Source organism: Schistocerca cancellata, chromosome 3 (assembly GCF_023864275.1).
Source record: "Schistocerca cancellata isolate TAMUIC-IGC-003103 chromosome 3, iqSchCanc2.1, whole genome shotgun sequence".
Classification (NCBI taxonomy): domain Eukaryota; kingdom Metazoa; phylum Arthropoda; class Insecta; order Orthoptera; family Acrididae; genus Schistocerca; species Schistocerca cancellata.
The window spans coordinates 26,337,983-26,410,071 of NC_064628.1; positions in this window are offsets into that span (position 1 = coordinate 26,337,983).

Here is a 72,089-nt window from a genome sequence, read left to right on the forward strand (position 1 = left end):
GTTTAGGTTTTACGATAGCTGCACAAAGGAGAAGCCTACCTAGTGCATAAACGAGAAGGTAAACAAATGAAAAACGGGTGAATACTTCGAAACATTTCGCATGGCCAAAAACAAACACCCGCAGCAACGTAGACGGCTATAATCACATCCCAACGGCAGTTATCTTCTTCTTATCTCGTAATGTAACTAAAACCAATCTCTCAGTTACAAAGCTGAAGTGTTACCTGATTGAACTTTCCTTCCTTGTTTCATCAGTAAAGTTCTTGCACTAAGACATCGCAGAACAGCTGACACTCAGATACGTTCCGCTGACACGGAACAAAGAGAGTCAGCAACGATTCGCCACATGACGCTTGAACAGGACCTACCTAGCTTAGAAACCGGTGGTCCATAGGTAAACGTGAAAGAAAAGAATAAAAGATTATTTTGGTCAATTATCTCCGATCCTTAGTTCCTTCCTCGAAACAACTTTGCCAGAGCCGGGAACAGGATCGAAAAGTTTTTCGCCAACATTTTCTTCCAGCGACTCTTAAAGCAAGGAGTCCGGACCTGTAATGAAATTGGTCATCTTCATTTTGTGTTTGATACTAATCTTTCTGGACAGAAAACTGCGGACAGACACCTGAATTCCCGTTTGGCCGGGAGAACAAATACGGAACTTGGAGAGTGGAGATGGACGACCAAAAAAAAAAAAAAAAAAAAAGAGAACGCCAGGAAGCGTTGTTTTTACAGCGACCGACGGGCGGAAATCAATCGTGGTCCTGTCGCATGCTGGCACCAACGAAATGAATGTTTTCTCAGTCGCAGCTGCGTGTTTCTGTAACCGCGAACAATAACATTTTCGAAACACGACAGAGTACCCTGCAGGTCGTGAGGCATCGGCGGCAGAATAAAAACTAATCGTGTCTAGGGCTCGCGGGGCACCAGATGTGGGTTTCCCCAGTGTAACTTCGGGACGGAAAAGTTCCCGAACCGCAGCGCAAGGCTGGGGTTCCACTCTGTAAATGCTGCCCTTGGGTAGTTCGCTCAGAATATTACATAAAGCCGAATTTATCCGCTTCTACCACCACAGTCATTACACGTGATGCGTACTGCTGGCGGTCAAAATTGCAATAGCATGAAGAACGGAATGCAACTGTAACGTCCCCTTAAAACAATTATACAAGACTGTGCTTATACTGACACACAATATTTTTTTTAGCGCAACGCAATCTGACTTTCAGAAATCCCTACAAAGGAATGGCCCTGACTAACATTAACCTGTACCTTTCACAAATCACTTACCTCACCAAAAATCTTCGTTACTCGAACTACTGCAATACAGCGAGCGCCACTACTGCCAGCTAAATAAAAGATTCAAACTACTGAAGGCACTAACTACTGACAGGCATAGTTAGCAATTGAAAGATGTTAATAGGAGAGAAATGGCGGAGACTTGAAATTTGTAAGACTGGATGGCATATATATTATGATTATTAAGGTAAATACATTGTTTGTTCTCTATTAAAATCTTTCATTTGCTAACTATGCCTATCAGTAGTTAGTGCCTTCAGTAGTTTGAATCTTTTATTTAGCTGGCAGTAGTGGCGCTCGCTGTATTGCAGTAGTTCGAGTAACGAAGATTTTTGGTGAGGTAAGTGATTTGTGAAAGGTACAGGTTAATGTTAGTCAGGGCCATTCCTTTGTAGGGATTTCTGAAAGTCAGATTGCGTTGCGCTAAAAACTATTATGTGTCAGTTTAAGCACAGTCTTGTATAAAATGTTCAAAGGGGACGTTTCATATGGCGACCCTGCCAGGCATAGTTAGCAATTGAAAGATGTTAATAGAGAACAAACAATGTATTTACCTTAACAGTCATAATATATATAGTAGTTCATGACATCCAGCGTTACAAATTTCAAAACTCCGCCATCTCTCTCCCCACATCCACCACTGCTGGCGGCTCACCTCCAACTGCGCAACGCTACGCGCTGTTAACATCCAGCTTCCCAACACTACAATGGCAGACAACAATGCAAACTAGCCACAGAGCGCTACGTCACGTTGCCAATAAGAAAACATAAACAGCCTACTTACACAACAAACGTCAAAATGGCAAGAAGTATACTACTGGTTGGGTTCGCAAATAGTTAGTATGTCAGCGCAACCAGAAAAAATTGTGTCGGTTCAACGATTTCTACATTCTGTATATAAACATAAATATGCCGCAGGTTTCTCATTCAGAAATCGCTTTTGAATATTTGTAAGATGATCGTCTCGTGCCCCGAGTTATCAGGGTGGTAATATCCATAGTTTGTAGTTCTAATTGCCTGATATTTCAGCGTAACACTCTAGTCAGTGAAACCATCGGAGTCTGATCTTTCACTGGATAACATTCGTATAACTACCTTTATGACACCTTCTAATTGTACAATTTTTCTGTGTAATGGAAGATTCTAATTGTGATTACTGTATAATCTTTAAGCTGTGTAGCCGATAAACTGTAACTCGAACGTAATACAGGTTGATTCAAAAAGAATACCACAACTTTAGGAATTTAAAACTCTGCAACGACAAAAGGCAGAGCTAAGCACTATCTGTCGGCGAATTAAGGGAGCTATAAAGTTTCATTTAGTTGTTCATTTGTTCGCTTGAGGCGCTGTTGACTAGGCGTCAGCGTCAGTTGATGCTAAGATGGCGACCGCTCAACAGAAAGCTTTTTGTGTTATTGAGTACGGCAGAAGTGAATCGACGACGGTTGTTCAGCGTGCATTTCGAACGAAGTATGGTGTTAAACCTCCTGATAGGTGGTGTATTAAACGTTGGTATAAACAGTTTACAGAGAATGGGTGTTTGTGCAAAGGGAAAAGTTCTGGACGGCCGAGAACGAGTGATGAAAATGTAGCACGCATCCAGCAAGCATTTGTTCGCAGCCCAGGAAAATCGACTCTCAGAGCTAACAGAGAGCTGCAAATTCCACAATAAACTGTATGGAGAATCCTACGAAAAAGGTTAGTTATGAAACCTGAACGTCAACTACCCGAGGCGATGGATCGGCCGCCAGGCAGCCCGTGACAGAGCACTTCATCACTGGCCTCCAAGAAGCCCTGATCTTACCCCCTGCGATTTTTTCTTATGGGCGTATGTTAAGGATATGGTGTTTCGGCCACCTCTCCCAGCCACCATTGATGATTTGAAACGAGAAATAACAGCAGCTATCCAAACTGTTACGCCTGATATGCTACAGAGAGTGTGGAACGAGTTGGAGTATCGGGTTGATATTGCTGGAGTGTCTGGAGGGGGCCATATTGAACATCTCTGAACTTGTTTTTGAGTGAAAAAAAACCTTTTTAAATACTATTTGTAATAATGTATAACAGAAGGTTATATTATGTTTCTTTCATTAAATACACATTTTTAAAGTTGTGGTATTCTTTTTGAATCACCCTGTACAATGAGGTGACAAAGTCATGGGATAGCGATATGCACACATACATATCGCGGTAGTGTCGCGTATACAAGCTATAAAAGGGTAGTTAGTGCATTGGCGGAGCTGTGATTAGTATGCACGTTATTCCTGCGAAAAGGTTTCCGACGTGGTTGTGACCGCACGACAGGACTTAACAGACTTTGAAAGCGGAATGGCAGTTGGAACTAGACGCATGGGACTTTCCATTTCGGAAATAGTTATGGAATTCAATATTCCGAGAGCCACAGCGTCGAGAGTATGCCGAGAATAACAAATTTCAGGAGTTACCTGTCACCAAGGACAAGCAGTGGCCGACGGCATTCATTTAACGACCGAGAGCAGCGGCGTTTGCATAATGTTGTCAGTACTGACAGACAAGCGACACTGCGTGAAATAACAGCAGAAATCAATGAGGGACGTGCGAAGAACGTATCAGTTAGGATGTTGTTGTTGTTGTTGTTGTTGTTGTGGTCTTCAGTCCTGAGACTGGTTTGATGCAGCTCTCCATGCTACCCTATCCTGTGCAAGCTTCTTCATCTCCCAGTACTTACTGCAACCTACATCCTTCTGAATCTGCTTAGTGTATCCATCTCTTGGTCTCCCTCCACGATTTTTTTCCCTCCACGCTGCCATCCAATGCTAAATTTGTGTTCCCCTGATGCCTTAGAACATGTCCTACCAACCGGTCCCTTCTTCTTGTCAACTTGTGCCACAAACTCCTCTTCTCCCCAATTATATTCAATACCTTCTCATTAGTTATGTGATCTACCCATCTAATCTTCAGCATTCTTCTGTAGCACCACATTTCGAAAGCTTCTATTCTCTTCTTGTCCAAACTATTTATCGTCACATATGCCATTTTGAAGGCTACACATAATGCCATCTGGTGAGCAAGATGTATGAGACAGGCGAAATACCGTCAGACTTCAAGAAGAACATAATAACTCCAATCCCAAAGAAAGCAGGTGTTGACAGATGTGAAAATTACCGACAATCAGTTTAATGAGTCATGGATGCAAAATACTAACGCGAATTCTTTACAGACGAATGGAAAAACTGGTAGAAGCCGACCTGGGGGAAGATCAGTTTGGATTCTGTACAAATATACTGACGACTTCTCTGAAAAGCTAGATTAAGGAAAGGCGAACCTATGTTTCTAGCATTTGTAGACTTAGAGAAAGATTTTGACAATGTTGACTGGAATACTCCCTTTCAAATTCTGAAGGTGGCAGGGGTAAAATACAGGGAGCGAAAGGCTACTTACAATTTGTACAGAAACCAGATGGCAGTTATAAGAGTCGAGGGACATGAAAGGGAAGCAGTGGTTGGGAAGGGCGTGAGACAGGGTTGTAGCCTCTCCCCGATGTTATTCAATCTGTATATTGAGCAAGCAGTAAAGGAAACAAAAGAAAAATTTGGAGTGGGTATTAAAATCCATGGAGAAGAAATAAAAACTTTGAGGTTCGCCGATGACATTGTAATTCTGTCAGAGACAGCGAAGGACTTGGAAGAGCAGTTGAACGGAATTGACAGTGTCTTGGAAGAAGGATATAAGATGAACATCAACAAAAGCAAAACGAGGATAATAGAATGTAGTCGAATTAAGTCGGGTGATGCTGATGGAATTAGATTAGGAAATGAGACACTTAAAGTAGTAAATGAGTTTTGCTATTTGGGGAGTAAAATAACTGACGATGGTCGAAGTAGAGAGAATATAAATTGTAGACTGCCAATGGCAAGGAAAGCGTTTCTGAAGAAGAGAAATTTGTTAACATAGAGTATAGATTTAAGTGTTGGGAAGTCGTTTCTGTATGTAGTTGTGTGGTGTGTAGCCATATATGGAAGTGAAACATGGACGATAAATAGTTTGTACAAGAAGAGAATAGAAGCTTTCGAAATGTGGTGCCACAGAAGAACGCTGAAGATGAGATGGGTAGATCACATAACTAATGAGAAGGTATTGAACAGAATTGGGGAGGAGTTTGTGGCACAACTTGACAAGAAGAAGGGACATGTTCTGAGGCATCAGGGGATCACAAATTTAGCATTGGAGGGCAGCGTGGAGGGTAAAAATCGTAGAGGGAGACCAAGAGATGAATACACTAAGCAGATTGAGAAGGATGTAGGTTGCAGTAAGTACTGGGAGATGAAGAAGCTTGCACAGGATAGAGTAGCATGGAGAGCTGCATCAACCCAGTCTCAGGACTGAAGACCACACCATTAACAACAACAACTACATAATGCCGTCACCAGTGGGAACTTTATGGAACTATAGGGCTGAAGCAGCAATATTCCATGATGTCACACACCAAATTTATAATTTTTTCAACGTTAACTGACCGAAAAAGAGTTATTTAACTCCCCTCGTAAGTTCATTCTTACTAAATTTTAGCCAATGTGCTATTTAATAACTTCTGAATTGCCAGCTTGTAGCCATACTCATAAACTAATCATGTATGTGTACGTAGCCTGTAAACTGTTTTGTTCCACACCCTTTCCTTGAAGATACTGCAAATGATCAACGGAGCTAAGGTGTAGACAGAGCTTACACTATCGATAGGTAAACCACTCGTCTCTGAACTGTCTTAATGTAAGGTATCATTACGAACGATAGAAAGTCTTTAAAGTCACGGAAATAACTGCCAAACACAGAATCTAGTAATAATGTCCATTATGTCGAGCTTCTACAAAAACAGGCAAGGCGCTAACAAAATTGTTGACATTACAGGTACTTAAGACTTTCATTTGCAAAGGTTTTGAAATACTGACGGAATACAAATAACGTCGTCAGTTTTTTTGGTCAAGTCTTCTTATCACTCAGAAACTGACAGTGGTTAGCCAAACGAAACTGTTCACTACTAGTTTCAGCAGAAATATTCTGTAACTCTAATTTTAATTCAACAATAAAAAATATATTTTGAAATTAAATGCTCGAACTTCATGTAAGAAGATAGTAACTGTTCTCGAAAGAACAGATACCATTTATGACCGTGCAGTTTCTATAGAATAAATTACAATTAATTAAAACCCTCAGCTTCCGACAGGTGTTGTTGGTATACCTCGATGGGGACAACTGAAAATTTGTGCCCCTACCGGGACCTGAACCCGGGATCTCCTGCGTACACTGCAGACGCTCTATCCATATGAGCCACCGAGAACACAGAAGAATAGTGTGACTGCAGGGACTTATCGCTTGAACGCTTCCCGTGAGATATTCCTAACTCTCCACAATCTACATACGTAATGTTCCTAATAGACGTGTGTGGACAGTTGGGAATGTGGGTCTCACGGGAGGCGTGCAAGGGATAAGTCCCTTTAGCCATGCTATTCATCTGTGTCCTCGGTGGCTCAGCGTGTTAGGTCAGAGCGCTGGCTGGCCTCTGCAATTAAAAACTGAGTGGAAGGACCAACAAACGAACTTTAACGGATGTCATATGACGTCCGAAACGACCAAAACCAACGAAAAAAAAGAGGGATAGAGCGTCTGCCATGTAAATAGGAGATCCCGGGTTCGAGTCCCGGTTGGGGCACACATTTTCAGCTGTCCCCATTGAGGTATATCAACAACACCTGTCGGCAGCTGAGGGTTTCAGTTATCATTTATGCTGGAACTTCAGTACTAAGTGCTACACATAACGACCAGGGAATTGTCAAGGGAACTACGGAATGAGAACATCGTATGCTGAACCGTTCCTATACAAATATTTTCATTTTGTTCACACCTACTTGTGCTCACCGAAATGGTGTAGTGGTGAGACAATGGATTCGCATCTGGATTGACGCCGGTTCAAATCCCCATCTGACTATCCAGATTTAGGTTTTTCGTGGTTTTCTTTAATCGCTGAAGGCAAATTCTGGATGCTCCGTTGAAAAGGACATGACTTCCCTATCCTTCTCCAAGAAGAGTTTGTGACCTGCCTCTAATGTTGTCGTCATCGACGGGATGTTGCAAATTTTATTGTTAATATTTGGCTGACAAGAAGAAGGAGGCTTGGATGGCAGAGTCTGATCACCAGACTTTGCGCCAGAGTCCTGGGTTTAGTTTCGAACATTTCCGCAGTATGTCAAGGAGTGAAGGCATGTAACACTTTAATGATAGTCCTTCCGTCAGATGGGGAAGTTAAGCTTCTACCATCTACATCTACATACATACTCCGCAATCCTCCAAACGGCGCGTGGCTGAGGGTACCTCGTACGATAACTAGCATCTTCTCTCCCTGTTCCACTCCCAAACAGAACGAGGGAAAAATGACTGCCTGTATGCCTCTGTACGAGCCCTAATCTTTCTTATCTTTGTGGTCTTTTCGCGAAATATAAGTTGGCGCCAGTAAAATTGTACTGCAGTCAGCCTCAAATGCTGGTTCTCTAAATTTACTCAGTAGCGATTCACGAAAAGAACGCCTCCTTTGCTCCAGAGACTCCCACCCGAGCTCCTGAAGCATCTCCGTAACACTCGCGTGATGATCAAACCTACCAGTAACAAATCTAGCAGCCCGCCTCTGAATTGCTTCTATGTCCTCCCTCAATCTGACCTGATAGGGATCCCAAACGCTCGAACAGTACTCAAGAATAGGTCGTATTAGTGTTTTATAAGCGGTCTCCTTTACAGATGAACCACAGCTTCCCAAAATTCTATCAATGAACCGAAGACGACTATCCGCCTTCCCCACAACTGCTATTACATGCTTGTCCCATTTCATACCGCTCTGCAATGTTATGCCCAAATATTTAATTGACGTGACTGTGTCAAGCACTACACTACTAATGGAGTATTCAAACATTACGGGATTCTTTTTCCTATTCATCTGCATTAATTTACATTTATCTATATTTAGAGTTAGCTGCCATTCTTTACACCAATCACAAATCCCGTCCAAGTCATCTTGTATCCTCCTACAGTCACTCAACGACGATACCTTCCCGTACACCACAGCATCATCAGCAAATAGCCGCACATTGCTATCCACCCTATCCAAAAGATCATTTATGTAGATAGAAAACAACAGCGGACCTACCACACTTCCCTGGGGCACTCCAGATGATACCCTCACCTCTGGTGAACACTCACCATCGTGGACAACGTACTGGGTTCTATTACTTAAGAAGTCTTCGAGCCACTCACATATTTGGGAACCAATCCCATATGCTCGTACCTTATTTCGGGGTCTGCAGTGGGGCACCGAGTCAAACGCTTTCCGGAAGTCAAGGAATATGGCATCCGTCTGATACCCTTCATCCATGGTTCGCAAGATATCATGTGAAAAAAGGGCGAGTTGCGTTTCGCAGGAGCGATGCTTTCTAAAGCCGTGCTGATGCATGGACAGCAACTTCTCTGTCTCAAGGAAATTCATTATATTAGAACTGAGAATATGCTCGAGAATCCTGCAACAAACCGATGTTAAGGATATTGGTCTGTAATTTTGAGGATCCGTCATTCTACCCTTCTTATATACAGGCGTCACCCGCGCTTTCTTCCAGTCGCTCGGGACTTTACGTTGGGCAAGAGATTCGCGATAAATGCAAGCTAAGTAAGGAGCCAATGCAGTAGAGTACTCTCTGTAAAACCGAATTGGAATCCCATCAGGACCTGGCGATTTATTTATTTTCAACCCATTCAGCTGCTTCACAACCCCAGGGATGTCTATCACGATGTCCTCCATACGGGAATCTGTACGAGACTCGAACGACGGTATGTATGTACGATCCTCCTGCGTGAAAGATTTCTCAAATGCTAAATTTAAAATTTCAGTTTTCGTTTTGCTGTCTTCCGTTGGCAGGCCAGACTGATCTTGGTGGTCTCTTTGATGCTGTTCCAGAGGAGTAGTCTATGTGTTGCACCAGGATTCACACTCTCCCGTCATTCACAATACAAACACAACACGGCATTGTACAAGCCCTCAACATTGTCGTCAGCACAGTATAGACGGACAGCTGAGAAAGGCAGTGGGCCGGTCGCGGTGGTCTAGCGGTTCTAGGCGCTCAGTCCGGAACCGCGCGACTGCTACGGTCGCAGGTTCGAATCCTGCCTCGGGCATGGATTTGTGTGATGTCCTTAGGTTAGTTAGGTTTAAGTAGCTCTAAGTTCTAGGGGACTGATGACCACAGATGTTAAGTCCCATAGTGCTCAGAGCCATTTGAACCATTTTTTAGAAAGGCAGTGGCAAACAGCGTGGACTAGGACCTTGCCCAAGACTGCAATGAGGGTTTTCCAAATCTGTCGCCAGCACACATTCTTTGAGTGTGGGTCTGACTTAACTCAGTTGTAAAAGAAATGAACACACTCACTTATATGAACATCACAAGTGTGCCTACTCTACCACACATCCGCCGCCCCTCCTCAGCACACTACAACACTCTATATTCTTCACCTGACCTAGCAACGAGGACAAGTGCAGTGAACAGTAAAGTTGTGATATGCAACCTGGGACATGTGTTAATTCCTCTTGTGTCTGAAGTTAATTTCATTTACCCTCGTTGGTGCTAATGAGAACAAAATGTATAAATTTCCAATGTAAGAAAATAATTGCCCAAACCTTAACCAACAACATACTACAGAAGAACCTGCCTGCACCACGATGCAGAAGCCTCACAGAGGTGTGTAACGCAACTGCAACGCAGGCTTACCTGTTAGTACCTCCTCGAGCTATTGAGCTTACCAGCCATTACCTGTAGAAAACATATGAGCTCTGATGATGAGTTATTCCAAAGCACTAACACCCTGGGAAAGATTGGTACACACGTAAATGAGTAGCAAACAAATCTGGTGAAATCTTAATATACAGGGTGATTCAAAAAGAATACCACAACTTTAAAAATGTGTATTTAATGAAAGAAACATAATATAACCTTCTGTTATACATCATTACAAAGAGTATTTAAAAAGGTTTTTTCACTCAAAAACAAGTTCAGAGATGTTCAATATGGCCCCCTCCAGACACTCGAGCAATATCAACCCGATACTCCAACTCGTTCCACACTCTCTGTAGCATATCAGGCGTAACAGTTTGGATAGCTGCTGTTATTTCTCGTTTCAAATCATCAGTGGTGGCTGGGAGAGGTGGCCGAAACACCATATCCTTAACATACCCCCATAAGAAAAAATCGCAGGGGGTAAGATCAGGGCTTCTTGGAGGCCAGTGATGAAGTGCTCTGTCACGGGCTGCCTGGCGGCCGATCCATCGCCTCGGGTAGTTGACGTTCAGGTAGTTACGGACAGATAAGTGCCAATGTGGTGGCGCTCCATCCTGCTGAAATATGAATTGTTGTGCTTCTTGTTCGAGCTGAAGGAACAGCCAATTCTCTAACATCTCCAGATACTGTAGTCCAGTTACAGTAGCACCTTCGAAGAAAAAGGGACCAATTCTCTGTAAACTGTTTATACCAACGTTTAATACACCACCTATCAGGAGGTTTACACCATACTTCGTTCGAAATGCACGCTGAACAACTGTCGTCGATTCACTTCTGCCGTACTCAATAACACAAAAAGCTTTCTGTTGAGCGGTCGCCATCTTAGCATCAACTGACGCTGACGCCTAGTCAACAGCGCCTCAAGCGAACAAATGTACAACTAAATGAAACTTTATAGCTCCCTTAATTCGCCGACAGATAGTGCATAGCTCTGCCTTTTGTCGTTGCAGAGTTTTAAATTCCTAAAGTTGTGGTATTCTTTTTGAATCAGCCTGTATACTGAGCCACGCCGCCTCTACAGCCGCCCACAGTTGCGAGAGTGTTGTGGGTGCATGATCGTGTGCAAGAACCGATATTTCGATTATGTTCCATAAATGTTGAATGGAATTCATGTCGGACGATCTGAGACACCAAATAATTCACTCGAATTGTTGTGCTCAATGAAAATAAAAATATCTCTTGATCCTAAGTTTGCATCACAAGGCTGTTTTCACCAATCTCACTTTAATAAAAATTGACATCCATGTACTTAGGTTTCCACCTGTTTCCTTCTCTTAATCGTTATTTTAATCCAAAAACTTATTAACTCTGAGATGAGCGAGTGCAATGAGATGACATACAGGGCTATTACAAATGATTGAAGCGATTTCATAAATTCACTATAGCTCCATTCATTGACATATGGTCACGACACACTACAGATACGTAGAAAAACTCATAAAGTTTTGTTCGGCTGAAGCCGCACTTCAGGTTTCTGCCGCCAGAGCGCTCGAGAGCGCAGTGAGACAAAATGGCGACAGGAGCCGAGAAAGCGTATGTCGTGCTTGAAATGCACTCACATCAGTCAGTCATAACAGTGCAACGACACTTCAGGACGAAGTTCAACAAAGATCCACCAACTGCTAACTCCATTCGGCGATGGTATGCGCAGTTTAAAGCTTCTGGGTGCCTCTGTAAGGGGAAATCAACGGGTCGGCCTGCAGTGAGCTAAGAAACGGTTGAATGCGTGCGGGCAAGTTTCCCGCGTAGCCCGCGGAAAATTGGCTCATGCCACAACTGGAGACCGACAGCGCCGACGTCATCTTTCAACAGGATGGTGCTCCACCGCACTTCCATCATGATGTTCGGCATTTCTTAAACAGGAGATTGGAAAACCGATGGATCGGTCGTGGTGGAGATCATGATCAGCAATTCATGTCATGGCCTCCACGCTCTCCCGACTTAACCCCATGCGATTTCTTTCTGTGGGATTATGTGAAAGATTCAGTGTCTAAACCTCCTCTACCAAGAAACGTGCCAGAACTGCGAGCTCGCATCAACGATGCTTTCGAACTCATTGACGGGGACATGCTGCGCCGAGTGTGGGAGGAATTTGATTATCGGCTTGATGTCTGCCGAATCACTAAAGGGGCACATATCGAACATTTGTGAATGCCTAAAAAAACTTTTTGAGTTTTTGTATGTGTGTGCAAAGCATTGTGAAAATATCTCAAATAATAAAGTTATTGTAGAGCTGTGAAATCGCTTCGATCATTTGTAATAACCCTGTATTATTGCCAGGTGTCAAGCTCTGTGAAAACGTTTTTCCAAACGGATCTGAGCCCGAAAAGATTACTGAAGAGCCAGTGGACATTCATGAAACACAGGAGGTGTAAAAGTAAATGTGAATAATGTGTATGTTAAGTGAAGCTAATAGTGTCGCTCTCAAAACAAAATATTTACAGTTCAGGAAGAAGATATTTCTTTTATTTCCTTATACATCACCAAGAATGTCTATGTGGTTGGAAACAAAAATTAAATTCAGTTTCTAAAGACAAGTAATAGTTGTTTTTGTACACAAGATAAACAATAGTAACACCTTTAGTTCGTGTCGACATGAAAAGAAACATATGATCATTTCAGGGCAAATTAGCACTAGCGCATTGTTTTTAAGCAGGGGAGTTATAGAAGAGGGGTAGAATCTACTGTTAATTACAGAAGACGTGAAAGAATGTTAGAGTGTCTCATACTTTTTCTAGAAATTAACGGTAGCAATATGAGAGCTAGAACTAAGGTAATGGATAATGGATGTCGGACTAGGATTTTCAACGAGCGTAAATATACTTCCGTGCATAGTTATTTCCCGCTTCCTCTGCAGTAATTACATCCTGGAAATTTGCCCCCAATTAAAGAGAGTGCCTTTCCAAGCTACAGCAGTGGCTGGTGATCTAGCGAAGCGCTGGCGTGCTTCTACTTAGCGGCTGTAGTGAAGAAGAGGGGACCTAATCGCCCAATCTTCCAAGAAAAGAGGCGCCCAGTCATCTCACGGGGCTTAATTATTACCGGATGAACGATGCCGGCTGAATTCGGTAATGCGCCTTAGCACTACTTCCGAGTGCTTCTTCGCTGTTATTTCTGCGAAGCAAGTAACAAACAGGGATAAGGGAGTATTTCATTGCTGTTAGCAGAGTGCCGTGTTCTGCAACATGATTAACAAAGGTCTTGTATTATCTTGCGTGTGATGGTACACTAACGAACCAACACATTAATGGCGGAGGGCTTAGGGCTCTCTGTCGGTTCCTCGTAGGCAAATGTCCAGTTCATGCAGCCAAGTGAGAGATACTCGATTTTTCTTTTTTCTCCCTTTCTTTTCTTTTTATTCATTGGCTTTCGGGACCTGCTCTTACAGACATCTCAACAGTGTAATGCTAACCATGACGATACGACGTAAGGACAAGACAACACTGAGTCTCCAGTGGAGAAACTCTCCGACCCAGCCGGGAGTAGAACCCGGGCACCTTCGATTAACAAACTGCCGTGCCGCTACCGAGGCGGACATCCTTGATTTTGCTTTCGCACGATTTTCCAGACAGATTCACTGGGTAGGCACACGGAACAGGTCGAGCGAGTAATTAACTTTACTCCGTTACACACGTAAAAACAAACATACCCTCTGCGTTCAGATTGTTGTCTGGGATGTGCAATACCAGAAATAAATTAACAATAGCTCCATTCCTCTGTTTCGTCGGCCGCAAGTGGACGAGCGGCTCTAGGCGCTTTACTCTGGAACCGCGCGACCGCTACGGTCGCAGGTTCGAATCCTGCCTCGGGCGTGGATGTGTATGATGTCCTTAGGTTAGTTAGCTTCAACTAGTTCTACGTTCTAGGGGACTGATGACCTCAGAGCCATTTGAACCATTCCTCCTTTTCAGCCCAAGGTTTTTCGTAGGTTTCAATTGCTTACCAAGCAAGTGTCGAAACTGGACATAGCCTGACAAAAACAGTGCAGCACCCAGAATACAAGATAGGATGTCACTGTAGCTTCGTGCATGTACACGCCATCGGCGGGTATGTAACAGATTAGGGTTGCAATTGCTTATGACAGGTAGAACAGCGACGAGAGTGCGTTAGTGCTGTTTTCGTGTTTACTGTTGTTACCGGGCCTGTTAGGCGTATAGCAGCGGAAACAGTGAGATGATGAGTAATCACTGTGAAGGACACGAAGATGCCACCTACTCGTATGGGACAGCATCACTAGCTGGCAGAGTTTGTAGGGGGCCTCGTTGCGTGTCTCCGTTTGGCCGGCTAGTCTAATCGTCCAATACCCAGATTTGTGGGGCATTTGAATGTGACAGTGGCCAGATTTTGGACTGCATGGGAATGTAAGGCAGGCGTACTCGTCGTCGAGACTGACCGCCAGGTGGGAGGAACATCGCCTTGTGCACCAAGCTCATCATAACCCCTCACATCTGCGCTTGCCGTCCGAGAATGAGCAATGAACTTCCTGCGAGAGTCCTTGTCTTTTCGCACCAATGGGGGAAGACTAGCAGCAACCAGACTAGTAAGTAACGGTTCCATACCGAGCGAGGTGGCGCAGTGGTTAGACACTGGACTCGCATTCGGGGGGACGACGGTTCGATCCCGCGTCCGGCCATCCTGATTTAGGTTTTCCGTGATTTCCCTAAATCGCTCCAGGCAAATGCCGGGATGGTTCCTTTCAAAGGGTACGGCCGAATTCCTTCCCCATCTTTCCCTAATCCGATGAGACCGATGACCTCGCTTTCTGGTCTCCTTCCCCAAAACAACCAACCAACCAACGGTTCCATGCACACGCTGCTGTTAACGCCGAGACACAGACGGCTGGGTTTGGAGGGGTGCCGCGATCGTGAAGCTAGGATTGCTGGTAATGGCGTCGCATTGTGTTCAGTGATGAATAATAGTTCTTCTCGATGATAGCTGCCACGATGTGCGGTGGTAACTGACGCGACAAGTCTCGTGATGGCTGCGGTCCTCTCGGAATAGCAGCATTTGCTGCTCAGAGTATTATTTGGTTGAAGAAGGGTAGGGCTGCGTTGGCCCAGACGACTTCGGGGTTTGCTGTGTCTTCGAGTGACTCGAGTATTTACGTGTTGAAACGCTCGCAGTCCATGTTTTTATAACTCTGAAGTTGGTCTGGAAGGGAGGCGCCAATGACACCCATCTCACAGATGGTCGTGCCTAGGACAATCCGCATTACACTATACGTGTGTTGTCCAATGTCCTACAGCAGTGCGAAGTCGGTCACATACTGTCGGCCTTAGGCGGGGAAGTGCATAGGGTCGAACGACCCCAGGAAGACTGCGCCGCTTCCATGAACGATGCGGGAGAGTCGGCGCCCTTTGGTGTTTGTGAGGCGAGAGTTTCATTCCGGGCTTTTCGCGTTAAAATCGACTCCAATGGAAAGTCGTCCCTCCAGTGACTGCAGAGCACCGAAATCTGCTTCATGTATCAGCCTATCAGGCCGTCGATATACCGACTAAGGAGAATCTTACCAGTGGCCACAGCCGTGGTCTCCGTCAAGGTGGGTTCCAGCAGGTGGACTCGATGCTGCTGCAGTGACCTCTTGACAACAGATGGCGGGGCCGCCAATGTGGTCGGCTCTGTCGCCTCATTAGCAGCAGTAGTTTGCTGCCCACACATTCACCGCAAGTTTCAGAAATGTTTCCTGCACCAAACAGGTATTAATATCCTCGTCCCGTAGGCAACGATGGTATTCGCCGTGCTGGGGTCAGTCCGCTCGCGTGGAACGTGCATATCGTTAATCCATGGACATGACCTTCACCCATGGTGTCCGGGCTTTTGACGGCATTGGCCGCCGTTGCTGCTTCGACGAATGCCGGAATTTATCGCATAACTGGTTCACTGCACTCAGGAGCGTGATGAGTTTGCTTTCGTCCGTTCGGACGGCTGTGACATTGTTCTTAGCCGCCGGCCGCTATGGCCGAGCGGTTCTAGGCGCTTCAGTCCGGAGCCGTGCTGCTGCTACGTTCGCCGGTTCGAATCCTGCCTCGGGCATGGATGTGTGTGATGTCCTTAGGTTATTTAGGTTTAAGCAGTTCTAAGTCTAGGGGCTTTAGGAAAAGTAAAGGGACGAGAGAGGCAATTCTGACGTTACGGCTAATAATGGAAGCAAGGCTAAAGAAAAATCAAGACACTTTCATAGGATTTGTCGACTTGGAAAAAGCGTTCGACAATATAAAATGGTGCAAGCTGTTCGAGATTCTGAAAAAAGTAGGGGTAAGCTATAGGGAGAGACGGGTCATATACAATATGTACAACAACCAAGAGGGAACAATAAGAGTGGACGATCAAGAACGAAGTGCTCGTATTAAGAAGGGTGTAAGACAAGGCTGTAGCCTTTCGCCCCTACTCTTCAATCTGTACATCGAGGAAGCAATGATGGAAATAAAAGAAAGGTTCAGGAGTGGAATTAAAATACAAGGTGAAAGGATATTAAAGATACGATTCGCTGATGACATTGCTATCCTGAGTGAAAGTGAAGAAGAATTAAATGATCTGTTGAACGGAATGAACAGTCTAATGAGTACAGAGTATGGTTTCAGAGTAAATCGGAGAAAGACGAAGGTAATGAGAAGTAGTAGAAATGAGAACAGCGAGAAACTTAACATCAGGATTGATGGTCACGAAGTCAATGAAGTTAAGGAATTCTGCTGCCTAGGCAGTAAAATAACCAATGACGGACGGAGCAAGGAGGACATCAAAAGCAGACTCGCTATGGCAAAAAAGGCATTTCTGGCCAAGAGAAGTCTACTAATATCAAATACCGGTCTTAATTTGAGGAAGAAATTTCTGAGGATGTACGTCTGGAGTACAGCATTGTATGGTAGTGAAACATGGACTGTGGGAAAACCGGAACAGAAGAGAATCGAAGCATTTGAGATGTGGTGCTATAGACGAATGTTGAAAATTAGGTGGACTGATAAGATAAGGAATGAGGAGGTTCTACTCAGAATCGGAGAGGAAAGGAATATGTGGAAAACACTGATAAGGAGAAGGGACAGGATGATAGGTCATCTGCTAAGACATGAGGGAATGACTTCCATGGTACTAGAGGGAGCTGTAGAGGGCAAAAACTGTAGAGGAAGACAGAGATTGGAATATGTCAAGCAAATAATTGAGGACGTAGGTTGCAAGTGCTACTCTGAGATGAAGAGGTTAGCACAGGAAAGGAATTCGTGGCGGGCCGCATCAAACCAGTCAGTAGACTGATAACCAAAAAAAGTCTGGGGGACTGATGACCTCAGATGTTTAAGTCCCTCCTCCTGCGAACTGTGGCGAAGTTGACGGCGCGGGCGTGTTGATTGTGGGTGGTGCTTTCCTCCTTGCAGCTTCAGCGAAGCTGTGTCCTGGCTGGACCCGTGTGGTGGCTGTCTTGCGGCGGAAGGCATTACAGCCCCTGTAGATTACATGTGGCTCGCCAGACTTTCAGCAAGTCGGCGGGTCTTCTTTCTTCTTGTTGCACTCCCTTGCCTGGTGCAGTCTGGCGCACTTGGCGCAGCGAGCTGGCATGTGACAGCAGGGCGCCTCATGGTCCGTGCCTTGTGGAAGTAGCACAGGGCTCTCCCGCCTTCTGCACGAAAGGGCTCCACCTTCAAGGAAAACTTTGTGACCTTGTCCACCTCGAAAGTTTTTCGAGTTTAGACGTTTTCGACCAGGAACAGAGCCATGTTCCTGTGTGTCCTAGGTGACTTCATCAGGCTAGCGGAGGGGACTGGGAAACCCTGCGCTGCGAGCTGCTGCTTCAGAACTCCAGCTGCAAAAAAATGGTTCAAATGGCCCTGAGCACTATGGGACTCAACTGCTGAGGTCATTAGTCCCCTAGAACTTAGAACTAGTTAAACCTAACTAACCTAAGGACATCACAAACATCCATGCCCGAGGCAGGATTCAAACGTGCGACCGTAGCGGTCTTGCGGTTCCAGACTGCAGCGCCTTGAACCGCACGGCCACTTCGGCCGGCTACTCCAGCTGCATCTCGATTGGAAGGTAGCGGAAGAGCCCTTTCAGCTGATTCTGCCTCGGGCATGGATGTGTGTGATGTCCTTAGGTTAGTTACCTTTAAGTAGTTCTAAGTTCTAGGGGACTGATGACCTTACTTGTTAAGTCCCATAGTGCTCAGAGCCAATTGATTAAAACATCGTTGTTCGTGAGGGCTTCTCGACTGTTTCTAGCTTGCAGTGGAAACGTGATGTGCACATGTACATAGTATAATGTTTCTCATTAGACCCATATCCAAATAATGATAGTGAAACTTACGTACTTCATATCTCGGACGCTTTTTACCAGGAGCAGAAAGGGATCATACCTGTGGGAATTACTCCATTCCGACTTTTAGTAACAGATCGTAGAGATACGTCAGCAAAACAGGCAGCAAGTAGATAACCTTGTTTTACTTTCCTGCCTTGCTTCTAATCACGTTATTTTATAATATTCCTTACTTCCTTATTCACTACCCTCACGTTGTCTGTCCCTTCTTACGATCTGAAAACATTGTGGAGGCAGAAGATATACAGGGTGATTCAAAAAGAATACCACAACTTTAAAAATGTGTATTTAATGAAAGAAACATAATATAACCTTCTGTTATACATCATTACAAAGAGTATTTAAAAAGGTTTTTTTTCACTCAAAAACAAGTTCAGAGATGTTCAATATGGCCCCCTCCAGACACTCGAGCAATATAAACCCGATACTCCAACTCGTTCCACATTCTCTGTAGCATATCAGGCGTAACAGTTTGGATAGCTGCTGTTATTTCTCGTTTCAAATCATCAATGGTGGCTGGGAGAGGTGGCCGTAACACCATATCCTTAAGATACCCCTATAAGAAAAAATCGCAGGGGGTAAGATCAGGGCTTCTTGGAGGCCAGTGATGAAGTGCTCTGTCACGGGCTGCCTGGCTTGAACCAATTTCAGACGATAAGGTTTCATAACTAACCTTTTTCGTAGGACTCCCCATACAGTTGATTGTGGAATTTGCAGCTCTCTGCTAGCTCTGCGAGTCGATTTTCCTGGGCTGCGAACAAATGCTTGCTGGATGCGTGCTACATTTTCATCACTCGTTCTCGGCCGTCCAGAACTTTTCCCTTTGCACAAACACCCATTCTCTGTAAACTGTTTATACCAACGTTTAATAGACCACCTATCAGGAAGTTTAACACCATACTTCGTTCGAAATGCACGCTGAACAACTGTCGTCGATTCACTTCTGCTGTACTCAATAACACAAAAAGCTTTCTGTTGAGCGGTCGCCATCTTAGCATCAACTGACGCTGACGCCTACTCAACAGCGCCTCAAGTGAACAAATGTACAACTAAATGAAACTTTATAGCTCCCTTAATTCGCCGACAAATAGTGCTTAGCTCTGCCTTTTGTCGTTGCAGAGTTTTAAATTCCTAAAGTTGTGGTATTCTTTTTGAATCACCCTGTACTTCCAGTGGCTCGCCGGTTATTGAACTGTGCATTGTTTTCGACAAAGAATAAACAAAACAAAAAAGTATACAGATATATGTAACTGAAAACTACTATGAGCTAACGAAAAGATATGGAGGGCTTAAACGGCGACAAACGAAACACTAGTCGGTGAAAATAAAACTCATTATGCCGTGAGGCTGATGGGCTGATTTTGGATGGGCAATACTTCCGCTGCTCATACCGAAGTGAGCATATGGCAGGACTGCCTTCCTGCTCCCCACCTCACCCCTCCCGCGGTGATCTCGTGACGCGCGGAGCGAGAAACTGTGCCGCAACCACAAAAATCGCGCGACCCGGCGCAGGCGCGTGTCGCGTCCCAGTCGCGTCGCGTCGCAATTTCCGCGGTCCCATTTGAACCTGAGGAGTTACAAAACGCGCGCTGCGCTGCGCCGCGCCACAAGCGCTATACGCGGCTCAATTTGCGCCTAGCCTAATGGTCAGTTCAGTCAAAAGTGTGGAAAGAAACGTTATTGAAAATATCGGTACTACCAAAGACGGGTAGGGAAGTACTTCAGATAATGCGGACCACACTTCGGCGAAATGGCGCAAAGAAAAAGTAGCTGCTATCGATGACGGCTAGTACGTTCGAAAAATGAACCTGCGGGGGATTGTCTACATTTTTATTCAACAAACCCTTCTCCAATTCCAGTTTTTTAACGTAGTAGACAGACCAGTACTTTTATGAGCTGCAGTGTACGTTTTAAAACTGATTAAAAAATCAAAGAACAACAGTAAATATTTTAAAATAAATAGTATGATGTTAAACTTAATTAGACGAAACATGAAATGGTGCAAATGGTGCAGAATTAAATCTGCCCATTTTTTAGGCAACGGATTTGCACACGGTACTGGAGTGATCGAGATATGCCCACTTCAAATACAGTTGTGTTTTTGTAAATCTGTATAGTGTGGAGCGTTAGATAGTCGCTAGTCAGAGAGTCGAAACTCTACAGTATTCGACGTTTTTTGAAGATCATATTACTTTTACTTATTTGATATACAGGGTGTTTCAAAAATGACCGGTATATTTGAAACGGCAATAAAAACTAAACGAGCAGCGATAGAAATACACCGTTTGTTGCAATATGCTTGGGACAGCAGTACATTTTCAGGCAGACAAACTTTCGAAATTACAGTAGTTACAATTTTCAACAACAGATGGCGCTGCGGTCTGGGAAACTCTATAGTACGATATTTTCCACATATCCACCGTGTGTAGCAATAATATGGCGTAGTCTCTGAATGAAATTACCCGAAACCTTTGACAACGTGTCTGGCGGAATGGCTTCACATGCAGATGAGATGTACTGCTTCAGCTGTTCAATTGTTTCTGGATTCTGGCGGTACACCTGGTCTTTCAAGTGTCCCCACAGAAAGAAGTCACAGGGGTTCATGTCTGGCGAATAGGGAGGCCAATCCACGCCGCCTCCTGTATGTTTCGGATAGCCCAAAGCAATCACACGATCATCGAAATATTCATTCTGGAAATTAAAGACGTCGGCCGTGCGATGTGGCCGGGCACCATCTTGCATAAACCACGAGGTGTTCGCAGTGTCGTCTAAGGCAGTTTGTACCGCCACAAATTCACGAAGAATGTCCAGATAGCGTGATGCAGTAATCGTTTCGGATCTGAAAAATGGGCCAATGATTCCTTTGGAAGAAATGGCGGCCCAGACCAGTACTTTTTGAGGATGCAGGGACGATGGGACTGCAACATGGGGCTTTTCGGTTCCCCATATGCGCCAGTTCTGTTTATTGACGAAGCCGTCCAGGTAAAAATAAGCTTCGTCAGTAAACCAAATGCTGCCCACATGCATATCGCCGTCATCAATCCTGTGCACTATATCGTTAGCGAATGTCTCTCGTGCAGTAATGGTAGCGGCGCTGAGGGGTTGCCGCATTTGAATTTTGTATGGATAGAGGTGTAAACTCTGGCGCATGAGACGATACGTGGACGTTGGCGTCATTTGGACCGCAGTTGCAACACGGCGAACGGAAACCCGAGGCCGCTGTTGGATCACCTGCTGCACTAGCTGCGCGTTGCCCTGTGTGGTTGCCGTACGCGGTCGCCCTACCTTTCCAGCACGTTCATCTGTCACGTTCCCAGTCCGTTGAAATTTTTCAAACAGATCCTTTATTGTATCGCTTTTCGGTCCTTTGGTTACATTAAACCTCTGTTAAAAACTTCGTCTTGTTGCAACAACACTGTGTGCTAGGCGGTGGAATTCCAACACCAGAAAAATCCTCTGTTCTAAGGAATAAACCATGTTGCAATTTTGTCATATGATGACATGTTGGAGACCGTGGCTGTTTTTGAAGACAAATGTTGACGGTGCAATGACAGCAACCAGCCACAAATTTACTTTGAGTTCCTTTATTCAAAGGAAACCGTTACCGGTTTCGAATCGTTGCGATTCATCATCAGACGGTTTACACGCTTTCTTTCTGACATTTGGTGTGTTTTTTATAGATTAATTGTCCTAAAATATAAATAGAACATAATTACAAACACGCCACATACAGATGGTTGCGTTGCAGATTTTCGTTGTATGTGACTTACGTGAAACGTTGGTTACGAGTGGTTGTTTCCATAACGTTCATCCAATCGATGTAAATGCATTCCCACTGCATCCTCGTTGTTGCACACGTAATAGTTCTCACTGTACACTTTAGATTTGTCGCTGAGGAATATACAAACTCAACTGTGATGCATGCCCAAAATTCTACATTGGACAGACAGGCAGAAGTTTTGAAATTAGATACAAAGAACATATTGACGCTCTAAGACTTGGTAACTTGAACAAATCAGCATTTGCAGCCCATATTGGTGAAGAAAACCATTCAGTGGGAAGCATTGAGGACAACTTAAAGATTTTGCATCTAACAGAAAAAGGAGCCACTATGAATATATTAGAAGAATTAGAAATACACACACACAAAAACAGCACCCCAGACTATATCCTTAATGAACAAACAGAGTTGGTTAACACCCCTTTCCTGAAAAATTTTCAAAAATTACTTTCCAGCCTCCAAAGCAAATAATATTAATACACCTATCTGCAGATTAAGTAGAAAATTTATATGTTACTATAATTCTCATGCTGGCAAATGTAATAAAATAATATACTATTTTACCTATACAGTTCTACATATATATAAAACACTTTATAATTAAATTAGCAATAACAGATATATATTTAAAAAAAATAAAAAAAAATAAAATAATTTCAATCTCTCTGTACTAATGTAATAGACATTACAGTTTTGTAAAAGAATTTATGATCGAGTTTTGTAAAAGAATATATGATCCTTTCCAAACATAGGACATCATTGTCAAATGTTACGATATATCATAGCATCTGTGACACCCATATGTTTGTAAACTCTTTGTATGTACCAAAACATGTGGTGCGTGGTTGGAATGATCTCAGCGACAAATCTAAAGTGTACAGTGAGAACTATTACGTGTGCAACAACGAGGATGCAGTGGAAATGCATTTACATCGATTGGATGAACGTTATGGAAACAACCACTCGAAACCGACGTTTCACGTAAGTCACATACAACGAAAATCTGCAACGCAACCATCTGTATGTGGCGTGTTTGTAATTATGTTTTATTTATATTTTAGGACAATTAATCTATAAAAAACACACCAAATGTCAGAAAGAAAGCGTGTAAACCGTCTGATGATGAATCGCAACGATTATAAACCATGTTGTCCACAGCACACTTGCGCGTTGTGAACAGCACACGCTTACAGCAGAAAGACGACGTACAGAATGGCGCACCCACAGACTGCGTTGTCTTCTATATCTTTCACATCACTTGCAGCGCCATCTGTTGTTGAAAATTGTAACAACTGTAATTTTGAAAGTTTGTCCGCCTGAAAATGTACTTTTGTCCCAAGCATATTGCAACAAACGGTGTATTTCTATCGCTGCTCGTTTAGTTTTTATTGCCGTTTCAAATATACCGGTCATTTTTGAAACACCCTGTATATATACCACATAAATTAATAAGTGATGGTACTGGTCCCCCACGGCACACAAAACGGGTCAGATCGCTGTTGCAGAAGCAAAAAAAAAAAAAGTATGCCAAATTTAAAAGAACGCAAAGTCGCCAAGACTGGCAAAGTTTTGAGGATATAGCACGTACGTCAATGTGAGATGCTTTTAATAATTTCGACAACGAAGCTCTGTCACGGATTCCGGAAGAAAACCCAGAGAGATTCTGGCCATATATAAAGCGCACCAGTCGCAAGGCGCAATCAATACCTTCGCCGCGCGATAACAACGGTGAAGTCACTGACGACAGTGCCGCCAAAGCAGAGTTATGAAACACGGTTTTCTGAAACTCCTTCACCAAAGAAGACGAAGTAAACATTCACGAATTCCAGTCAAGAACAACTGCCAAGGTGAGAAACATAGAAGTAGATATCCTCGGTGTAGCAAAGCAGCTTAAATCACTTAATAAAGCCAAGGCCTTCGGTCCGGATTGTATACCGGTCAGGTTCATTTCAGAGTATGCTGATAAAATAGCTCCATATTTAGTAGTTGTACACAACCGCTCCTTCACAGAAAGATCTGTACCTAAAGACTGGAAAGTTGCTCAAGTCATACCAATTCCCCAAAAACGGAAGTAGGAGTAATCCGCTGGATTACAGGCCACTATCAGTGACGTCGATTTGCCGTAGTGTTTTGTAACATATACTGTATTAGAACATTATGAAGTACCTCGAAGAAATCACAAGCGTCTTCTGATCACACTACGTGCCTATGGAATATCGCCTCAGTTGTGCGACTGGATTCATGATTTCCTACCAGAAAGGTTGCAGTTCGTAGTAATAGACGGAATGTCATCGAGTAAAATACAAGTTATATCCGGCGTTACCCAAGGAAGTGTCATAAGCCCTCTACTGTTCCTGATCTACACTCCTGGAAATTGAAATAAGAACACCGTGAATTCATTGTCCCAGGAAGGGGAAACTTTATTGACACATTCCTGGGGTCAGATACATCACATGATCACACTGACAGAACCACAGGCACATAGACACAGGCAACAGAGCATGCACAATGTCGGCACTAGTACAGTGTATATCCACCTTTCGCAGCAATGCAGGCTGCTATTCTCCCATGGGGACGATCGTAGAGATGCTGGATGTAGTCCTGTGGAACGGCTTGCCATGCCATTTCCACCTGGCGCCTCAGTTGGACTAGCGTTCGTGCTGGACGTGCAGACCGCGTGAGACGAAGCTTCATCCAGTCCCAAACATGCTCAGTGGTGGACAGATCCGGAGATCTTGCTGGCCAGGGTAGTTGACTTACACCTTCTAGAGCACGTTGGGTGGCACGGGATACATGCGGACGTGCATTGTCCTGTTGGAACAGCAAGTTCCCTTGCCGGTCTAGGAATGGTAGAACGATGGGTTCGATGACGGTTTGGATGTACCGTGCACTATTCAGTGTCCCCTCGACGATCACCAGTGGTGTACGGCCAGTGTAGGAGATCGCTCCCCACACCATGATGCCGGGTGTTGGCCCTGTGTGCCTCGGTCGTATGCAGTCCTGATTGTGGCGCTCACCTGCACGGCGCCAAACACGCATACGACCATCATTGGCACCAAGGCAGAAGCGACTCTCATCGCTGAAGACGACACGTCTCCATTCGTCCCTCCATTCACGCCTGTCGCGACACCACTGGAGGCGGGCTGCACGATGTTGGGGCGTGAGCGGAAGACGGCCTAACGGTGTGCGGGACCGTAGCCCAGCTTCATGGAGACGGTTGCGAATGGTCCTCGCCGATACCCCAGGAGCAACAGTGTCCCTAATTTGCTGGGAAGTGGCGGTGCGGTCCCCTACGGCACTGCGTAGGATCCTACGGTCTTGGCGTGCATCCGTGCGTCGCTGCGGTCCGGTCCCAGGTCGACGGGCACGTGCACCTTCCGCCGACCACTGGCGACAACATCGATGTACTGTGGAGACCTCACGCCCCACGTGTTCTACATCTACATCTACATCTATACTCCGCGAGCCACCTTACGGTGTGTGGCGGAGGGTACTTATTGTACCACTATCTGATCCCCCCTTCCCTGTTCCATTCACGAATTGTGCGTGGGAAGAACGACTGCTTGTAAGTCTCCGTATTTGCTCTAATTTCTCGGATCTTTTCGTTGTGATCATTACGCGAGATATATGTGGGCGGTAGTAATATGTTGCCCATCTCTTCCCGGAATGTGCTCTCTCGTAATTTCGATAATAAACCTCTCCGTATTGCGTAACGCCTTTCTTGAAGTGTCCGCCACTGGAGCTTGTTCAGCATCTCCGTAACGCTCTCGCGCTGACTAAATGTGCCCATGACGAATCGCGCTGCTTTTCGCTGGATCATGTCTATCTCTTCTATTAATCCAACCTGGTAAGGGTCCCATACTGATGAGCAATACTCAAGAATCGGACGAACAAGCGTTTTGTAAGCTACTTCTTTCGTCGATGAGTCACATTTTCTTAGAATTCTTCCTATGAATCTCAACCTGGCGCCTGCTTTTCCCACTATTTGTTTTATGTGATCATTCCACTTCAGATCGCTCCGGATAGTAACTCCTAAATATTTTACGGTCGTTACCGCTTCCAATGATTTACCACCTATGGCATAATCGTACTGGAATGGATTTCTGCCCCTATGTATGCGCATTATATTACATTTATCTACGTTTAGGGAAAGCTGCCAGCTGTCGCACCATGCATTAATCCTCTGCAGGTCTTCCTGGAGTACGTACGAGTCTTCTGATGTTGCTACTTTCTTGTAGACAACCGTGTCATCTGCAAATAGCCTCACGGAGCTACCGATGTTGTCAACTAAGTCATTTATGTATATTGTAAACAATAAAGGTCCTATCACGCTTCCTTGCGGTACTCCCGAAATTACCTCTACATCTGCAGATTTTGAACCGTTAAGAATGACATGTTGTGTTCTTTCTTCTAGGAAATCCTGAATCCAATCACAAACCTGGTCCGATATTCCGTAAGCTCGTATTTTTTTCACTAAACGTAAGTGCGGAACCGTATCAAATGCCTTCCTGAAGTCCAGGAATACGGCATCAATCTGCTCGCCAGTGTCTACGGCACTGTGAATTTCTTGGGCAAATAGGGCGAGCTGAGTTTCACATGATCTCTGTTTGCGGAATCCATGTTGGTTATGATGAAGGAGATTTGTATTATCTAAGAACGTCATAATACGAGAACACAAAACATGTTCCATTATTCTACAACAGATTGACGTAAGCGAAATAGGCCTATAATTATTCGCATCTGATTTATGACCCTTCTTGAAAATGGGAACGACCTGCGCTTTTTTCCAGTCGCTAGGTACTTTACGTTCTTCCAGCGATCTACGATAAATTGCTGATAGAAAGGGGGCAAGTTCTTTAGTATAATCACTGTAGAATCTTAAGGGTATCTCGTCTGGTCCGGATGCTTTTCCGCTACTAAGTGATAGCAGTTGTTTTTCAATTCCGATATCGTTTATTTCAATATTTTCCATTTTGGCGTCCGTGCGACGGCTGAAGTCAGGGACCGTGTTACGATTTTCCGCAGTGCAACAGTTTCGGAACACTGAATTCAGTATTTCTGCCTTTCTTCGGTCGTCCTCTGTTTCGGTGCCATCGTGGTCAACGAGTGACTGAATAGGGGATTTAGATCCGCTTACCGATTTTACATATGACCAAAACTTTTTAGGGTTATTGTTTAGATTGTTTGCCAATGTTTTATGTTCGAATTCGTTGAATGCTTCTCTCATTGCTCTCTTTACGCTCTTTTTCGCTTCGTTCAGCTTTTCCTTATCAGCTATGATTCGACTACTCTTAAACCTATGATGAAGCATTCTTTGTTTCCGTAGTACCTTTCGTACATGATTGTTATACCACGGTGGATCTTTCCCCTCGCTTTGGACCTTAGTCGGTACGAACTTATCTAAGGCGTACTGGACGATGTTTCTGAATTTTTTCCATTTTTGTTCCACATCCTCTTCCTCAGAAATGAACGTTTGATGGTGGTCACTCAGATATTCTGCGATTTGTGCCCTATCACTCTTGTTAAGCAAATATATTTTCCTTCCTTTCTTGGCATTTCTTATTACACTTGTAGTCATTGATGCAACCACTGACTTATGATCACTGATACCCTCTTCTACATTCACGGAGTCGAAAAGTTCCGGTCTATTTGTTGCTATGAGGTCTAAAACGTTAGCTTCACGAGTTGGTTCTCTAACTATCTGCTCGAAGTAATTCTCGGACAAGGCAGTCAGGATAATGTCACAAGAGTCTCTGTCCCTGGCTCCAGTTCTGATTGTGTCACTATCCCATTCTATACCTGGTAGATTGAAGTCTCCCCCTATTACAATAGTATGATCACGAAACTTCTTCACGACGTTCTGCAGGTTCTCTCTGAGGCGCTCAACTACTACGGTTGCTGATGCAGGTGGTCTATAGAAGCATCCGACTATCATATCTGACCCACCTTTGATACTTAGCTTAACCCAGATTATTTCACATTCGCATTCGCTAATAACTTCACTGGATATTATTGAATTCTTTACTGCTATAAATACTCCTCCACCATTGGCGTTTATCCTATCCTTGCGGTATATATTCCATTCTGTGTCTAGGATTTCGTTACTGTTCACTTCCGGTTTTAACCAACTTTCCGTTCCTAATACTATATGCGCACTATTTCCTTCAATAAGAGATACTAATTCAGGAACCTTGCCCTGGATACTCCTGCAGTTTACCAATATTACGTTAACTTTTCCTGTTTTTGGTCTCTGAGGACGGACGTTCTTTATCAACGATGATAATGTCCTCTCTGGTTGAGCAATTCGGCGGTACGTCCACCCGGCCTCCCGCATGCCCACTATACGCCCTCGCTCAAAGTCCGTCAACTGCACATACGGTTCACGTCCACGCTGTCGCGGCATGCTACCAGTGTTAAAGACTGCGATGGAGCTCCGTATGCCACGGCAAACTGGCTGACACTGACGGCGGCGGTGCACAAATGCTGCGCAGCTAGCGCCATTCGACGGCCAACACCGCGGTTCCTGGTGTGTCCGCTGTGCCGTGCGTGTGATCATTGCTTGTACAGCCCTCTCACAGTGTCCGGAGCAAGTATGGTGGGTCTGACACACCGGTGTCAATGTGTTCTTTTTTCCATTTCCAGGAGTGTATATTAACGACATAGGAGACAATCTGAGTAACCCTCTTACATTGTTTGCCGATGATGCTGTCATTTACCGTCTTGTTAAGTCATCAGATGACCAAAACGAATTGCTAACCGCTTTAGATAAGATATCCGTATGGTGCGAAAAGTGACAATTGACCCTGAATAAAGAAAAGTATGAAGTTATTCACATGAGTACTAAAATAAATCCGCTAAATTTCGATTACGCGATAAGTCACACAAATCTAAAGGCTATAAATTCAACTAAACACTTAGGGGCTACAATTAAAAATACCCTAAATTGGAACAATCACATAGATAAACCAAAGACTGCGATTCACTGGCAGAACACGTAGAAGGTGCAACAGGTCTACTAAAGAGACTGCTTACACTACACTTGTCCGTCCTATCCTGGAGTATTGCTGTGCGGTGTGGGATCCGCATCACTTGGGACTGACGAATGAGATCGAAGAAGTTCAAGGAAGGGCAGCTCGTTTAGTATTATCACGAAATAGGGATGATAGTGGCACAGACATGATACGTGATTTGGAGTGGCAACCATTAAAACAAAGACGTTTTTTATCAACTGAAGACAAAGGCTGTATATGAGTCCGCGATCGTTTTGTTTCGAGCACTTTTATTTTCACAAGTCAGTCTTGATCACATAGATTTATTTACGCTTTATGACCGGTTTCGGTTAATCGCCATCTTCAGACCGTTAAAATATGCTGATACAAATCATCGTCAAGTAAACATGCTTAACTTGATGATGATTTGTATCAGAATATTTTAACGATCTGAAGATGGCGATAAGCCGAAACCGGTCACAAAGTGTAAAGAAATTTATCTGATCAAGACTGACTTGTGAAAATAAAAGACGTTTTTCTCTTCGACGTGATCTTCTCATGGTAATTTCAATCACCAGTTTTCTCCTCCAATTGCGAAAACATTTTGTTGGCCCAAGCTACATAGGGAGAAACGATCATCACGATAAAATAAGAGAAATAAGAGCTCGCACAGAAAAATTTAAGTGCTCGGTTTTCCCGGGCGCGGTTCGAGAGTATAAAGGTAGAGAGACATCTTGAGGGTGGTTCATTGGATCCTTTTGCCACGCACTTTATGGTGAAAAGCAGAGTAACCACGTAGATGTAGATATAGGTTAAAAGCTATCTGCTGATACTAACAATAAAGAATTACACGAACAAAATTTAATTTTCATATAAAATTCTTTTTTTAGAAACAAGAAACTGAATTTGAAGACAAACAAACAAGATAAGCTCTTACCTACACCAGCAATGGTTCAATTCTTAAAGAGACAGTTGTAGCTATAGGAAGTCATCACGAAAGCTGTAGTATTTCTGTTTGAGAAATAACATCTTCACAAGATATTTCTTGCTTGTTGAAGATGATGTAAATTCTTTTGTAGTCTTAGCATCTTTTTCCTTTTCCTTCCTTTCTTTTGATTCTGTTTTTCGATAATATGCGTCTTTTCTTCAGACATATTTTCGCCAGTTGGTTCGTTGGCATGAAAACGGTAAAAACCAGAATGAAAAATGCTCCTATCATAGCACAAAAACGTGAATATGTTCTGGGCAGAGTTAGGGATGTAAAAGAAGGGAATTACCTTTTCGTCCTTTGTGGCAGCTTCAGAGACATTTAAATCAAAACATTTTGACATATTCGCGCTTTTTTAATTGTTAGTATTAGTACCCATGTCATGTAATACAATGCATCATGTCAAGTAAAGTAACATAATACATGATGTCATGTTCTATAACATGACACATGCCATAATCTCTTCCAGCTTGGCATTTGTCCTGTCTTTTAATATGACATAACGTGTCATTAAAGTTTAGGATGCTTGCATCTCCACTCTGGGATACTGCCTATTCTACATGTGCCTCCACTCTCGGATACGCCGGCCGCGGTGGCCGAGCGGTGCTAGACGCTATAGTCCGGAACTGCGCGACTGCTGCGGTCGCAGGTTCGAATGCTGCCTCGGGCATGGATGTGTGTGATGTCCTTAAGTTAGTTAGGTTTAAGTAGTTCTAAGTTCTAGGAGACTGATGACCTCAGATGTTATGTCCCATAGTGCTCAGAGCCATTTTTGAACTCTCGGATACTTCTTATTGTAGATGCATCCCACTCTCTAGAAGTACATAAATTTGTGTCTATTTGTTCTTACACCTCTCATCACAAATGTAACAGGGGGAAGGGCTTGGGGGAGAGAAATGGTCCCCTCGGCGAAAAAAATCAACTCCCCCCCTCCCCGGAACCAGAAATCAAAGTATTATTTTAGCTCATCCCTCCCCCCCCCCCTCTCCCCATCATCCTGCACCAGGAACGCATCCACCACCAGAAAACTTCTTTAGCTGTTACATGTACACCATTCAACCATATGAAATCATGTATTGTTTACCAGGGCTGACGAATCTTCTGAATTTTGGGAACTGGATCAGAGACTTAGCCTATTAACTACGAGATGCTGGTGTGGCAATACTTTGTAGCTAAGAGAGCTCACTGCGCTAGAGAAGTAGGGTTAACTCTTAAAACAGCGGGATCTGTGAAAATGTTTTGATTTAAATGTCTCTGAAGCTGCCAGATAAGTCGATATGCTACTTCCATTCTTTTACATCCGGAACACCTTCTTTTTTTCTATGATATCAGCATTTTTCGTTCTGGTTCCCAACGTTCACTCCTACCACAATTTTCATATTAGACCTCCATAGCTAGGCAGCCGATGCAAATTTTTGTTGACTCGAGCCACGAATGATGCGGTGTAGGCTTTTTCTTGTTGTCTTACGAACCCTGTTGCTTATACAGTGGAAAAATTCAGAAAACAACAGGACGACCGTTAATTATACGTACTCGTCTGCTTTCTTACAAAATTTGAACCGTTTCGCACAGTTTCAAGCATACGTGTGTTCCGCGTAACAATCTCACAAAAAAGTGATTTTTGCAAGTAAAATCCAAATGAAACTAGATTTTTGAAAGCGAGTTTTCAATGTTATCATAAGAATGCTTTTTTTTTTTTAATTTACACGATTCGCTTTAAATAGTTTTAGTATATTCAGTTCACGTGAGAACGAATTTTATTTGCTGAATTTAGCTCTATTTTAAACTATCAAATGTCGACAACGGACAAAGATTACTGGATAAAAATTTCATTTTGACTTCATTCATTTACCTTCCTTCGTGCAAAGTATGAACCGATTCTTACAACTATTCGTGTAACTTTAATGTATGTAAGTGGCTCGTTTCGAAAACCTCCCAGAAAAACGTCTGCGACATTTAGCTAGACTTTAATCCACCGTACCTCGATAGCGGATGAAGATTATTGGATAAAAAATTTCATTTTGAATGTAAGCAATTTCATATTATGATATGTGAAATTTTCATATATAAGCAAGACGACACGTGGATCATTGTTCGATGATGTAGTGTAGATAAGCGCTTCTGACCTAGTTACGAGGGTGGTTCGAAAAGTTCTTGGAATCACCACGAGAAGTCAGTACTAGCGCAACGAGCTTTTCCCGTGATATTCATTGAACTGTTGCCTGTAAACACGTGGCACCTCAGTGATCTTGGAAGAGAGCTGTGGCGATGAGGTGGCTCTGTTGTTGTTCCCGCGTAGTGATTTGCGAAGATCGAAAAAAATCGAGATTCGAACAGTGATTAAGTACTTCGTAAAGAAAGTTATGAAAGCAAGGGAAATTCAGGAGGATTTATACACTCCTGGAAATTGAAATAAGAACACCGTGAATTCATTGTCCCAGGAAGGGGAAACTTTATTGACACATTCCTGGGGTCAGATACATCACATGATCACACTGACAGAACCACAGGCACATAGACACAGGCAACAGAGCATGCACAATGTCGGCCCTAGTACAGTGTATATCCACCTTTCGCAGCAATGCAGGCTGCTATTCTCCCATGGAGACGATCGTAGAGATGCTGGATGTAGTCCTGTGGAACGGCTTGCCATGCCATTTCCACCTGGCGCCTCAGTTGGACCAGCGTTCGTGCTGGACGTGCAGACCGCGTGAGACGACGCTTCATCCAGTCCCAAACATGCTCAATGGGGGACAGATCCGGAGATCTTGCTGGCCAGGGTAGTTGACTTACACCTTCTAGAGCACGTTGGGTGGCACGGGATACATGCGGACGTGCATTGTCCTGTTGGAACAGCAAGTTCCCTTGCCGGTCTAGGAATGGAAGAACGATGGGTTCGATGACGGTTTGGATGTACCGTGCACTATTCAGTGTCCCGTCGACGATCACCAGTGGTGTACGGCCAGTGTAGGAGATCGCTCCCCACACCATGATGCCGGGTGTTGGCCCTGTGTGCCTCGGTCGTATGCAGTCCTGATTGTGGCGCTCACCTGCACGGCGCCAAACACGCATACGACCATCATTGGCACCAAGGCAGAAGCGACTCTCATCGCTGAAGACGACACGTCTCCATTCGTCCCTCCATTCACGCCTGTAGCCCAGCTTCATGGAGACGGTTGCGAATGGTCCTCGCCGATACCCCAGGAGCAACAGTGTCCCTAATTTGCTGGGAAGTGGCGGTGCGGTCCCCTACGGCACTGCGTAGGATCCTACGGTCTTGGCGTGCATCCGTGCGTCGCTGCGGTCCGGTCCCAGGTCGACGGGCACGTGCACCTTCCGCCGACCACTGGCGACAACATCGATGTACTGTGGAGTCCTCACGCCCCACGTGTTGAGCAATTCGGCGGTACGTCCACCCGGCCTCCCGCATGCCCACTATACGCCCTCGCTCAAAGTCCGTCAACTGCACATACGGTTCACGTCCACGCTGTCGCGGCATGCTACCAGTGTTAAAGACTGCGATGGAGCTCCGTATGCCACGGCAAACTGGCTGACACTGACGGCGGCGGTGCACAAATGCTGCGCAACTAGCGCCATTCGACGGCCAACACCGCGGTTCCTGGTGTGTCCGCTGTGCCGTGCGTGTGATCATTGCTTGTACAGCCCTCTCGCAGTGTCCAGAGCAAGTATGGTGGGTCTGACACACCGGTGTCAATGTGTTCTTTTTTCCATTTCCAGGAGTGTAGAATACACTGGGGAACTCTGCTCCTCCATATTCAACTGCTGCCAAGTGGATAAATGAATTTAAATTTGGTCGGGAGTGCTTAGATGATGATCTGCGCAGTGGTCAGCCAAGATGTGTCACTACTCCAGAAATCACTGCAAAAGTGCGCAAAATGGTCATTGAGGATCGCCGATTGAAAGTGCGTGAAATTTCTCACGCTTGCCAGATGTCATCTGAAAGGGTACATCACATTTTAAATGGAGAATTGCAAATGCAAAAATTATCTGGAAGACGAGTGCCGCTGGATCAAAAACGCATGAGAATTAACATATCGGAACAATGTTTGGCCCGTTTTAAGAGAAACGAACAAGATTTTTTGCACCTGTTTGTGACCACAGTTGAAACTTTGATGCACTACTATACCCTAGAGACAAACAAACAGTCAAAGCAGTGGAAACATACCAGTACTGATTCTCCGCCACCAAAGAAAGCAAAGACAATTCCTTCGGCGCTAAAGTTCATGGCATCTGTGTCCTGGGATGCGAAGGGGGTTCTGCTTGTAGATTATCTCCCCACTGGACAAACAGTTACTGGAGAATACTATGCTAAACTCCTGGACAAACTGCAACAAAAGATACAAGACAAAAGGCCACGGTTAGAGAGGAAGAAACTCATCTTCCATCAAGACATTGCGCGCCCTCACAGATGTGCCGTCACCATGGCAAAACTACACGATTTGCTGACACACCCGCCATATTCACCTATGTCTCCGTCAGACTTCCATCTCTTCCCAAAACTAAAAATTTTTCTTGGTGGACGAAGATTCATTCAAACGAAGAATTGATAGCCGGAGTTGACATTTTGCAAGAGTGGAGGAAAGTAATTTTCGAGATGGGATCAAGGCACTGGAACATCTTGGACCAAGTGCATTAATCCACAAGGAGACATTGAAAAATAAAAAAGTTTCAGTGATGTATGTACTTTTTTCTATTCCGTTCTGAGAACTTTTCAAACCACCCTCGTAATAGCTAAACCCGTAGCTGACCCCGCATGACGTAGTTATACAATGTCTGCAGGAATGGATGTCAGCCATTATTCAACTGTAAAAAGAACTGTCTGCCGTTTTATTCTCAGACATGTGCGACATACACGACCTTTATCTGAGATTGGTTCACACCCAAAAGGCGGAAGCATATAATGCAAGTAACGTTAGAATATACGTAAACATCTTACTGTACATTATGTCTTTTCAGCAACTGTTGGCTTTTGGTGCAGATCCAAGCAAGGCTCAGTTTAAGCTACGTAATTAGAAAATGTAACGCTTGTTATTCTGTCTGCCCCGCGTATGTGGTTGGCGCTTGCAGTTCACTTGCAAATAGCAGAAAAAGCGTTCTGTGTGTTGCATGTCATTCATGTTTACACGCCGACAGTATTCAAAATTTCATAATCATTGTCCCACACTGAGCCGTAATGGGAACTAATTATTCCAGCACGTGTAACCGCCATCACATTATAATCAAGTGAATCATATTCGATGATAATTGAAGAGAATGGCGGTTGCGGTTTTTTCACTGCCACCATGATTATTTTTTGTGCTTGCCACATTCACGATTTTTAAAACGGCAATTACAATTTAATTTGTGGTTTACTATGTTGAAATAGTGGCTAATTTTCGATGTGCGTCCTCATGCCCGTAAAAGCGGAGATTCATTACCACGTTTGTGATGTTATCTTTACCAACATGAATGGTTTAAGCCTTTTTGCCGTCTTGCTTAAATGTAAAGATTTCGTTTAGGTCCTACCATAATTTGAAATTTTTTACGTTTTTCCATTTTAATTAACTGTAATCTGTAGACGAATATTGTCTCTATATCTGACATCTGCACTCTTATACACTTAGTCATACATCTACATCTACATATACATGGTTGCCTGCAATTCACACTTAAGTGCCTGTCAGAGGGTTCATCGAACTATTTTCATACTACTCTCTACCATTCCACTCTCGAATGGCGCGTGGGAAAAAGGAACACCTAAATCTTTCCGTTCGAGTTCTGATTTATCTTATTTTATTGTGATGACCGTTTCTCCCTACGTAGGTGGGTGTCAACAAAATATTTTCGCATTCGGAAGAGAAAGTTGGTGATTGAAATTTCGTAAATACACTCCTGGAAATTGAAATAAGAACACCGTGAATTCATTGTCCCAGGAAGGGGAAACTTTATTGACACATCCCTAGGGTCAGATACATCACATAATCACACTGACAGAACCACAGGCACATAGACACAGGCAACAGAGCATGCACAATGTCGGCACTAGTACAGTGTATATCCACCTTTCGCAGCAATGCAGGCTGCTATTCTCCCATGGAGACGATCGTAGAGATGCTGGATGTAGTCCTGTGGAACGGCTTGCCATGCCATTTCCACCTGGCGCCTCAGTTGGACCAGCGTTCGTGCTGGACGTGCAGACCGCGTGAGACGACGCTTCATCCAGTCCCAAACATGCTCAATGGGGGACAGATCCGGAGATCTTGCTGGCCAGCGTAGTTGACTTACACCTTCTAGAGCACGTTGGGTGGCACGGGATACATGCGGACGTGCATTGTCCTGTTGGAACAGCAAGTTCCCTTGCCGGTCTAGGAATGGTAGAACGATGGGTTCGATGACGGTTTGGATGTACCGTGCACTATTCAGTGTCCCCTCGACGATCACCAGTGGTGTACGGCCAGTGTAGGAGATCGCTCCCCACACCATGATGCCGGGTGTTGGCCCTGTGTGCCTCGGTCGTATGCAGTCCTGATTGTGGCGCTCACCTGCACGGCGCCAAACACGCATACGACCATCATTGGCACCAAGGCAGAAGCGACTCTCATCGCTGAAGACGACACGTCTCCATTCGTCCCTCCATTCACGCCTGTCGCGACACCACTGGAGGCGGGCTGCACGATGTTGGGGCGTGAGCGGAAGACGGCCTAACGGTGTGCGGGACCGTAGCCCAGCTTCATGGAGACGGTTCTGAATGGTCCTCGCCGATACCCCAGGAGCAACAGTGTCCATAATTTGCTGGGAAGTGGCGGTGCGGTCCCCTACGGCACTGCGTGGGATCCAACGGTCTTGGCGTGCATCCGTGCGTCGCTGCGGTCCGGTCCCAGGTCGACGGGCACGTGCACCTTCCGCCGACCACTGGCGACAACATCGATGTACTGTGGAGACCTCACGCCCCACGTGATGAGCAATTCGGCGGTACGTCCACCCGGCCTCCCGCATGCCCACTATATGCCCTCGCTCAAAGTCCGTCAACTGCACATACGGTTCACGTCCACGCTGTCGCGGCATGCTACCAGTGTTAAAGACTGCGATGGAGCTCCGTATGCCACGGCAAACTGGCTGACACTGACGGCGGCGGTGCACAAATGCTGCGCAGCTAGCGCCATTCGACGGCCAACACCGCGGTTCCTGGTGTGTCCGCTGTGCCGTGCGTGTGATCATTGCTTATACAGCCCTCTCGCAGTGTCCGGAGCAAGTATGGTGGGTGTCAATGTGTTCTTTTTTCCATTTCCAGGAGTGTAGATCCCGCCGCAAAGAAAGCCGCCTTTGTTTCAGTGACTGCCACCCCAACTCCCGTATCATATCAGTGACACTCTCACCCCTATTGAGCGATAACACGAAATGGGCTGCCCTTCTTTGCACTTTTTCGATGTCCTCCGTCAATCCTACCTGGTAAGGATTCCACACCGTGCAGCAATGTTCAGGAGAGGACGGACAAGTGTAATGTAGGCTGTCTCTTTAGTGGGTTTGTCGCATCTTCTAAGTGTTCTGCCAACAAAGCGCAGTCTTTGTTCCGCCTTCCCCACGATATTATCTATGGGGTCTTTCCAATTTAAGTTGCTCGTAACTGTAATTCCTAGGTATTTATTCGAATTGACAGACCTTAGATTTGTGCGATTTATTGTATACCCAAAATTTATCGGATTTCTTTTAGTACCTAAGTGGATGACCTCGCACTTTTCTTTGTTTAGTGCTAATTGCCACTTTTCGCAACATAAATTCTCTCTAGATCATTTTGTAATTGGAATTGATCATCTGCTGATTTTACTAGACGGTAAATTACAGCATCTTCTGCAAACAATCTAAGGAGGCTGCTCAGATTATCACCTAGATCATTTATGTAAATCAGGAACAGCAGAGGGCCCATGACACTACCTTGCGGAACTCCAGATATCACTTCTGTTCTAGTCGATGATTTACCGTCTATCACTACGAACTGTGACGTCTCTGAGAGGAAATCACGAATCCAGTCACACTACTGAGACAATACTCCATATGCACGCAATTTGATTAATAGTCGCTTGTGAGGAACGGTATCAAAAGCCTTCTGGAAATCTAGGAATATGGAATCGATCTGAGATCCCTTGTCGACAGCACTCATTACCTCATGGGAATATTAGCTGTGTTGCACAAGAACGATATTTTCTGAATCCGTGTTGCTTATGTATCAAATAGTTCAAATGGCTCTGAGCACTGTGGGACTTAACTTCTAAGGTCATCAGTCCCCTAGAACTTAGAACTACTTAAACCTAACTAACCTAAGGACATCACACACATCCATGCCCGAGGCAGGATTCGAACCTGCGACCGTAGCGGCCGCGCGGTTCCAGACTGTAGCGCCTTTAACCGCTTGGCCACCACGGCCGGCGCTTATGTATCAATAAGTCATTTTCTTCAAGGTGATTCATAGTGTTCGGGTACAGTATATGCTCCAAAATCCTACTGCAAATTAGGGTCAGTGATATGGGTCTCTAATTCAATGTGTTACTCCTATTTCCTTTCTTGAATGTTGGTGTGACCTGTGCTACTTTCCAGTCTTTAGGAACAGACCTTTCGACAAGTAAGCGGCTGTATATGATTGCTAAGAAGGGCGCTATTGTGACTGCATACTCTGAAAGGAACGTGATTGGTATACCATCTGGACCTGAAGACTTGCCTTTCTTAAGTGATCTGAGTTGTTTCGCAACACCTAAGATATCTACTTTTACGTCACTCACGCTAACAGCTGTTCTGGTTTCGAATTCTGGAATATTTACTTCGTCTTCTTTTGTGAAGGAATTATGGAAAACTGTATTTAGTAACTCCGCTTTAGTGACGCCATCAACGGTAACATTTCCATCGCTATCGCGCAGCGACAGTATTGACTGTTTTTTGCCACTGGTGTACTTTACATACGACCAGAATCTCTTTGGTTTTTCTATCATATTTTGAGACAATGTTTCATTGCTGGTGCACTTAACTGGTAAGTAACAAGCAATTTATAAGTTAAAGACATACAGGAAGACAGCTGCAAAATTTCGCCGACTCCAACACACCATACATTGCTGCAGGCCAGAATGGCCCAGGAAGCAACAACCGGCAATGAACAAAGAGATGTCACAGCAGTTGAGGTTTCATAACAGGTTAACTGATTACTCAACTTCAGTGTCCAGGCTCAGTGGGCAACAAACTTTGTAGCTCTTGCAGCTAGGGCCTCACAATCTGACTGCGGATACACGCCGCCAGCGGTCCTGGTCTGACCTCACGCCGTGTTGCTTGCTGTTTTGTCTCAACTGACAGACTCAATCAAGCATGCAGACAGCATTATAATAACTGCTCAGGCAAAACCACACAAGCTACACACGGTTTCTCGAAAACACTTCCACAAACAACTCGAACAATACTAAACCGGTCACTGTGGAACAACAAGGACGAATCACAAGTGGACACACACAGAGGACCCAGAAGCGATCGGCGACCAAATACACGTCGTCCGATGAGACGACAGACCGAAAGACAAACCAAGGCCGTCCCCACTGAAGTCATGTGTGTCGGCAACGGTCGGGCAAGTCATGGCTGTCCGGACTTCACTGCTGATCTGTCCCGACTCAACTCCCGACACACGACGACTCGGAAATACTAGCGGTAGTTCCAAAGATAGTACGAAAATCGTCTTATCGATAAGTGCTGCTGCTGACACTCAGGGGAAGGCAAGCCAGTAACTTAGTGACGCCAGTAAATCGAATAAGAAACGGGATGGCAGTACCGCAGAGACAAGATGTCAAGTAATAAACGGCACAAACATGAGCCGCGCACGGCTCAAATACCACACGAATCCCTGTCTCTGGCACCAGTTTTGATGGCATAACACTTCAAATCTATATCTGGCAAGTTTAAGTCACCCCCTATTACAACGGCATGATCAGGAATATTTCTAATGATATTCTGCAAGTTATGTCTGAAGCGCTCTACGACTACAGATGCTGAGCCAAGTGGTCTATAAAAGCATCCTGACAACAAATAAAAACACCTACAGCCGTCCTTATGATTTTATTTTCAAATAAAATCGTACCGATGATTGTAGGTGTTTTTATTTTTTCTTACAATAGTAAACGACCATCGTCCCAGAGACCTCCTGCTAAAAGGATGGACATACAGAAGATAAAGCATCCGGTCACCATTTTTGACCGTTGCTTGATACTCAGTTTCACCCTGCTTAATTCGCATTTGGAATCCGTGATAACATTGCTAGATTTTATCGAATCTTTTACTGAAATAGACACCCCACCACCATTGGCAACTAACCTAGCCTTACGATAAACATTCCCGTCTGAACTTAGAATTTCATTGTCGTTGACATCTGGTTTCAACCAGCTGTCTGTTCCCAATACTATCTGTGCATTATAACTAATCCTGGGACCTTTCCTTGGATGCTCCTGCAGTTCACTAAAACCATATTAATCTTTTCTATCTCTGATGTGCGAGGACCAAGATTCTCTGAGGTCATCATGACTGTACTCCTCGCGCACATTGTCCGCACCGTCGAGTGTATATGACACAGAACATTCCACTGACTCATCTTGCAGAAACGTTAATACACACATCAAAAGAGGTTTTGCATCATCTCGGTTCCGAGGGTTCCGGAACCTGTACAGAGGGTTGGAATAGAGATCAACATAACATCATTTCTGCACTTCTTATTGCTCACGAAAACCACACATTGCATGTTGTACCACCATACAGCGAGACCCTCAGAGGTGGTGGTCCAGATTGGTATACACAACGGAACCACTAATACCCAGTAGCACGTCCTCTTGCATCGTTGTATGTCTATATTCGTCGTGGCACATTATTCACAAGTTCATCAAGGTACTGTCGGTCCAGATTGTCCCACTCCTCAACAACGATTCGGCGTAGATCCCTCAGAGTGGTTGATGGGTCACGTCGTCCAGCCCTTTCCAGTCTATCCCAGGCATGTTCGATAGGGTTCATGTCTGGAGAACATCCTGGCCACTCTACTCGAGCGATGTTATCCTGAAGGAAGTCATTCATAATATGTGTACGATGGGAGCGCGAATTGTCGTCCATGAAGACAAATGACTCGCCAATATGCTGCTGATATGGTTGCACCATCGATCGGAGGAGGGCATTCACGTATCGTACAGCCGTTACGGCTCCTTCCATGACCACCAGCGGCAAACTTTGGTCCCACATAATGCCACCCCAAAATATCAGGGAATCTACACCTTGCTGCACCCGGTGGACAATGTGTCTAAGGCTTTCAGCCTCTCCGGGTTGCCTCAGAACACGTCCACGATGATTGTCTGGTTGAGGGCACATGCGACACTCATAAGTGAAGAGAACGCGATGCCAATCCTAAGTGGTCCATTTGGCATGTTGTTGAGCCCATCTGTACCGCACTGCATGGTGTCGTCGTTGCAAAGACGGACCTTGCCATGGTCGTCGGGAGCGAAGTTGCGCAACACGACGTCCTGTGGCTGCACGAAAATCATTATTCAACATGGTGGTGTTGCTGTAAGTGTTCCTCCGAGCCATAATCCGTAGGTAGCCCTTGGGCGGCCTTAACGAGGCATGTCATTGACAGTTCCTGTCTCTCTGTATGTCCCCCACGTCCGAACAACATCGCTTCGGTTCACTCCGAGACGCCTTGACACTTCTCTTGTTGAGAGCCCTTCCTGGCAAAAAGTAACAATGCGGGCGCGATCGAACCGCGGTATTGACCGTCTAGGCATGGTTGAATACAGACAACACGAGCCGTGTACCTCATTCCTAGTGGAATGACTGGAACTGATCGGCTGTTTGACCCCCTCCGTCTAATAGGCGCTGCTCATGCATGGTTGTTTACATCTTTGGGCTGGTTTAGTTGGTTCAAATGGCTCTGAGCTCTGTGGGACTCAACTGCTGTGGTCATCAGTCCCCTAGAACATAGAACTACTTAAACCTAACTAACCTAAGGACATCACACACATCCATGCCTGAGGCAGGATTCGAACCTGCGACCGTAGCAATCGAGCGGTTCCGGACTGAAGCGCCTAGAACCTCTTGGCCACGGAGGCCGGCACGGGTTTAGTGACATCTCGGAACAGTCAAAGGGACTGTGTCTGTGATACAGTATCCATAGTCATCGTCTGTCTTCAGGAGTTGTGGGAACCGGAGTGATGCCAACCTTTTTTTTTTATGCATATATTTCATCTGTCACTTCTTTCTAACTCTGCGAAATTCGCTGGGTTCCTTTCTGACGAAATGACGACTTCGGCAACTGTTGCTGTAGATATAATGCAATGTTTGCTTTGTTTGCCGTTGTCATTGCTCTGCATTGTATCAACACTACTAGCAATATAGCACTGGCATCAGTTACTCGTCGACTAAGCAGTTCAAATATGCTCCGAAGCTTCATGCTGTGCTCACCATTGGATACCTCCAAATCTGCCCCTTGTTGCCATTAGCACCCAATATTGTGGTTGCATGGTAGACAATAAGTGGGGCGTCGAATGCCGTAAACATAATCGGCCTTTTGCGACATCACACTCAAAAGATTTTTTGTGAGAACCTTATGATAGCTCTTCGAGGTTACCTGTAGCTCTGGAAGATATAGGCTGGAGATAAGTAACTGCTTGCACTCCTCAACCTGCAAGAAACATCCGGCACGAATTAACTAGAAATTTTTTGTCATAAGAAGGAAAAGTACACTTCTGGAAATTGAAATAAGAACACCGTGAATTCATTGTCCCAGGAAAGGGAAACTTTATTGACACATTCCTGGGGTCAGATACATCACATGATCACACTGACAGAACCACAGGCACATAGACACAGGCAACAGAGCATGCACAATGTCGGCACTAGTACAGTGTATATCCACCTTTCGCAGCAATGCAGGCTGCTATTCTCCTATGGAGACGATCGTAGAGATGCTGGATGTAGTCCTGTGGAACGGCTTGCCATGCCATTTCCACCTGGCGCCTCAGTTGGACCAGCGTTCGTGCTGGACGTGCAGACCGCGTGAGACGACGCTTCATCCAGTCCCAAACATGCTCAATGGGGGACAGATCCGGAGATCTTGCTGGCCAGGGTAGTTGACTTACACCTTCTAGAGCACGTTGGGTGGCACGGGATACATGCGGACGTGCATTGTCCTGTTGGAACAGCAAGTTCCCTTGCCGGTCTAGGAATGGTAGAACGATGGGTTCGATGACGGTTTGGGTGTACCGTGCACTATTCAGTGTCCCCTCGACGATCACCAGTGGTGTACGGCCAGTGTAGGAGATCGCTCCCCACACCATGATGCCGGGTGTTGGCCCTGTGTGCCTCGGTCGTATGCAGTCCTGATTGTGGCGCTCACCTGCACGGCGCCAAACACGCATACGACCATCATTGGCACCAAGGCAGAAGCGACTCTCATCGCTGAAGACGACACGTCTCCATTCGTCCCTCCATTCACGCCTGTCGCGACACCACTGGAGGCGGGCTGCACGATGTTGGGGCGTGAGCGGAAGACGGCCTAACGGTGTGCGGGACCGTAGCCCAGCTTCATGGAGACGGTTGCGAATGGTCCTCGCCGATACCCCAGGAGCAACAGTGTCCCTAATTTGCTGGGAAGTGGCGGTGCGGTCCCCTACGGCACTGCGTAGGATCCTACGGTCTTGGCGTGCATCCGTGCGTCGCTGCGGTCCGGTCCCAGGTCGACGGGCACGTGCACCTTCCGCCGACCACTGGCGACAACATCGATGTACTGTGGAGACCTCACGCCCCACGTGTTGAGCAATTCGGCGGTACGTCCACCCGACCTCCCGCATGCCCACTATACGCCCTCGCTCAAAGTCCGTCAACTGCACATACGGTTCACGTCCACGCTGTCGCGGCATGCTACCAGTGTTAAAGACTGCGATGGAGCTCCGTATGCCACGGCAAACTGGCTGACACTGACGGCGGCGGTGCACAAATGCTGCGCAGCTAGCGCCATTCGACGGCCAACACCGCGGTTCCTGGTGTGTCCGCTGTGCCGTGCGTGTGATCATTGCTTGTACAGCCCTCTTGCAGTGTCCGGAGCAAGTATGGTGGGTCTGACACACCGTTGTCAATGTGTTCTTTTTTCCATTTCCAGGAGTGTATGTTGACAAGACTAAGAGACAAAATACAAACTCTACGAATGTAAAATAAAAGTATTTAGCTACGTTTCTATTTTATGACTTAATTTCTTCCTGTCTCACACAAGTATCAAAAGCGGAAGGTCAATTCAAGAACAGCTTTTTAGTTTTTACTTACTAGAATCTAAATTGGGAAGCTAAGTTTTATTTACTAGAAAATAAATTGTATGCAAGATTTAAATAACGCATATATTAATCACATGTAATCCTTCTGTGAAGTTTTTATCATAACAATTGTTACTACAGTGAAATGGCACTGCTAAGTTTCTCACCTTTAAGTTTTTTTCCATTTGTGCGTTGTACAATGCACATTTTTTCGGTTTCGGAAGCAAAATTCCCCCAATTCATGTTTTACCTTTTTAATTTATACGTTCTTGGCCTTTTATGCTAATTTGTTACTCCCTCACAGACATTTTCGCATTTTCATCGATATTACACATTACAAAGATCAATGTTTAGCTACAAAACGTTTCGTATACGGCGTGGCCAGTGACTGCTGGTTTGCTGCCTATGTGCAAACTTGCTGTCATAGTTACGGGCCTTAGCTACAGTACACAAGGCGACACTGTTGTTCATGACCTTGCGGCAATTAGTTTCAGGGATGAGGAGAGGGAACTACCACACTACATAGCAGTGGCATGTAATTTTTTTTTACTTATCTAGGCAATGATGTACATAATGACTGCTTGGGGTCAGTTGAAGCTTCGCACAGTAAGTAGGAGCTTTCGAAAAGCTAGCATCACAAAAGATGAAGCTACTGCTGAGCTCAAAAATGTTGAAGATTTTGGTGTAGAGCTCGATTTAATAGAAGGTAATGACTGGGCTCGTATTTCAAATGGAACTGACCTTGATAATACTGTTGATTGTGGTACTGATGCTGCCGTGGGATATGTGCAAAATTATGATGAAATAATTAATTTGTGCCACTACCTGTAGAAAAAGAACAGTTCTGAGGAATCCGAAGACTCATATGGCTAATCTGTGGAGCGTCCCAGTCTATTAGAAAAACTGCAATGGAAGTAACACAAAAGTGCATAAGGTCGAGCAACATTACTGATGACAGCCTGTGCACAATAATTACTTATGAATACTTGATCTATGAATGCAGGGCTTCCTCCAAAAAACAACCCACAATTGAGTCATTCGTAAGGCCTATCTAGGCTTGTGTCTAAATTACGATCGATTAAAGTTACTTAACTTTAATTGGTCATAGTTAAGACATACGCCTATTTGAACTACTGTACTGTACCTACTACTGTAAAGTACATGTATCTTCTGTTTGCATGCATTTAAAGTTAATAAAATATATCAAGAAGTTTCGTTTTAATATATCCACTTGTACAAGTATAAAGATTGCATTTGGAATCTCGGAGGGGGTGTAGTCCAAGTCTCATCTATGGATGCTTCACTAGTTAAATTATTCTATTAAAAATAATTAGTTAGAATTGTTACTTAACGCACTTCATAACTTTCTGCTGCTGAAAAGGGTCCTCTTCGAATGTCAACATCTAACTAAAATGTCACGAGATTATAAGCAAACCATTTCTCTGTTTTAGGAAATGAACCACTCTTGGTTTAGTAATCCTTTTATGTACTTGATGAGAGCAGACCCCGGCCCATGGCTAGCAAGTTGAACCTGTTCGGATGGGTCCCAAGAGTCGGCCAAATTCTCCAACGCATACCACGTGCAAGCTACTCAGAGTTAATCAGGTTCACTTTATAGGAGGATGGCTTGCTCTCTGCAGTCCTCTGTATCACTCAATTTGATATCAATGCTTGAATTAACCAGGGAAAAAAAGGAAAAAATCCATCACAAGATCGATGAATGCTTAGAGGTAATCAGAATGATTATTGTGAATAATCAGAATGAAACGACAGTTTGGCTCCAGGCTGATGCACTTCGTCATGTGGAAGCACGCATAACAAAAGCAAACATGTTCCAGTAGACATGGGTCCACAAAGGACCGTGTGAGTACAAGCCACCTCTGATTTCAGTATCAAATATTGTGCTAGTCTGTATAAATGTGCCTGATGTGAAGGCTTTGCGTTAACTAAATTGACAGAACATAAGATACAATAAATGCTTACATAGAGTGTTTACAGAAGAAAGTACAACATTTTTACTCCAAGCAAAAATAATTTTGCACTCCCCTCAATTTGGCGCCCCGAGCAGCTGCTTGTACTGCTTGAGCCTTAAACCGCCCCTGTTTCCGACACCCTTCCCAACCGAAGCATCCAGGTGAGACGGGGTTCATCATACTAACAAGTGCCTTCGTACTGCCAAATTCAGTGTAAATTCTCCCCTTCTGGGAGCATCCCTTTTTTTGTGAGGTAGTGCATTTCTGACTAAGAACGTCTCTGCCCCATGGCCATCGCGCTTGGTATTTGACTGAGTAGAACTGGGCTCTACAGTTAATCTGATGTCGAACAGCTCACTTGAAAAAAAGTGGGAAAAATAAGCCTTAGCTAGACTGCACCACTTCCCCACATAATTTAACGTCCTTTGGTTCTAGCCTCCCGGTTGTCAAAAATTACCGAAAACATGGTCAGTCCGGAAAACCAGTGCAAACGCAGTGTTTCACACGTTATCAGTGTAGCCCTTAGCTGCGACAGACTCCAACTGTATGGTGCTCTGGCCTAACATGTAGATGGGGGGCGTAGGACTGTGGTTAGCGGGAAACGTGATGTGGGTGACTCCTTCCATCCATCCTCAGCATCGTTCTCCCTAGTCTGAGTGGGGTTGTATAGTCGCCTTGACACTTTGTCACACTTAAGTTCCTTTTTATTCTAAATTTCTTTTAAAATGAATGGTGTGATCAAAATCTGCTCCTGGTGGACACGGTTTCTCATAGTACAAGCAGTACTTCGTTTTCCATGACGATTAAGCTTAATACCATGAATAGGCAGCACTGTTTCGGAACACACGGTGCCTTTGTACTACCCAGGGGGTGATCTGGCAAAGAGCTACGCAGGATATTTCTCTCTTGTACGGAACTTCGGTAAAGGCTCCAAGACCGCTAAACTTGCCAAGTATCTTCTTTCACTTGGCTTTCCCTACCAAATTTGACAATAAAAATTGGTCAATAAATAAACGCATGTAATTCTTCACTTCGCCTACTAAGACTTTGATTTACCTAATGAAAGCTAGGCAATGTCAGATCAGTAAACGGATCGAAACCATCTGTTCAGACACTCCGTGACCATAATGGCCCTGAAAAAGAAGATGACACAGAAAAGGCCGAAACACTAAGCGTCTTTTTCAAAAACTGTTTCACAGAGGAAGATCACACTTTACTTCCTCCTTTAATTCGTCGCATGAACGGCAAAATGACACAGACAGAAATAAGTGACCAAGCCACAGAAAAGCAAATGAAATCGCTTAACAGAACAAAGGTCACTTGGCCTGATGGAACAATAATTCGATCCTACATAGAGTATGCTACAGAACTTGCCCTTCTTCTAGCCACAGTGTCTCGTAGGTCTTACCAGGAGCAAAGTGTTCGTAATGATTGGAAAATAGCACAGCTCTTTCCCGTTTTCAGGAAAGGTCAACAGGCCCACAAAACCATAGGCCCGTGTATCTGACGTTGGTCTACTTGTATTGTAAATTTTGAACATATTTCATGTTCGCGTACTATGACCTTTCTGGAGAATGAAAACCTCATCTGTAGGAACCAACACCGGTTCCTAAAACACCGACCGTTTGAAGCAAAATTCGCTCTGTTTGTCCACGACGTCCAGAAATCAGTACATACAGGCGCCCAGGTAAGTGCCGAGTTCTTTGACTACCGGAAGGCATTCGATACATTTCCACACCGTCTCCTAATGAACAAAATACGAGCGTAGATGGCGTATCAGTCCAACTGTGTGATTGGTTTGGGGAGTTTGTTGCAAAAAGAATAAAGTACGTCATTCTCGACGGGGAGAAGTCTTCAGACGGAAAAGTAACTTTGGGCGTGCCCTGGGAGAGTGTTCTAGGACAATTACTTTCCACAGTGCATATAAATCACTTAGTAGGTAACGTGGGAAGTTTCATGAGGTTTTTTGCGGATGATGCTTTTGCATACAGGGAAGTCGGGGCGCTTGAAAATTATAGGGAAATGCAGGAAGACCTGCGGAGGATCGATTTTTGGTGCAGGGAGTGGTAATTGCTCATATGGCCCAAATGCGATGTTGTACCATCGAAAGGACGGGACAGGACCAGGTAACACCGGTCATTTTTAGTCGGCCTCTTTCAGTGCACGAATCTGTAAATCTACATGGCCCAATAATTCACCTCCTTCGGACTGCCGCTGCTGACTGACGTTGTGGGCTTCATGTTCTCCAACCGATGGGCTACCTGGAGGGCCTGTTTCAGCAGCTGTTGCCTTGCACCGTGGAGGTCTGTAGTTCCCTCTTGGAGACTTGCAGCTGATCACACGCCATCACCTTTCAACTTCTTGCTGCCTCCCTCTGCTCTGGGCAGTCTGTGCTGTTGTGAACTGCCTGTTCGGCAAGGAATCTCTAGCGTGGTCATGCACGCTTTGACCATCCTCACATGGGTCTATTTCTTTCCTCTAGTCGGCGCGGTTGAGGCAGTGTTCTACATCTACATCCATACCCCGCAAGCCACCTGACGGTGTGTTCCCGTCCTGTTGACGTCACCACCTCGCACCCTGCCTGTGGATTCGTGCCACGTGGTGACCGATATGTCTTCTTCGACTTTGTGTGCACTGGTTACGTGCCGTGGGCACAGGCACCCCAGGACAACAACCCTCACCTTAGCTGGTGAGATTCTGGCATCCTGATCTTGATCTATCAATTTTGACCATACACCATAGCGGCTGAACAACCCAATCGTTAAAGTATTTCGGGACATGCAGTGGATTCCTACTTCTCCAGGAGTGTCCTGCCAGAGAAAACAGTACTTGTCTCTGCAGGCTGTAACCCTCACCCTGGGAGCTCCGTAAAAGGTCCCCCGATAATAAATCGCAATGTTGGCCCTTTTTCCTTCAGGACTACCCCTTAATCTATCTTCCATGAAGGCAGTCAAAGAGTATAGCTGATCATTGCAACTTCGACTGTTATGTATGAGGCGGAATTATGGGCCTCATGGAAAAAGGGTGACCCGGCTCAGTCACGCAATTTGACTCTTAGTCTGATCGCTAGGTGTGGCCATTAATTGCACGCTTTGATCACGTAGGCTGACGTGAGGATGAATGGACTATACTTGACGGGATGTATCTGGAACATCTTAGGTGATTAGAAAGTTATTAGACAGGAATACAATTAAATACTTAGCTTTAATTCAGCATCAGCGGTGAACGTAGATATTGACTTTGTACAAAAATACACTCCTGGAAATGGAAAAAAGAACACATTGACACCGGTGTGTCAGACCCACCATACTTGCTCCGGACACTGCGAGAGGGCTGTACAAGCAATGATCACACGCACGGCACAGCGGACACACCAGGAACCGCGGTGTTGGCCGTCGAATGGCGCTAGCTGCGCAGCATTTGTGCACCGCCGCCGTCAGTGTCAGCCAGTTTGCCGTGGCATACGGAGCTCCATTGCAGTCTTTAACACTGGTAGCATGCCGCGACAGCGTGGACGTGAACCGTATGTGCAGTTGACGGACTTTGAGCGAGGGCGTATAGTGGGCATGCGGGAGGCCGGGTGGACGTACCGCCGAATTGCTCAACACGTGGGGCGTGAGGTCTCCACAGTACATCGATGTTGTCGCCAGTGGTCGGCGGAAGGTGCACGTGCCCGTCGACCTGGGACCGGAACGCAGCGACGCACGGATGCACGCCAAGACCGTAGGATCCTACGCAGTGCTGTAGGGGACCGCACCGCCACTTCCCAGCAAATTAGGGACACTGTTGCTCCTGGGGTATCGGCGAGGACCATTCGCAACCGTCTCCATGAAGCTGGGCTACGGTCCCGCACACCGTTAGGCCGTCTTCCGCTCACGCCCCAACATCGTGCAGCCCGCCTCCAGTGGTGTCGCGACAGGCGTGAATGGAGGGACGAATGGAGACGTGTCGTCTTCAGCGATGAGAGTCGCTTCTGCCTTGGTGCCAATGATGGTCATATGCGTGTTTGGCGCCGTGCAGGTGAGCGCCACAATCAGGACTGCATACGACCGAGGCACACAGGGCCAACACCCGGCATCACGGTGTGGGGAGCGATCTCCTACACTGGCCGTACACCACTGGTGATCGTCGAGGGGACACTGAATAGTGCACGGTACATCCAAACCGTCATCGAACCCATCGTTCTACCATTCCTAGACCGGCAAGGGAACTTGCTGTTCCAACAGGACAATGCACGTCCGCATGTATCCCGTGCCACCCAACGTGCTCTAGAAGGTGTAAGTCAACTACCCTGGCCAGCAAGATCTCCGGATCTGTCCCCCATTGAGCATGTTTGGGACTGGATGAAGCGTCGTCTCACGCGGTCTGCACATCCAGCACGAAAGCTGGTCCAACTGAGGCGCCAGGTGGAAATGGCATGGCAAGCCGTTCCACAGGACTACATCCAGCATCTCTACGATCGTCTCCATGGGAGAATAGCAGCCTGCATTGCTGCGAAAGGTGGATATACACTATACTAGTGCCGACATTGTGCATGCTCTGTTGCCTGTGTCTATGTGCCTGTGATTCTGTCAGTGTGATCATGTGATGTATCTGACCCCAGGAATGTGTCAATAAAGTTTCCCCTTCCTGGGACAATGAATTCACGGTGTTCTTATTTCAATTTCCAGGAGGGTATTTACAACTGCAGTTATAGACTGACCTGCGAATACTTCCTTACAATTCTGATTGCTTCGCACATATAGATCAATTGTCAATGCACAAACTGTATGTGGCGCCTGACTAGGTCGTAGGTACTGGCTTAGCAGAAGGCTATGCTAACTAGCGTCTCTGCAGTTGAGATCTCTGAAGCTATAACGAGTGAACCATCCCTATTAATGTCTGCTGTAGGACTGGCCAGTGCGCTAGCTTGTCTCGTGAGACCAGCCGAGTGGCGGCGCTCGGTCTGCTAACGTCGACAGTGGCGACTCGCGGGCCCGATGTGTACTGACGGACCGCGGCCAATTTGAAGCCTAAAACCTAGCATGTGTGGTGCCTTGCGGTGACACCACGTCGATCATGTCAGAAAGCAGCTTGCTCACCTGTCATTAGTCACTCAGTTGGTTGGTTTGGTTTGGTTGTTTCGGGAAGGAGACCAGACAGCGTGGTCATCGGTCTCATCGGATTAGGGAAGGCTGGGGAAGAAAGTCGGCCGTGACCTTTCAGAGGAACCATCCCGGCATTTGCCGGGAGCGATTTAGGGAAATCACGGAAAACCTAAATCAGGAGGGCCGGACGCGGGATTGAACCGTCGTCCTCACGAATGCGAGTCCAGTGTCTGACCACTGCGCCACCTTGCTCGGTCAGTCACTCATTTCCAAGAGCTACTGTGTTCAGATCAGTCTTTCGAACTGATGTATGATCTGGCTATGGATCTAATTTTGTGTCATTGCTTGATTTCAAGATAGTGATAATTTTATATTTCTTAAATAGAGTCAGCCAGCCCCATCGTAAAAAACTGATGAAAAAAGAAGTAAGCCAGGACTTGATTGCTTGGGCACGATTTTAAAAAAATTAAGGTTATGCCATCGATTCCTGCGACTTTTTCATTTTGAAGTGAGACCAGTGCTGTTTGCATTTCTTCTGGAGAATATTATCTTGTATATTGATCATTTGCTGGGAGCCTCGTTTTCTCTATGACACTATACTAGATGATTAAGTAAAAAAAAAATCACGTCCCTAAGGGCATGTGATGCCTATTGGTCGCCCTGCCGTCCTTTCCCAGAACATTACTTGGGTGTGGTCAGGAGGGCATGGTGTCAGCAGACAGCTTCCCCAGCTACTGTCAGGTTTCTGAATCTTGGAGCCGCTCTTTTCAAGACGCTCCTCTGTTGGCGGCGCGAGACTTGCTTCACACGTTGGAAAGGTTCTTCACAATTCCGACGGCTGAACCCAAGTCCTTTTCATGGCGGTCAAGCAGTCTTCCTGCTCAGATAAAGAAGTGGGCTGATTAGCTATAGATTCTGCATTTATGGGAGAGCGTCTTCTTAGTGACTTTGAAGCCGCATTAAGCTACCGAATGAGAAACGTGTTCTTCTGCTTGACAGTGTGAAGCTGAGATCTCGTCAAGGTAATATCCACTTCTCTCTTCTAGTGTTATTAAAAAAGTTCGAGAGTTGCTTTCTCATACAGACGTCTTGTTTCTTCGTCAAAATCAGGGATGTGATTCTTCCAACAACCTTCAGATGTACTTCTTTTTGGAGCTTATATTTTTGGCACAACAAAAATTCAGAAATTATTTGATATTGGAATTATCTGTCTAATTTTAGTGTCTTAGTGTGCTGCATGCGCAATGCAATCATGATTTTAGAAGCTCCGGCGAAGTTTTTCTTCGTCATCTGCTCTTTTCGTAATCTACTCTTCACCTGTTCGTTTTATTTTTAACATGCTTCAATAGACCCACATTGCAAACACTTCCAATTTCTTTTTAACCCGGTTTTCAATGGCCCATTTCCACTTGCGAACACTTTACTCATTCCGTAACATCAGAGAATGATCTGTTACTGAATAAAGCTGTCTTCACCTGAGCTAATCTACTTCTGATATGATGTTAGGAAGAATTCCGCTAACACCTGGTAAAACTGTTGCTGATTGAAAACACAACAGATTTCGCTGCCTAAAGCCGTATCATCAGGTGCAACCTTCATGGTAAAAAGTAAAGTGCAGCGTCACATTTTGTGGATTTTAAAATTAAAAAAGGAATGTCGGAAATTCACGCGCAACGTTATTAGTTCATAGGTATATCCATCGCTGTTAGTCAAAATTTTCTCTTCAGGAATATAGTCAGTACTTTGGCGAGCGAAAGATAACTAAGATGTGGGCCATTCCTTTAGGAAAAATTGCTCATACGTGCAACTTGCAGTTCCAGAGCCATGTTTTAAAATTTGTCTGCGCCTAAAATGAAAGTGCCAGGACGCTAAAAGTTTTTAAAGGGGCCGGATTTTGGTAAAAAAATTGTCATTGCTGATACGATTAGTCGTGGCACTATGCAAACTACTATGTGGAACATACTGGGTGGCAGTGTCTTACCGGTGCGGCGGCAGTGCAACCCGGTGTTGGGGAAAGTACAGGGTGTTTCAAAAATGACCGGTATCTTTGAAACGGCAATAAAAACTAAACGAGCAGCGATAGAAATACACCGTTTGTTGCAATATGCTTGGGACAACAGTACATTTTCAGTCGGACAAACTTTCGAAATTACAGTAGTTACAATTTTCAAGAACAGATGGCGCTGCAAGTGATGTGAAAGATATAGAAGACAACGCAGTCTGTGGGTGCGCCATTCTGTACGTCGTCTTTCTGCTGTAAGCGTTTGCTGTTCACAACGTGCAAGTGTGCTGTGGACAACATGGTTTATTCCTTAGAACAGAGGATTTTTCTGGTGTTGGAATTCCACCGCCTAGAACACAGTGTTGTTGCAACAAGACGAAGTTTTCAACGGAGGTTTGATGTAACCAAAGGACCGAAAAGCGATACAATAAAGGATCTGTTTGAAAAATTTCAACGGACTGGGAACGTGACGGATGAACGTGCCGGAAAGGTAGGGCGACCGCGTACGGCAACCACAGAGGGCAACGCGTAGCTAGTGCAGCAGGTGATCCGACAGCGGCCTCGGGTTTCCGTTCGCCGTGTTGCAGCTGTGGTCCAAATGACGCCAACGTCCACGTATCGTCACATGCGCCAGAGTTTACACCTCTATCCGTACAAAATTCAAACGCGGCAACCCCTCAGCGCCGCTACCATTGCTGCACGAGAGACATTCGCTAACGATATAGTGCACAGGATTGATGACGGCGATATGCTTGTGGGCAGCATTTGGTTTACTGACGAAGCTTATTTTTACCTGGACGGCTTCGTCAATAAACAGAACTGGCGCATATGGGGAACCGAAAAGCCCCATGTTGCAGTCCCATCGTCCCTGCATCCTCAAAAAGTACTGGTCTGGGCCGCCATTTCTTCCAAAGGAATCATTGGCCCATTTTTCAGATCCGAAACGATTACTGCATCACGCTATCTGGACATTCTTCGTGAATTTGTGGCGGTACAAACTGCCTTAGACGACACTGCGAACACCTCGTGGTTTATGCAAGATGGTGCCCGGTCACATCGCACGGCCGACGTCTTTAATTTCCTGAATGAATATTTCGATGATCGTGTGATTGCTTTGGGCTATCCGAAACATACAGGAGGCGGCGTGGATTGGCCTCCCTATTCTTCTGTGGGGACACTTGAAAGACCAGGTGTACCGCCAGAATCCAGAAACAATTGAACAGCTGAAGCAGTACATCTCATCTGCATGTGAAGCCATTCCGCCAGACACGTTATCGAAGGTTTCGGGTAATTTCATTCAGAGACTACGCCATATTATTGCTATGTGGAAAATATCGTACTATAGAGTTTCCCAGACCGCAGCGCCATCTGTTGCTGAAAACTGTAACTACTGTAATTTCGAAAGTTTGTCTGCCTGAAAATGTACTGTTGTCCCAAGCATATTGCAACAAACGGTGTATTTCTATCGCTGCTCGGTTAGTTTTTATTGCCGTTTCAAATATACCGGTCATTTTTGAAACACCCTGTAAAAGCGGTCCGTGCGAACGACTAATAGAGACTAGCTGGCTACTGGAAAGGAAGCTATCCATGTGGACAGTGACTTCATATACTCATTACTAGGAGCGATGAGTCGCTACCTCTACAAGGGAGAATACTGTAATAAAGAATTTTATTGCATAGTAATACCTAATCGCATATAGAATCAAAATTAGCCAGAATGTTGCGGTGCTTTAATCTTAATTGGTTATTCAATGTGAATTGTGCATTCCTTTTTTATATATAAAACTTTCTAAGTCCGTTAATATGTTCAAAATATGGCTTTTATCTTTCTTATGAAGTATTTTTAAATTTTCTGAAGGGCTTGTGATGTTGTGCCCCTCTTCGCGAAAGTGGTCTGTTAATGCAGATCGGAGACTACACTCCTGGAAATGGAAAAAAGAACACATTGACACCGGTGTGTCAGACCCACCATACTTGCTCCGGACACTGCGAGAGGGCTGTACAAGCAATGATCACACGCACGGCACAGCGGACACACCAGGAACCGCGGTGTTGGCCGTCGAATGGCGCTAGCTGCGCAGCATTTGTGCACCGCCGCCGTCAGTGTCAGCCAGTTTGCCGTGGCATACGGAGCTCCATCGCAGTCTTTAACACTGGTAGCATGCCGCGACAGCGTGGACGTGAACCGTATGTGCAGTTGACGGACTTTGAGCGAGGGCGTATAGTGGGCACGCAGGAGGCCGGGTGGACGTACCGCCGAATTGCTCAACACGTGGGGCGTGAGGTCTCCACAGTACATCGATGTTGTCGCCAGTGGTCGGCGGAAGGTGCACGTGCCCGTCGACCTGGGACCGGACCGCAGCGACGCACGGATGCACGCCAAGACCGTAGGATCCTACGCAGTGCCGTAGGGGACCGCAGCGCCACTTCCCAGCAAATTAGGGACACTGTCGCTCCTGGGGTATCGGCGAGGACCATTCGCAACCGTCTCCATGAAGCTGGGCTACGGTCCCGCACACCGTTAGGCCGTCTTCCGCTCACGCCCCAACATCGTGCAGCCCGCCTCCAGTGGTGTCGCGGCAGGCGTGAATGGAGGGACGAATGGAGACGTGTCGTCTTCAGCGATGAGAGTCGCTTCTGCCTTGGTGCCAATGATGGTCGTATGCGTGTTTGGCGCCGTGCAGGTGAGCGCCACAATCAGGACTGCATACGACCGAGGCACACAGGGCCAACACCCGGCATCATGGTGTGGGGAGCGATCTCCTACACTGGCCGTACACCACTGGTGATCGTCGAAGGGACACTGAATAGTGCACGGTGCATCCAAACCGTCATCGAACCCATCGTTCTACCATTCCTAGACCGGCAAGGGAACTTGCTGTTCCAACAGGACAATGCACGTCCGCATGTATCCCGTGCCACTCAACGTGCTCTAGAAGGTGTAAGTCAACTACCCTGGCCAGCAAGATCTCCGGATCTGTCCCCCATTGAGCATGTTTGGGACTGGATGAAGCGTCGTCTCACGCGGTCTGCACGTCCAGCACGAACGCTGGTCCAACTGAGGCGCCAGGTGGAAATGGCATGGCAAGCCGTTCCACAGGACTACATCCAGCATCTCTACGATCGTCTCCATGGGAGAATAGCAGCCTGCATTGCTGCGAAAGGTGGATATACACTGTGCTAGTGCCGACATTGTGCATGCTCTGTTGCCTGTGTCTATGTGCCTGTGGTTCTGTCAGTGTGATCATGTGATGTATCTGACCCCAGGAATGTGTCAATAAAGTTTCCCCTTCCTGGGACAATGAATTCACGGTGTTCTTATTTCAATTTCCAGGAGTGTATTTAAGTTAAGGTGTTCCTGAAATCTCATTCGAAATGACCTACCGGTTTGTCCTATATTGTACTCATAGTACAGGCTCACAAATATGTCTGCGGTAATCTTACAGGCAGACTACAGAAGCACGTTTCAAAATTCTTTGAGCAGAATAATATGATGGAAACTAGATATGATTTAACTACAAAATTTGTAGAGAACCTAGTGAGCTGGAAATGTTTCCCGATAAAATTCAAAAGAGTCGACTTTTACCAATGCACCCAACTGCGCCAAAATTACATGCTACTCTAAAACTTCACAAAATAGGTAAACCATCACGTCCGATTGCGAATGCCAAACGGGACGCAGGTTATGAAGCAGAAAAGCAGGCCGTTGAGTATTTGAATAAAAATTTCCGACATCCTACTAATTTCAATATAAAAATAGGAAGCAGCTTATAAAAAATTTGCACGGTGAATTCATACCACAGACCACCCGTATGGTGGCATGTCATGCCAATAATATGTATGCTAATACATCTACTGCGCTGGTGCAAAATATTAACGCAGAGAATCTGTATATCTTTCCGGAGAGACCATCAAAGGAGATGAAAGAAATGCTGACTTTATTAAAAATTGTTTTATCTTTTAATTATTTTTAAATCGGGGATTATTTTTTACTCACAACATAAAGGGTTAGCCGTGGGCTCGCCACTTGTCTGTTGCACTGCAATTATTTTTATGAGGAACTTCGAACAAGAATTTATGACAAAATTCCCTCAATCTGATAGAAGATTAATTTTATGGAATACATATGTTGACGATGTTTTTATGTTACACTACTGGCCATCAAAATTGCTACACCACGAAGATGACGTGCTACAGACGCGAAATTTAACCGACAGAAAGAAGATGCTGTTATATGCAAATGGTTAGCTTTTCAGAGCATTCACACAAGGTTGGCGAAGGTGGCGACACCTACAACGTGCTGACGTGACGGAAGTTTCCAACCGACTTCTCATACACAAACAGCAGTTGACCGGCGTTGCCTGGTGAAACGTTGATGTGATGCCTCGTGTAAGGAGGAGAAATGCGTACCATCACGTTTCCGACTTTGATAAAGGTCGGATTGTAGCCTAACGCGATTGCGGTTTATCGTATCGCGACATTGCTGCTCGCGTTGGTCGAGATCCAATGACTGTTAGCAGAGTATGGAATAGTTGAGTTCAGGAGGGTAATACGGAACGCTGTGATGGATCCTAACGGCCTCGAGATGACAGGCATCTTAGCCTCGAACTCGGGACCTTACCTTTCGCGGGCAAGTGCTCTACCAACTGAGCTACCCAAGCAGTTGGTAGAGCACTTGCTCGCGAAAGGCAAGGTCCCGAGTTCGAGTCTCGATCCGGCACACAGTTTTAATCTGCCAGGAAGTATCATATCAGCGCACACTCCGCTGCAGAGTGAAAATCTCATTCTGACAGACATCTTATCTGCATGGCTGTAACGGATCGTGCAGCCAAGTCTCGATCCCTGAGTCAACAGATGGGGACGTTTGCAAGACAACAACCATCTGCACGAACAGTTCGACGACGTTTGCAGCAGCAGGGACTATCAGCTCGGAGACCGTGGCTGCGGTTACCCTTGACGCTGCATCACAGACAGGTGCGCCTGCGATTGTGTACTCAACGACGAACCTGGGTGCACGAATGGCAAAACGTCATTTTTTCGGATGAATCCAGGTTCTGTTTACAGCATCATGATGGTCATATCCGTGTTTGGCGACATCGTGGTGAACACTCATTATATTCGTCATCGCCATACTGGCGTATCACCCGGCGTGATGGTATGGGGTGCCATTGGTTACACATCTCGGTCACCTCTTGTTCACATTGACGGCACTTTGAACAGTGGACGTTACATTTCAGATGTGTTACGACCCGTGGCTCTACCCTTCATTCTATCCCTGCGAAACCCTACATTTCAGCAGGATAATGCACGACCGCCTGTTGCAGGTCCTGTACGGACCTTTCTGGATACAGAAAATGTTCGACTGCTGCCCTGGCCAGCACATTCTCCAGATGTCGCCCCAATTGAAAACGTCTGGTCAATGGTGGCCGAGCAACTGGCTCGTCACAATACGCCAGTCACTACTCTTGTTGAACTGTGGTATCGTGTTGAAGCTGCAAGGTCAGCTGTACCTGTACACGTCATCCAAGCTCTGTTTGACTCAATGTACAGGCGTATCAAGGCTGTTATTACGGCGAGAGGTGATTGTTCTGGGTACTGATTTCTCAGGATCTATGGTCCCAATTTGCTTGAAAATGTAATCACATGTCAGTTCTAGAATAAATAATTTGTCCAATGAATACCCGTTTGTCATCTGCATATATTTTTAGTGTAGCAATTTTAATGGTCAATTGTGTATATGATAGTAATAATGTTGAAAGCGACCAGATTTTCCGGTCTCTAAATAGTTTGAACCAAAAGATGCAGTTTACCCGGCAAAGCGCTGCGATTGACACTTCTCCGTTTTTGGACCCCCAAGTGACCGTAAGAAATTGAAATATAGGCTTTAAAATTTACCAAAATCCGAGCACGATAGATCTTGTTATACACAGGCACTCATATCATTTTTGAAATGCCTTTATTAATTTTAATATCCCAAAAATGTGGTGACGCTGTACTTTCCTTTTTACCATGTAGGTTGAAGCTGATGATGCGGCTTTAGGCCGCGAAACCGGCTGTGTTTTCAATAAACAGCAGTTTTACCAGCTGTTAGCTGAATTCTTTCTAATACCATGCCTTTCAGCAGCTGCAGATGTCGAGAATATAAAATAGTTATTACTACTTCTGATACCTTACTTATTTCGGAAAATTCATCAATAATTGTAATTTTACGTATGTAGGATTATCAGTAACAGTTCGTCTACATTTGATTTGTAAAAGCTTTTATGCTCGAGTCAATCGATTATTTATATTTGTTCTGAATTTTATAGTACATTTTCATAGCCACGTAATACTGAATTTCATGGGAAATTATCATTGCCATATAATAATGAGTATTGTAAAGTAGTGTGGATCTGTGATGTGGTAGCTTATAATCTTACCTGTGTCTCGTGTGTATTTATTGTTCTAATGAATTTTCTACAAACGGTTGGGGATTCTGACTAGCCAAATTGAGTGTTTCTGATGCAGAGAATTAAAAAAAAGAAAAAAACTGATTTCCTTACATTCTTGTAAGAGATATCACTAGCTGAGACAAAAAAAAAAATCCTTCAGATTAATATCTAGGGACAAGTACCTGTTAAAATATGAACCGTTCCGTCCTCATGCAACCTAGAAAAATGCGTAAGGATGTGGGAGACATCTGTAAGCTCTATGTGTAGCAACAGCATTACAGTCAGAAGACCAACGAAAGAATGTTCCAATCCGACATGTCGATCTTTGCGCTGAGAATAATTGAAATAAATGCACCGTAAAACTTTCAACGGCTTAGCTGATTACCTGATATCAGTGGAACTCTCACTGAATGAAGCTATCTTCGCTTGTGCCAATTCGTTCCCCATTCTTCCTTGCTTCAGCGAACCTGTCGCAACATCTACAGTTGTGCTCACTGCCGACAACGTGATGGTCTGGGCTGGTCGTAACAGCCAGACATTTTATGCGAGTGTAGCAGGTGAACATGGACATGTCATACACGTATTGTGAATGCTCTTTCCATTCACCTTGGGTCTTCCATAAATATAAGATATTCCAAGGTTGTGGATTCGTTTAGAGCACTTACCTTGACTATAATTGTAGAGTGTGTCGCTCGTAATTACAAACTTTAAAATAATTAAACACGAGAATTGGAATAAAACAAGTCCTATTTTATGGACGCCTTTCACCGTACACCAACGCCATCGGAATGATGCCACCTCTTTGTCTCAGGCCATTATGACGTCTGTTCTCAAAAGTAGCCAATCACATACCAGAAAATGACGTTTCCTTACAAGGACATTCTCTAGACAGCCAATGAAATACAAGAAGAGGCGGAGGTGCTTCAGGAACTGAAATGGATCTCCCTGGAGGGAAGGCGATGCTCTTTTCCAGAACACTATTGAGAAAATTAAGGGAACCGGCATTTGAAGCTGATTGCAGAATGATTATACTGCCGCCAACGTATTTTTCATGTAAAGACCACTAACATAAGTTGAGAGATGTTAGAGCTCATACGGAGGCATATAGGCAGTCGTTTTTCCCTCGCTACGCGTCATACGATTGCTTACGTAGTGACGATACAGATGTAAAAGAAGACGTCTCAATCGTTTCACATGATCGACAACGCACCTACCACGAGATCACAGTGCAGGACGTATCGCCAGGCTGAGTTTATCCTATGTTGCACAACACTACTGTTTCTTTATACTGGACTACAAGAATATGCTCCTTTTCACCCTTTAGAATCGGGCATGCGAAATTTTGTACATAAGCCCACCGCAAAAAATAATGGTCACTCCCTCAAAAGAGCACACTGCTCGCTTTGGAACTCTGTAGATGATGTACAATTGGTACCACGTGGTTAAGTGACGTGCACCATCGCTGCTCTAAGTCATGATGGTTAAGTACTGTACACATTACAATTGGTAGTGTAGGATCGGCGCGGTACGATAATTAAGATTCCATGATTACATCGAGCAATTAATGAGGAGGTATCGAATCGACTTGTGGAAAAAAGAAATTTAAAGCACAACTTGACTAAAAGAAGGGATCAGTTTAGAGGACTCATCCTAAGGTATCAAGAAACAGTCAAATAAAAAATGAAGTGAAGTGTGAGGCTAAAGATTGTAGACGCTTTCTCAGGCAAGCTCAAATGGATGTAGCTTGTAGTAGTTACGAGACTTGCACAGGACAGACTAGAGTGAATAGCTGCATCAAACCAGTCTGCGGAATGGAGACCGCAATAACAACAAGGAGGGTCGCTATGGAGACATGACGGACTGGCAGAAAGGAACTATGGCGTTTGGATGTGCCCCTGCCCGCACAGTGAGTGGAGTTGCCCTGTTTGATGACGTTTCAAACTGGTCTATCCAGCGTGCTGACGGGGTTCAGTGTACTAGTCGCATCCGCATAAACCGGCGTAAGAATAGCGGTCCGGAGAAGATACTAAACAGAGATCAGAAACGAGTTTCATGCTTCATAAACGGTTTCAAGTCTGACAATAATTGCCGCTGTCAGTGAATTAATGTTCATCTCGAGCAGTTTGCTAACGCCCTTTGAGAAGGGAACTGACATCTGGAGTCGAGTATACGACTTTATCCCCGTAATGATATACCTAGGTAATTGGATTATGCACGGCTCTGTTAAAAAAAGGATGACACTATAGTCACTGCGTTAAGCAACAGACGTCTTCTTTCACGTCTTGCAACTAAACTAGCTGCAAATAATCCCGCAGTCAAATAGTCTATGCATTGTCTAGACTTGAAAATTAATAAATGATCAGAAATAGTAAATAAAAGATAAATAATTAACAAAGGGGTTTCATTCTAACACCTAAAACTGATGTAGACGACACCTGAGAGTTATGATGAATAATGTTTATTCAGGTATGAAAAATAAGGGGACAGTGGAGCTACAACTAATAGTTACAATACAGACAGAAATAAAACTTTATTAAAATACAATTACGTTGCGCTAAGTACTTTACAAGAAAGACAGCAGAATCCTCAAGGTAAATAGTCACCCAGGAAGTGTAAAAAATAAAGCTCATTATGTGATCACAATAAACGAAAAATTCGCCAGCTCAAAATAATTCAGAGTTCAGTATGACCTTTTACATATCAGCACACCAGCGATAAAGAGTTCAAACTCACTTTCTGTCTAGTTTTAATTTCGTAATGCAATCGGAAAAAGTTAAAGTTCTGAACTGGAGCACATTCATACTTCGCAAAAGCGAAAGCCCCTTCCAAATACTCTAGCGGCAGTTCATTGCCCACAATCTATTACACAGATGACAGAATAGACGTGTTATATCAAGCAGGTCTGCTTTCTTCCAGATCTCTACGTAAAGTATTTCAATTTCTTTCCTATAGATCTTCACCCAAAAGTGTCTGACTCCAGTACTGTTCAACTACGCTTAATTCTCATTGGTTGAAGGCCATCCCGAGCAAAAATACATCGTTCTCATGTTCTATAGGCATGAGCTGACTCAACTCTGCCACTTTCCACATTAACTGATGTTGTATCCACAGAGCAAGAACCAAATTGTTTTGCTAAGTTATTTATGAAGCAAACTACAATAAACCACCAACAGTAACACACTCTTCAAAACCAACAAAACAATAACGATATCTTCTGCGGATCAAGCAAATAAAACTAATTCCTACAATCAGAGTTCCCTTCGACTCTGTATCCGAACGACTGTTCCACGTCGAAGTCGGCTGTTGACAGGTAGTAGCTACCGTAACACGACTGGAGCGACGTATCATAATCCTTACGAAAGAGAGGATGGTCGAGGTGGCACACCATTGCACCGGCCAACCATCTCCGCACTCGGCGAATCGAGAACTGCCCACTGAACGGCCAGGCGCCGGCTTATCTAGCCCCGAGGTGGAAGGATATTTCTGGGACTATTTGCACACATGTGATAGCCAGGAAATACGAAGGCAGTTCAATAAGTAATGCAACACATTTTTTTTCTCGGCCAGTTTTGGTTGAAAAGATCGGGAATTTCTTGTGGAATATTTTCAAACATTCCCGCTTTGTCTCGTATAGTTTCATTGACTTCCGACAGGTGGCAGCGCTGTACGGAGCTGTTAAAATGGCGTCTGTAACGGATGTGTGTTGCAAACAACGGGCAGTGATCGAGTTTCTTTTGGCGGAAAACCAGGGCATCTCAGATATTCATAGGCGCTTGCAGAATGTCTACGGTGATCTGGCAGTGGACAAAAGCACGGTGAGTCGTTGGGCAAAGCGTGTGTCATCATCGCCGCAAGGTCAAGCAAGACTGTCTGATCTCCCGCGTGCGGGCCGGCCGTGCACAGCTGTGACTCCTGCAATGGCGGAGCGTGCGAACACATTCGTTCGAGATGATCGACGGATCACCATCAAACAACTCAGTGCTCAACTTGACATCTCTGTTGGTAGTGCTGTCACAATTGTTCACCAGTTGGGATATTCAAAGGTTTGTTCCCGCTGGGTCCCCCGTTGTCTAACCGAACACCATAAAGAGCAAAGGAGAACCATCTGTGCGGAATTGCTTGCTTGTCATATGGCTGAGGGTGACAATTTCTTGTCAAAGATTGTTACAGGCGATGAAACATGGGTTCATCAGTTCGAACCTGAAACAAAACGGCAATCAATGGAGTGGCGCCACACCCACTCCCCTACCAAGAAAAAGTTTAAAAGCCATACCCTCAGCCAGTAAAGTTATGGTTACAGTCTTCTGGGACGCTGAAGAGGTTATTCTGTTCGATGTCCTTCCCCATGGTCAAACGATCAACTTTGAAGTGTATTGTGATACTCTTCAGAAATTGAAGAAACGACTTCAGCGTGTTCGTAGGCACAAAAATCTGAACGAACTTCTCCTTCTTCATGACAACGCAAGACCTCACACAAGTCTTCGCACCCGAGAGGAGCTCACAAAACTTCAGTGGACTGTTATTCCTCATGTACCCTACAGCCCCGATCTCGCACCGTCGGGTTTCCATATGTTTGGCCCAATGAAGGACGCAATCCGTGGGAGGCACTACGCAGATGATGAAGAAGTTATTGATGCAGTACGACGTTGGCTCCGACATCGACCAGTGGAATGGTACCGTGCAGGCATACAGGCCCTCATTTCAAGGTGGCGTAAGGCCGTAGCATTGAATGGAGATTACGTTGAAAAATAGTGTTGTGTAGCTAAAAGATTGGGGAATAACCTGGTGTATTTCAATGCTGAATAAAACAACCCCTGTTTCAGAAAAAAAATGTGTTGCATTACTTGTTGAACTGCCCTCGTAGTTCGTCGATCGTCGCGCCCCCTTCCTCTGCTGTTGGTTAATGCCCTTTGATGGCTACACCTACGTGTTTGTTGTCAACTGGTACTTGCTGGTAAACGATCTTGCGTCGGCCGGAATTCGCTGAGGAGCCGGCAACATGCATCGCTGGTCTGTCTGCTGTGTTGCCGCTATAGTAGGCGTCTGCGGTGACTGCAGCAACTAATATACAGGGTGTAAATTTTAAGTTGACAACCCAGAATAACTCGAAAAATAAGCTTCACACGAAAAAATGTGTAGAATACAAAGTTGATTATTTTCGAGGGGGACGTCTTCTGTTGCTAAAATTAGCCCGCCACCCCAGTCAACTCAAAAATTTCAAATGGGAAACCCAAATTTTTATTGCAGAAACAGATTTTCCTAAAAAAGCTACGTACATTTTGTCTTAAACATTTGCTTTGATTCTTGGTAGTTGGCGCTGTAATTCAAGAAAATCCATGTTCTCATTTTTTGTGGAAAATGGTTACAGATAAATAAAAAATACTTATTTACTTCGTAAATTTTGATTCACTAAAACTAAAACTCTCCCTCTCTCCCCATAGGGCGGGCTTTGAGAGAGAGGAATCAGAGTTTTACAAATGATGACCCAAATATAATTTTTTCCGCAGATTGGGATAAGTTTTGTTTGATTCGCGGTCAACATTTTTAAAACTCTGATTGCTCTCTCTCAAACCCCACCGTATGGGGACAGAGGGAGAGTTTTAGTTTTAGTGAATCAAAATTTACGAAGGAAATATATTTTTTATTTATCCGTCTACAACACATTGGAAGTGTTAATAAAATAAAATAGAATAAAAAAGCATTGTACTAATGGTCCTCGCGTTACATTCATATCGTCGACTTCGACTTCTGTGATTATTCTTCCCATCTCACACTTCACACTGCACAAGGCCGCATCCACATTATCTGCTGTGGGCTCCAAAACTGTCAAGTTGACGCTTTTCCAGATGTCCAAGGGATGCTTTACACTGACATCCCCGCGGGTTTACTGTGAAAGCGCAGCTACTGGCTCAACCATAATGCCATCCTATTGGCCCCCTTTATTTCTATGTTTCAAAGATGTTACTCGCATATTGTCAACGATCATCAGCTTTTAGCTGTTTCATCAAAATAAGTACCGCAAGAGTATAACTGTAAATTTGCCTTAAACTAATTCTAAAGAAACTGTCAAGAAATCTTGAGCCATTGCCTTTAATTTGCACATTAACAATGTTGGTATGTTTCTGTTCATGAATGGCAATCGCTAGTTCTCCCAGCAAGTTCACTGTCTTTCTGTTCTATGTGCAGAATTTATGGGCCATCTACTATTCCCTTAAGGGGATGGCATGTTCTCTGTATCTCGTCGAAAATGTTCCTTCCGTCTGTGTAAGTGTGTTTTATAAACCCCCAATCTTTCAAACTTATTTATCTTTTTGCCATCATCATGCTTAAGGCTATGTTTAACTAAATTATTTGACTGGAACAGCCTTTTGACGCCGTATGTTTAAAAATGTTCATAATGGTTCGCAAGACTCTTCCACAATACGACATAGTGACCACTTTCATGTAAAAATATGGCATTTCAGTCTTTTGATCGCTATTTTTTATTTCCAATAATCGGTTTCAGGCTAGCTGCCCATCTTCAGATCATGTATTGCAGTTACAGAGTAACTTGTCACTACAGAACTATCGGTTCTCTGTCATAACTAAAGTTAGTTATGACAGAGAACCGATAGTGACAAGTTACTCTGTAACTGCAATATATGATCTGAAGATGGGCAGCTAGCCTGAAACCGGTCACTGAAAATAAAAAATAGCAATCAAAAGGCTGAAATGCTATATTTTTATTTAATGAACGATCACGGAAATCCCATTAAGACAATCACATCTAGTTTTGATAAACAACTTCCATGTTTTCTTTGTTTATTCTTTCTCTTCTTATTCCTTTTGCACAGCGGTTCATTAACAATATGTATTTTGCAACTGTTGCTAACCGCTATTTTCTTAGTGATGTTTAGCTCCGTTTTTGTAGCCTTCTTGCTCATCGGCAGCTTGACAGCCCCGTGCGCTAAAGTACTGAAAGCAGCTTTTTTATACGCCTATGAATGGCATGAATGATTGGGAATTACACCACCTGTTGTTGTTGACTTCCTGCAAGCATTAAATACATGCTTATTGTCCTGACTTTTAATGTTCAAATCAAGAAATTATCAACTGCTGTCAGTTTCGTGGACCACGATAAATTTTTTTAATATTTCCTCTACATAATCCTCAGAACCACCAACAAGCAACACGTATAGTCCATGTAACGTTTATAATAAACAATTTTACCTATGATGGCTTGGTCGGATTTTAAAACTTTATTTCGTGGGTCACTGACAAAAATGTCAGCCATAGTGCCTGAAATGTAGACCGATTGACTTTACTATTGCTTAGAATATAAAACTTCTGACTGAAGGTGAGATAGTTGTAACTTGTGGTCTGCTATAAAAGTTATATGAGCCTCTTGCTTTGAAATTTTACTGTGTTCAGGGAAACTTCTTCTAATTATACCAATTGTTTCTTTAACCAGAACATTAGACTATAAATTCTTAACATGCAGCGAAACAAAACGGGAGAAATCAGTAACTGGTTTAACCTTAATTTCGTTTATCGGAGCTGTGAAAATATTATTTACGCCACAACATTCAGGAAAGCTGACAACTCTCTGAATTAAACACCAACCGAGAAATAAACTGTCTAGCCGCACTGAAATTATCATTTCCGCTAAATACCTACTGCTGGAGGACGAAATGTGTGCACACTGCTTGTGACCGGGCCAGCCAAGTTTTGCATGGGCGTGTTCCAATTTTTTTCAACCACGTGCTAGTCTGGCACTGTATAGCATCTCGTCAACTACTCCGGTGCTAATACTCAAGAAATTCTGTAAGCGGTGGTTAATAATACAAAACATCAACGTTACGCCTTTCTCACGTGTTTGACATTTTCTGTCGACGTCCCATTCCAAATCCAATATATATCGAAACATTTATATACATATTTCTTACATTTACAGTGTCAGATTTGCATGTCGTGGCCAAAACTTGAACTAATTTTCCTCCAGCATAAAGCGTTTCAACATCAACGCTTTAGAATATGTACCACGTTTCGCTGCCATACAATAATTACAGTCCACGATGGACCTCTGTGAGTGTTGTTGTTGTGGTCTTCAGTCCAGAGTCTGGTTTGATGCAGCTCTCTATGCTACTCTACCCTGTGCAAGCCTCTTCATCTCCGAATAACTACTACAACCTACATCCCTCTGAATCTGCTCACTGTATTCATCTCTTCGTCTCCCTCTGCGAATTTTACACTCCACGCTTCTCACCAGTACTAAATTAGTGATCCCTTGATGCCTCAGAACGTATCCTAACAACCGATTCCTTCCTCTAGTCCAATTGTGCCACAGATTTATCTTCTCCCCAATTCTGTTCAGTACCTCCCCATTAGTTACGTGATCTACCCATCTACAGCATTCTTCTGTAGCACCACATTTCGAAAGCTTCTATTCTCTTCTTGTCTATACTGTTTATTGTCCATGTTTCACTTCCATACATGGCTACGCTCCATACAATAACTTTCAGAAAAGACTTCATGACACTTAAATCTACACTCGATGTTAACAAATTTCTCTTCTTCAGAAATGCTTTCCTTGCCATTGCCAATCTACATTTTATATCCTCTCTGCTTCAACCATCATCAGTTATTTTGCTCCCCAAATACCAAGACTCATTTACTACTTTAAGTGTCTCGTATCCTAATGTAATACCCTCAGCATCACCTGATTTAATTCGACTACATTCCATTATCCTCGTTTTGCTTTTGTTGATATTCATCATATATCCTCCTTTCGAGACACTGTCCATTCCGTTCAGCTGCTCTTTCAGGTCCTTTGCTGTCTCTGACGGAATTACAATGTCGTCGCCAAACCTCAAAGTTTTTATTTCTTCTCCATGGATTGTAATTCCTACTTTTTTCTTTTGCTTCCTTTACTGCTTGCTCAATATATAGACTGAATAACATCGGTGATAGGCTACATCCCTGTCTCACTTCCTTTTCAACCACTGCTTCCGTTTCATGTCCCTCGACCCTTACAACTCCCATCTGATTTCTGTACAAATTGTAAATAACTTTTCGCACCCTGTATTTTACCCCTTAAGAATTTGAAAGAGAGTATTCCAGTCAATCCTGTAAAAAGCTTTCTCTAAGTCTACAAATGCTCCAAACGTAGGTTTGCCTTTCCTTAACTTATCTTCTAAGATAAGTCGTAGGGTCACTATTGCTTCGCGCGTTCCAACATTTCTACGGAATCCAAACTGATCTTCCCCAAGGTCGGCTTCTACCAGTTTTTCCATTCGTCTGTAAAGATTTCGCGTTAGTATTTTGCAGCTGTGACTTATTAAACTGATAGTTCGGTAATTTTCACGTCTGTCAACACCTGCTTTCTTTTGTATTGGAATTATTTATTCTTCTTGAAGTCTGAGAGTATTTCGCCTGCCTCATACATCTTGATCACCAGAGTTTCGTCAGGACTGGCTCTCCCAAGGCCGTCAGTAGTTCTAATGGAATGTTGTCTACTCCCGGGCCTTGTTTCAACTCTGGTCTTTCAGTGCTCTGTCAGACTCTTCACGCAGTATCGTATCTCCCATCTTCATCTACATCCTCTTCCATTTCCATAATATTGTCCTCAAGTACTTCGCTCTTGTATAGACCTTCTATATACTCCTTCCACCTTTCTGCTTTTCTTTCTGTGCTTAGAACTGGGTTTCCATCTGAGCTCTTGATATTCATACAAGTGGCTCTCTTTTCTCCAAAGGTCTCTTTAATTTTCCTGTATTCAGTATCTGTCTTACCCCTAGTGATATATGCTTCTACATCCTTACATTTGTCCTCTAGCCATTCCTGCTTAGCCATTTTGCACTTCCTGTCGATCTCATTTCTGAGACGTTTGTATTCCTTTTCGCCTACTGCATTTACTGCATTTTTATATTTTCTCCTTTCATCAATTAAATTCAATACTTATTCCGTTACCCAAGAATTTCTACTAGCCCTCATCTTTTTACCTATTTGATCCTCTGCTGCCTTCACTACTTCATCTCTTAAAGCTACCCATTCTTCTTCTACTGTATTTCTTTCCTTCGTTCTTGTCAATCGTTTCCTGATTCTATGAAACTCTCTACAACCTCTGGTTCTTTTAGTTTATCCAAGTCCCACCTCCTTAAATTCCTACCTTTTTGCGGTTTCTAAAGTTTTAGTCTACAGTTCATATCCAACAAATTGTGGTCAGAGTCCACATCGGCCCCTGGAAATACCTCACAATTTAAAACCTGGTTCCTAAATCTTTGTCTTACCATTATATAATCTATCTGAAACATTCCAGTGTCTCCATGTATACAACCTTCTTTCATGATTTTTAAACCAAGTGTTAGCGACGATTAAGTTGTACTCTGTGTAAAATTCTACCAGGTGGCTTCCCCTTTCATTCCTTACCCCCAGCCCATATTCACCTACTACTTTCCATTGTCTTCCTTTTCCTACAATCCGATTCCAGTCCTCCATAGCTACCAAATTTTCGTCTCCCTGAACTATCTGAACAACTCTTTTTATCGTATCATACATTTCTTCAATCTCTTCATTATCTGTGGAGCTAGTTGGCATATAAACTTTTACTAATGTGGTAGGCGTGAGTTTCGTGTCTATCTTGGCTACAATAACGCGTTCACCATGCTGTTCGTAGTAGCTTATCCGAGTTCCTATTTTTTTTATTCATTATTAAACCGGCTCCTGCACTACTGTTACTTGATTTTCTATTTATAACCCGGTATTCACTTGACTAGAAGTCTTGGTCCTCCTACCATGGAACTTCACTACTTCCCATTGTAAAAGTACTCTGTGAGTCCTTGCACTTTGATTGTAGCCATCCGGTATGTTTCGTCCTGTCTACTGACAGCACTGTCGCGCCCTTCCCTTTTCATTCTTAAGCCATGGATGGTACACGACGGCGTTATGTTGAAACCAACATCACTATCAACCGACCAGTGGCGGCATTCATTGCAAACGACTCCTGGAATACTGTTCATTTTATGTTTACTCAGTTATAGTATTTATAGAAAAGTTTTCTGTGTTACAATGGTGAAATTAGTGCAGCATTTGTTTGTAGCGAACGATATGTGTTGTAGGAATAAAAAAAGACTGCGAACACATTTTTTGAAAGTTAGGATGTGTCTTGGCTTTCAGATCTGAAAACGACGAATATAGTGGAACATCGGATGTTAATGTCTAATTCACCATAATACATTTTGTCCTTAACCAAATAGTTCTAATATGACATGGTTCTTATACTGACATTGCTTCGGTATCTGTACCGTCTTAAGCATAAGTCATAAAACTTAAAAATTTATTTTGTGTCAAACCCGGAATTTATGGACAGAAACTGAAACGTCCCCTTTTGAAAAATTATACATGACTGTGCTTAAACTGACACACAATATTTTTTAGCGCAACGCAATCTGACTTTCAAAAATCCCTACAAAAGAATGGCCCTGACTAACATCAACCTATACCTTTCACAAATCACTTACCTCACAAAAATCTTCGTTACTCAAACTGCTGCAATACGGCGAGCGCCACTACTGCCAGCTAAATAAAAGATTCAAACTACTGAAGGCACTAACTACTGATAGGCATAGTTAGCAAATGAAAGATTTTAATAGAGAACAAACAATGTATTTACCTTAACAGTCATCAAAAGTCATAATATATACAGCAGCTCATGACATCCATTTTTACAAATTTCAAAACTCCGCCATTTCTCTCCCCACATCCACCACTGCTGTCGGCTCACCTCCAACTGCGCAACGCTACGCGCTGTTCACATCCAGCTGCCCAACACTACAATGGCAGACAACAATGCAAACTAGCCACAGACTGCACATAGCACAGCCAGTGATTTTGATACAGAGCGCTACGTAACGTTGCCAATAAGAAAACATAAACAGCCTACTTACAAAACGGATGTCACTTCTAATAAAAGCATAATATAATAAAACATTTCACACGTATTGTAGAGGAGTTGTCAAGAAAGAAATGGTTTTTGACAAACTGATATTTTGTCTTCTACTGACGTGGAAAAGTGAAGTAAAAGACTCACAACACAACAAAAACAGGTA